The sequence below is a fragment of the Arachis ipaensis genome, chromosome B4, assembly GCF_059453495.1.
Source record: "Arachis ipaensis isolate K30076 ecotype BB chromosome B4, ASM5945349v1, whole genome shotgun sequence".
NCBI classification, from domain to species: domain Eukaryota; kingdom Viridiplantae; phylum Streptophyta; class Magnoliopsida; order Fabales; family Fabaceae; genus Arachis; species Arachis ipaensis.
This window is the reverse complement of record NC_142439.1, coordinates 43,774,237-43,846,325: the sequence shown is the minus strand read 5'-3', so window position 1 is coordinate 43,846,325 and position 72,089 is coordinate 43,774,237. Positions and strand designations below refer to the sequence as shown.

The 72,089-nt window shown below is 34.0% G+C and overlaps 1 protein-coding gene, 1 long non-coding RNA gene and 1 other non-coding gene across 3 annotated transcripts; 2 read left to right on the top strand and 1 right to left on the bottom strand.

Moving 5' to 3' along the window:
- Nucleotides 1-3,342: 3,342 nt before the first annotated feature.
- On the bottom strand, nucleotides 3,343-3,446 carry LOC148567357 (small nucleolar RNA R71). The gene has a single exon (XR_015881995.1). It is a non-coding gene; the product is annotated as a small nucleolar RNA R71 (small nucleolar RNA).
- A 32,539-nt stretch (nucleotides 3,447-35,985) lies between these two features.
- Nucleotides 35,986-36,489, top strand: LOC148567356 (uncharacterized). The gene is made up of 3 exons (XR_015880705.1): nucleotides 35,986-36,023; nucleotides 36,235-36,381; nucleotides 36,474-36,489. It is a non-coding gene; the product is annotated as an uncharacterized LOC148567356 (long non-coding RNA).
- A 15,757-nt stretch (nucleotides 36,490-52,246) lies between these two features.
- On the top strand, nucleotides 52,247-56,193 carry LOC107639289 (U-box domain-containing protein 11). The gene is made up of 4 exons (XM_016342771.3): nucleotides 52,247-52,837; nucleotides 53,953-54,069; nucleotides 54,323-54,757; nucleotides 54,865-56,193. The coding sequence occupies exons 1-4, from the start codon at nucleotides 52,427-52,429 to the stop codon at nucleotides 55,933-55,935; spliced, it is 2,034 nt and encodes a 677-aa protein (XP_016198257.1). The 5' UTR covers nucleotides 52,247-52,426; the 3' UTR covers nucleotides 55,936-56,193.
- Nucleotides 56,194-72,089: the final 15,896 nt, after the last annotated feature.

Sequence of the window (72,089 nt, the reverse complement as noted above, 5' to 3'; positions counted from 1 at the left end):
TACTACTGTTTTTCTATTCAATTCAACTTATTCCGCTTCTAAGATATTCATTCGCACTTCAACCTGAATGTGATGAACATGACAATCATCATCATTCACCCACGAACGCGTGCCTGACAACCACTTCCGTTCCACCTTAGATTGAATGAGTATCTCTTGGATCTCTTAATCAGAATCTTCGTGGTATAAGCTAGATTGATGGCGGCATTCATGAGAGTCCGGAAAGTCTAAACCTTGTCTGTGGTATTCCGAGTAGGACTCTGGGATTGAATGATTGTGACGAACTTCAAACTCGCGAGTGCTGGGCGTAGTGACAGACGCAAAAGGAGGGTGAATCCTATTCCAGTATGATTGAGAACCTCAGATGATTAGCCATGCTATGACAGAGCATTTGGACCATTTTCACAAGAGGATGGGATGCAGCCATTGACAAGGGTGATGCCTCCAGACGATTAGCCATGCAGTGACAGCGCATCGGACTATTTTCCAGAGAGGATAAAAAGTAGCCATTGACAACGGTGATGTCCTTACATAAAGCCAGCCATGGAAAGGAGTAAGACTGATTGGATGAAGACAGCAGAAAAGCAGAGATTCAGAGGAACGAAAGCATCTCTATACACTTATCTGAAATTCTCACCAATGATATACATAAGTGTTTCTATCCTTATTTTCTATCTATTTATTATTTATGTTTGAAAACTCCATAACTATTTTATATCCGCCTGACTGAGATTTACAAGGTGACCATAGCTTGCTTCATACCAACAATCTCCGTGGGATCGACCCTTACTCACGTAAGGTTTATTACTTGGACGACCCAGTGCACTTGCTGGTTAGTTGTATCGAAGTTGTGAATGAAAAACGATTTATTAAGACGTGCGTACAGAGTTTCTGGCGTCGTTGCCTGAGATCACAATTTCGTGCACCAAGTTTTTGGCACCGTTGCCGGGGATTGTTCGAGTTTGAACAACTGATGGTTCATCTTGTTGCTCAGATTAGGTAATTTTCTTTTTGCTTTATTTTCAAAAATTTTTCAAAAACCTTTCAAAAATTTCTCATCTGTTTTCGAAAAAAAAATAAATCTTTTCAAAAATATATTTTTCTTCAGAATTTTTAAGAATGAATTCTAGAGTTTCATGAAGCATGTTGAAGCCTGGCTGGCTATAAAGCCATGTCTAATTCTTTTGGATAGGGGCTTCCAACCATTAGCATAGAGGCAAGTTAATTTGAATGTCAGCCGTGGCATGTCTGAGTTACATACTAAAGCTTGGCTGGCTATTAGGCCATGCCTAACCCTCGAATTGGAGCTTTAGACTAAGAATACAAGATTCCTGGAATTCATATTAAAAAATTTTGAAATCCTTATTTTATTTTTCCTATATGATTTTTCGAAAAAAAAATATACAAAAATCCAAAAAAAATAAAAAAATCATAAAAATAAAAAATATTTCATGTTTCTTGTTTGAGTCTTGAGTCAAGTTGAAAGTTTGGTGTCAATTGCATATTCATCTTGCATTTTTCAAAAAATTCATGCATTCATAGTGTTCTTCATGATCTTCAAGTTGTTCTTGGTAAGTCTTCTTGTTTGATCTTGATGTTTTCATGTTTTGTGTCTTTTCTTGTTTTTCATATGCATTCTTGCATTCATATTGTCTATACATGAAAAATTTTTAAGTTTGGTGTCTTGCATGTTTTCTTTGCATTAAAAATTTTTCAAAAATAAGTTCTTGATGTTCATCTTGACATTCAAAGTGTTCTTGGTGTTCATCTTGACATTCATAGCATTCTTGCATGCATTCATTGTTTTGATCCAAAATTTTCATGCATTGAGTCTTTTTCATGTTTTTCCCTCTCATCATTAAAAAATTCAAAAATAAAAAAAATATCTTTCCCTTTTTCACTCATAAATTTCGAAAATTTGAGTTGACTTTTTCAAAACTTTTTAAAATCTAGTTGTTTTTATGAGTCAAATCAAATTTTCAATTTAAAAATCTTATCTTTTTCAAAATCTTTTTCAAAAATCAAATCTTTTTCATTTTTCTTATATATTTTTGAAAATTTTAAAAATATTTTTCAAAAATCTTTTTCTTATCTTTATCTCCTAATTTTCGAAAATAACATCATCAATTAATGTTTTGATTCAAAAATTTCAAGTTTGTTACTTGCTTGTTAAGAAAGATTCAAACTTTGAGTTCTAGAATCATATCTTGTGATTTCTTGTGAATCAAGTCATTAATTGTGATTTTAAAAATCAAATCTTTTTCAAAACTAATTTCAATCATATCTTTTCAAAAATATCTCTTTATCTTATCTTTTTCAAAATTTAATTTTAAAATATCCTTTCTAACTTCTTATCTTCTTATCTTTTCGAAATTGATTTTCAAATTTGTTTCAACTAACTAACTAACTTTTTGTTTGTTTCTTATCTTTTTCAAAACTACCTAACTAACTCTCTCTCTCTCTCTCTCTCTAATTTTCGAAAATATCCTCCCTCTTTTTCAAAATTTCTTTTTAATTAACTAATTATTTTAATTTTTGATTTTAATTTTCGAAAATTACTAACCTTTTTCAAAAACTATTTTCGAAAATCACTAACTCTTTTTCAAAAATTATTTTTGAAAATCCTCTTTCTCTCTCATCTCCTTCTATTTATTTATTCATCTACTAACACTTCATCTCACCAAAAATCTGAACCCTCTCTCTCTGAGTTCAGATTTCCTATTCTTTTTTTTTCTACTCACACAGGGACCTCTATACTATGGTAAAAAAGATCCCTATTATTATTGTTTTTCTGTCCCTCTTTTTCATATGAGCAGGAGCAAGGACAAGAATATTCTTGTTGAAGCAGATCCAGAACCTGAAAGGACTCTGAAGAGGAAACTAAGAGAAGCTAAATTACAACAATCCAGTAAGCACCTTTCAGAAATTTTCGAACAGGAAGAGGAGATGGCAGCCGAAAATAATAATAATGCAAGGAGGATGCTTGGTGACTTTACTGCACCTAATTCTAATTTACATGAAAGAAGCATCTCCATCCCTACCATTGGAGCAAACAATTTTGAGCTGAAACCTCAATTAGTTTCTCTGATGCAGCAAAACTGCAAGTTTCATGGACTTCCATCTGAAGATCCTTTTCAGTTCTTAACTGAATTCTTGCAGATCTGTGATACTGTTAAGACTACTGGAATAGATTCTGAAGTCTACAGGCTCATGCTTTTCCCTTTTGCTGTAAGAGACAGAGCCAGAGTGTGGTTGGACTCTCAACCCAAAGATAGCCTGAACTCTTGGGATAAGCTGGTCACGGCTTTCTTAGCCAAGTTCTTTCCTCCTCAAAAGCTTAGTAAGCTTAGAGTGGATGTTCAAACCTTCAGACAGAAAGAAGGTGAATCCCTCTATGAAGCTTGGGAGAAATACAAGCAACTGACCAAAAAGTGTCCTTCTGGCATGCTTTCAGAATGGACCATCCTGGATATATTCTATGATGGTTTATCTGAGCTATCAAAGATGTCATTGGATACTTCTGCAGGTGGATCCATTCACCTAAAGAAAATGCCTGCAGAAGCTCAAGAACTCATTGCCATGGTTGCTAATAACCAGTTCATGTACACTTCTGAGAGGAATCCTGTGAGTAATGGGACGCCTCAGAAGAAGGGAGTTCTTAAAATTGATACTCTGAATGCTATATTGGCTCAAAACAAAATATTGACTCAGCAAGTCAATATGATTTCTCAGAGTCTGAATGGAATGCAAGCTACATCCAACAGTACTCAAGAAGCATCTTCTGAAGAAGAGGCCTATGATCCTGAGAACCCTGCAATAGCAGAGGTAAATTACTTAGGTGAACCTTATGGAAACACCTATAACTCATCATGGAGAAATCATCCAAATTTCTCATGGAAGGATCAACAAAAGCCTCAACAAGGCTTTAATAATGGTGGAAGAAACAGGTTTAGCAATAGCAAGCCTTTTCCATCATCCACTCAGCAACAGACAGAGAACTCTGAACAAAATACCTCTAATTTAGCAAACTTAGTCTCTGATCTATCTAAGGCCACTGTGAATTTTATGAATGAAACAAGATCCTCCATTAGAAATTTGGAAGCACAAGTGGGCCAGCTGAGTAAAAGAGTCACTGAAATCCCTCCTAGTACTCTCCCAAGTAATACAGAAGAAAATCCAAAAGGAGAGTGCAAGGCCATTGATATAACCATCATGGCCGAATCCAAAGAGGAAGGGGAGGACGTGAATCCCAGTGAGGAAGACCTCCTGGGACGTCCAGTGATCAATAAGGAGTTTCCCTTTGAGGAACCAAAGGAATCTGAGGCTCATCTAGAGACCATAGAGATTCCATTAAACCTCCTTATGCCATTCATGAGCTCTGATGAGTATTCCTCTTCTGAAGAGAATCAGGATGTTACTAATGAGCAAGTTACCAAGTACCTTGGTGCAATCATGAAGCTGAATGCCAAATTATTTGGTATTGAGACTTGGGAAGATGAACCTCCCTTGTTCACCAATGAACTAAGTGATCTGGATCAACTGAGATTGCCTCAGAAGAAACAGGATCTTGGAAAGTTCCTAATACCCTGTACCATAGGCACCATGACCTTTGAGAAGGCTCTATGTGACCTTGGGTCAGGAATAAACCTCATGCCACTTTCTGTAATGGAGAAACTGGGAATCTTTGAGGTACAAGCTGCTAAAATCTCATTAGAGATGGCAGACAATTCTAGAAAACAGGCTTATGGACAAGTAGAGGACATGTTAGTAAAGGTTGAAGGCCTTTACATCCCTGCTGATTTCATAATCCTAGATACTGGGAAGGATGAGGATGAATCCATCATCCTTGGAAGACCTTTCCTAGCCACAGCAAGAGCTGTGATTGATGTTGACAGAGGTGAATTAGTCCTTCAATTGAATGAGGACTCCCTTGTGTTTAAAACTCGAGGTCATCCTTCTGTAAACATGGAGAGGAAGCATAAAAAGCTTCTCTCAAAACAGAGTCAACCAGAGCCCCCACAGTCAAACTCTAAGTTTGGTGTTGGGAGGCCACAACCAAACTCTAAGTTTGGTGTTGAACTCCCATATCCAAACTCTAAGTTTGGTGTTGGGAAGTCTCAACAATGCTCTGAACATCTGTGAGGATCCATGAGAGTCCACTGTCAAGCTATTGATATTAAAGAAGCGCTTATTGGGAGGCAACCCAATTTTTATTTATCTAATTTTATTATTCTTTCATGTTTTATTAGGTTCATGATCATGTGGAGTCACAAAATAAATATAAAAATTGAAAACGGAATCAAAAATAGCAGAAGAAAAATCACACCCTGGAGGAGGATCTCACTGGCGTTTAAACGCCAGTAAGAAGCATCTGGCTGGCGTTCAACGCCAGAACAGAGCATGGTTCTGGCGCTGAACGCCCAAAATGGGCAGCATCTGGGCGTTTGAACGCCAGAATTGCACCCTGGAGAAGAGCTGGCGCTGAACGCCCAGAACAAGCATGGTTCTGGCGTTCAACGCCAGAAATGGGCAACAATTGGGCGTTCAACGCCCAGAACAAGCACCAATCTGGCGCTGAACGCCCAGATTTGTGTGCAAGGGCATTTTGCATGCCCAATTTGGTGCAAGGTTGTAAATCCTTGAACACCTCAGGATCTGTGGACCCCACAGAATCACCTCAGGATCTGTGGACCCCACAAGATCCCCACCTACCTCCACTCACTTCTTCTCACCCCTCTTTCACACAATCCCATAAACACTCTTCTCCAAAACTCTTCACCAATCACCTCAATCTTTCCTCCCTATCACCACTTCACCACTCACATCCATCCACTCTTCCCCATAAACCTACCTCATAAACTCCACCTACCTTCAAAATTCAAAATCAATTTCCCACCCAAACCCACCCTATATGGCCGAACCTTACCCCCCCTCCCTTCCCTATATATAGCCCTCCATTCTTTCTCATTTTCACACAACACAACCCTCTCTTCCCCTCCTTGGCCGAAACACATCTCTCTCTCCCTCTTCTCTATTTTCTTCTTCTTCTTCATCTATTCTTTCTTCTCTTGCTCGAGGGCGAGAAAAATTCTAAGTTTGGTGTGGTAAAAGCATAAGCTTTTTGTTTTTCCATTACCATTGATGGCACCCAAGACCGGAGAATCCTCTAGAAAAGGGAAAGGGAAGACAAAAGCTTCCACCTCCGAGTCATGGGAGATGGAAAGATTCATCTCCAAAGCTCATCAAGACCATTTCTATGATGTTGTGGTCAAGAAGAAGGTGATCCCCGAGGTCCCTTTCAAGCTCAAGAAGAATGAGTATCCGGAGATCCGACATGAAATCCAAAGAAGAGGTTGGGAAGTTCTAACAAACCCCATCCAACAAGTTGGTATCCTAATGGTTCAAGAGTTCTATGCCAACGCATGGATCACTAGGAACCATGATCAAAGTAAGAACCCAAACCCAAAGAATTATATTACAATGGTTCGGGGGAAATACTTAGATTTTAGTCCAGAAAATGTGAGGTTGGCGTTTAACTTGCCTATGATGCAAGGAGATGCACGCCCCTACACTAGAAGGGTCAACTTTAATCAAAGGTTGGACCAAGTCCTCATGGACATATGTGTGGAAGGAGCTCAATGGAAGATTGACTCCAAAGGCAAGCCGGTTCAATTAAGAAGACTGGACTTCAAGCCTGTGGCTAGAGGATGGTTGGAGTTCATCCAACGCTCCATCATCCCCACTAGCAACTGATCTGAACTTACTGTGGATCGGGCCATCATGATCCATAGCATCATGATTGGAGAAGAAGTAGAAGTTCATGAAGTCATCTCCCTTGAACTCTACAAAATAGCCAAAAAGCCCTCTCCTGGGGCAAGGCTAGCTTTTCCTCATCTTATTTGCCATCTATGTTACTCAGCTAGAGCTTTCATAGAAGGAGACATTCCCATTGAGGAAGAGAAGCCCATCACTAAGAAAAGGATGGAGCAAGCAAGAGAGCCCATTCATGGATCTCAAGAGACGCATGAAGCTCATCACCATGAGATCTCGGAGATGCCTCAAATGCATTTTCCTCCACAAAACTATTGGGAGTAAATCAACACCTCCCTAGGAGAATTAAGTTCCAACATGGGACAATTAAGGGTGGAACATCAAGAGCACTCCATCATCCTTCATGAAATAAGAGAAGATCAAAAAGCAATGAGGGAGGAGCAACAAAGACAAGGAAGAGACATAGAAGAGCTCAAGGACATCATTGGTTCCTCAAGAAGGAAACGCCACCATCACTAAGGTGGACTCATTCCTTGTTCTTACATTCTCTATTTTTCGTTTTCTCTATGTTAAGTGCTTATCCATGTTTGTGTCTTCATTACATGATCATTAGTAGTTAGTAACTATGTCTTAAAGTTATGAATGTCCTATGAACCCATCACCTCTCTTAAATGAAAACTGTTTTAATTCAAAAGAACAAGAAGTACATGAGTTTTGAATTTATCCTTGAACTTAGTTTAATTATATTGATGTGGTGACAATGCTTCTTGTTTTCTGAATGAATACTTGAACAGTGCATATGTCTTTTGAAGTTGTTGTTTAAGAATGTTAAATATGTTGGCTCTTGAAAGAATGATGATAGGGGGACATGTTATTTGATAATCTAAAAAATCATAAAAATGACTCTTGAAACAAGAAAAAATAGCAAAGAACAAAGCTTGCAGAAAAAAATAAAAATAAAAAGAAGAAGCAAGCAGAAAAAAGCTAAAAGCTCTTAAAACCAAGAGGCAAGAGCAAAAAGCCAATAACCCTTAAAACCAAAAGGCAAGGGTAAATAAAAAGGATCCCAAGGCTTTGAGCATCAGTGGATAGGAGGGCCTAAAGGAATAAAATCCTGGCCTAAGCGGCTAAACCAAGCTGTCCCTAACCATGTGCTTGTGGCGTGAAGGTGTCAAGTGAAAACTTGAGACTGAGCGGTTAAAGTCAAGGTCCAAAGCAAAAATAGAGTGTGCTTAAGAACCCTGGACACCTCTAATTGGGGACTTTAGCAAAGCTGAGTCACAATCTGAAAAGGTTCACCCAATTATGTGTCTGTGGCATTTATGTATCCGGTGGTAATACTGGAAAACAAAGTGCTTAGAGCCACGGCCAAGACTCATAAAATAGCTGTGTTCAAGAATCATCATACTGAACTAGGAGAATCAATAACACTATCTGAACTCTGAGTTCCTATAGATGCCAATCATTCTGAACTTCAATGGATAAAGTGAGATGCCAAAACTATTCAAGAGGCAAAAAGCTACAAGTCCCGCTCATTTAATTGGAGCTATGTTTCATTGATAGCTTAGAATTTATAGTATATTCTCTTCTTTTTATCCTATTTGATTTTCAGTTGCTTGGGGACAAGCAACAATTTAAGTTTGGTGTTGTGATGAGCGGATAATTTATATGCTTTTTGGCACTGTTTTTAGTATGTTTTTAGTAGAATCTAGTTACTTTTAGGGATGTTTTCATTAGTTTTTATGTTAAATTCACATTTCTGGACTTTACTCAAAATGGCGCGCTTCCAATTGCGTTAGAAAGTAGACATCCAGGGCTTTCCCGCAATATATAATAGTCTATACTTTGGCCGAGTTTAGACGACGTAAAAGGGTGTTGAACGCCAGTTCTACGCTGCTGTCTAGAGTTAAACGCCAGAAACACATCACAAGCCAGAGTTGAACGCCAGAAATACGTTACAAACTGGCGTTCAACTCTAAGATTTACCTCTACACGTGTAACATTCAAGCTCAGCCCAAGCACACACCAAGTGGGCTCCGGAAGTGGATTTATGCATCAATTACTTACTTCTGTAAACCCTATTAACTAGTTTAGTATAAATAGGACTTTTTACTATTGTATTAGACATCTTTGATCAGTTTTATGATATCTTAGACTTTCATGGGGGCTGGCCATTCGGCCATGCCTGAACCATTATCCCTTATGTATTTTCATACGGTAGAGTTTCTGCACTCTATAGATTAAGGTGTGGAGCTCTGCTGTTCCTCAAAGATTAATGTAAAGTACTACTGTTTTTCTATTCAATTCAACTTATTCCGCTTCTAAGATATTCATTCGCACTTCAACCTGAATGTGATGAACGTGACAATCATCATCATTCCCCCACGAATGCATGCCTGACAACCACTTCCGTTCCACCTTAGATTGAATGAGTATCTCTTGGATCTCTTAATCAGAATCTTCGTGGTATAAGCTAGATTGATGGCGGCATTCATGAGAGTCCGGAAAGTCTAAACCTTGTCTGTGGTATTCCGAGTAGGACTCTGGGATTGAATGACTGTGACGAACTTCAAACTCGCGAGTGCTGGGCGTAGTGACAGACGCAAAAGGAGGGTGAATCCTATTCCAGTATGATCGAGAACCTCAGATGATTAGCCGTGCTGTGACAGAGCATTTGGACCATTTTCACAAGAGGATGGGATGCAGCCATTGACAAGGGTGATGCCTCCAGACGATTAGCCATGCAGGGACAGCGCATCGGACCATTTTCCAGAGAGGATAAAAAGTAGTCATTGACAACGGTGATGTCCTTACATAAAGCCAGCCATGGAAAGGAGTAAGACTGATTGGATGAAGACAGCAGAAAAGCAGAGATTCAGAGGAACGAAAGCATCTCTATACACTTATCTGAAATTCTCACCAATGATATACATAAGTGTTTCTATCCTTATTTTCTATCTATTTATTATTTATGTTCGAAAACTCCATAACTATTTTATATCCGCCTGACTGAGATTTACAAGGTGACCATAGCTTGCTTCATACCAACAATCTCCGTGGGATCGACCCTTACTCACGTAAGGTTTATTACTTGGACGACCCAGTGCACTTGCTGGTTAGTTGTATCGAAGTTGTGAATGAAAAACGATTTATTAAGACGTGCGTACAGAGTTTCTGGCGCCGTTGCCTGAGATCACAATTTCGTGCACCAGCCTTCATCTCTTCTTCTGCAGAAACTCCATCAAATCTAGCTGAATGCTACCTAAAATAAACATAATTGCACAAGATTCAAAGTAGAATCCATAATGGCTAAAAGATAATTAATTCTTTATTAAACTCACGCATCACAATACCAAACTTGAACTGTTGCTTGTCCTCAAGCAACCAGAACTAATATAAGCTTAGGATGTGAATTTGCATGAGAATGAGAGTTCGATTAAGCTCATGTCTCTTCTTATAGTGGGGTTTACAACTACTTTCCTGAATAGTTTTGGCATCTCACTTTATCATTTGAAGTTCAGAATGATTGGCATCCATAGGAACTCAGAATTCAGATAGTGTTATTGATTCTCCTAGTTCAGTATGTTGATTCTTGAACACAGCTACTTTATGAGTCTTGGCCGTGACCCTAAGCATTTTATTTTCCAGTATTACCACCAGATACATAAATGCTACAGACACATAACTGGGTGAACCTTTTCAGATTGTGACTCAGCTTTGCTAGAGTCCCCAGTTAGAGGTGCCCAGAGTTCTTAAGCACATGGTTAAGGACAGCTTGATTTAGCCGCTTAGGCCAGAATTTTATTCCTTTGGGCCCTCTTATCCATTAATGCTCAAAGTCTTGGATCCTTTTTACCCTTTGCCTTTTAGTTTAAAGGGTTATTGACTTTTTCTGCTTGCTTTTTTTTTCTTTTTTATTTCTTTTTCTTTATTTTATATATATATTGTTTTCGCAAGCTTCGTGTTTTTCACTGCTTTTTCTTGCTTCAAGAATCAATTTTATGATTTTTCAGATTATCAATAACATTTTTCTTTTTTCATCATTCTTTCAAGAGCTAACAATTTTAACATTCATAAACTTCACTATAAAAAATATGCACTATTCAAGCATTCATTCAGAAAATAAAAAGTATTGCCACAACATCTAAGTAAATAAGACTACTCTTAAAATTAACTCAATTTCTCATACAATACATCACTTCTGTATTTTTTTATTTGAATTCAAGCTCAGTGAGTAATACGTGAGACATCTTTTAAAGAAATTAAGAGAAAACTAAACTAGACCTAGGATTCTAACTAATAAAGGATCATGCAGCAAACAAAGCAAAAATAGCAGAAAACCGAAACATAATATAGAAAAAGAGGGGAGGAAAAAATGAAAAGAACTCAACCACCTTAGTTATCCTAGCGGTTGTTTTATTCTTCAGGTTGTGTTCCTCCGTGAAGATGATTCGCCTCCCTTTGGTGCCATTAAAAATAAACAGAAAACTCATAAGCAAAGCGTCAACACCAAACTTAATGGTTTGCTTGTCCTCAAGTAAAGAAAATCTGAAAATAGGGAGGGACATAAAAATTGCACGGAGGAAAAACAAAATTTAATATAAAAAAGAAAAATGATAAAAGAAAAAAATTTAAAATAAAGAGAATATATATTTTTTTGTATTTTTTTTTTGAATTTTTATATTGTATTTTTTTTTATTTTTTTTCTATATATATATTAATTATCCGGTTCCTGTTCTAAAATAGCTGCATGATCAAAAAATTAGTAAGAACTCAATCAAAATCAAATAAGGAAGAAAACTACTACTACGAAAAAAAAATAGCTAAGGATACGAAATTATCGGGTTGCCTCCCGACAAGCGCTTCTTTAACATCACTAGCTTGACGGTCAGCTCCTCTAAGGAGGAGGATCATAGGGGCTCAACTGTTCACCCCTTACTTTGAACTTCTTTTCTGTGTCTCCATAAATTAGCTCAATATGCTCCAGAGAGAGGATTCTGTTTACTGTATAGATCCACACTGGATTCTTAGTCAACACCACCTTCATTCCTGGGGAGAAACCTTCAGTGGGGATCTTCTTGTTTCTCCATTCCTTGGGTACTTTCTTCTTTTTAGGAACCTCCTCCTTGGTGGATGATGCATTCCCAACACCAAACTTAGGTTTGATGTCAGGAGGAATTTTATTGATTGTCACCAAAGGAGGTTTGAGCTGCAATTTCTACTGTGCATCATCAGGGAGTTCTTGAAGGTTTGGATCAATAAGCTCAGTCTGCATGCACCTCTCTTCTTCACCTGTTGAATGTACATTTTTGAAGACATGAAAGACTAGTTGCTCATCATGCACTCTAAGCACTAATTCACCCACTTCTACATCAATCAGAGCTCTTCCAGTGGCTAGGAATGGTCTTCCTAGAATTATAGAGGCATTCTCATCCTTCTCTGTGTTAAGAATCACAAAATCTGCTGGGAGGAAGGACTTACCCACTTTGACCAAAATATTCTCCACCAATCCGTATGCAGGCTTCATGGATTTGTCTACCATCTGTAATGCTATCTTTGTGGGTTGTGCCTCTTGGATTTGCAGCTTCTTCATCACAGATAAGGGCATTAGATTTATGCTTGCCCCCAGATCACATAAGGCTTTCTCAAAGGTTGTGCTCCCAATGGTGCATGGAATTTGAAAGCTCCCTGGATCTGGCATCTTCCTTGTCAAGTTATTCTGAATGATGGCACTACATTCTTTAGTCAGGACCACTGTCTCATCTCCCTTTAAAGGCTTCTTCTTTGACAACAGCTCCTTCATGAACTTGACATAGAGAGGCATTTACTCCAAAACCTCAGCAAAAGGAATATTGATTTGCAACTTTCTGAAGACTTCCAAGAACTTTAAAAACTGCTTGTCCTTGATCTCCTTTTGAAGTCTCTGAGGATATGGCATTTTAGTCTTGTACTCAAGAGCCTTTGGCAATGTAGGATAAGTGTCAAGAGAGTCTGGGAATGGGTTGTCTGCACGCTTTGGAGGGACATGCTCTACTTATTCCTTTTTCTTCTCTGGAGCTTCTTTTTCGGGCTCCTCACTAACTTGTGCTTCCATACTTGCCACTTGTCCATTTATCAAGGTGATAGCCTTGCATTCCTCTCTTGGATTTGGAATTGTGTTACTAGGAAGGCTATTAGTGGTCCTCTGATCAATTTCATTAACTCTTATGGCTATTTGACCCATCTGAATCTCCAAATTCTTGATTGATGCTCTGGTTTCCTGCACAAAACTCTTCATCATCTCCCAATTAGCATCTTCTTGGGATTTAGAGTTTGCCTGCTGAGACTGAAATTGGCAGTTATTGTAATTATTCTGTTGGAAGCCATCTTGAGAATTATTGTTGAAGTTCTGAGGTCTCTGAGGTTGGTCTCTCCACCCAAAATTTGGGTGATTTCTCCACCTTTGATTGTAGGTTTGAGAATAGGGATCATTATTGGGATTTCTAGGAGCACTCCCCATGTAATTGACCTGTTCAGAAGGGGATTGAGTATAATCATAATTATTATTTTGCACAAAATTACCTGCCACGTCATAGGAGGCCTCTTGAGGTGGATTTTGGGTGTTGATAGCTGAGACTTGCATGCCACCCATCTGTTGAGTAAGTAGATTTATTTGCTGAGACATAAGCTTGTTCTGAGAAAGAAGAGCATTAACAGCTTCCACTTCCAACACGCCTCTCTTCTGAGAGGTCTCAGAGTTCACAGGATTCCTGTTAGATAAGTATAAATATTGGTTGCTAGCAACCAATTCAATAAGCTCAATAGTCTTCTCTGGTGTCTTCTTCTTGTGCAATGAACTGCCTGCAGAAGTATCTAAGCTCATCTTTGACATCTCACCCAAGCCTTCATAAAAGATATCTAGTTGAGTCCATTTGGAGAACATGTCCGGAGGACATTGCCTAGTCAGTAGCTTGTATCTCTCCCAAGCTTCATAAAGAGTTTCACCCTCCTTCTTCCTGAAGGTATGAACCTCCAACCTAAGCTTAGTCAGCTTCTTTGGTGGGAAAAATTTTGTCAAAAACTCAGTAATAACCTTTTCCCAAGTATTCAGACTCTCCTTTGGTTGGGAATCTAGCCATAGCTTTGCTTTATCCCTCAGAGCAAACGGGAAAAGCATGAGTCTGTACACCTCTGGGTTCACTCTATTTGTCTTCACAGTATCACATATCTGAAGCAAATCAGAAATAAAATGATTTGGATCTTCATGAGGAAGTCCATGATACTGGCAGTTTTGTTGCACCAGGGTGACCAATTGTGGCTTCAACTCAAAGTTGTTCGCAGCTATAGGAGGCACGACAATGCTTTTTCCATAAAGATCCGTAGTAGGGGCAGAATAAGAGCCAAGCACTCTCCTTTGTTGATCATCCCCATTCGGATTTGCCATATTGGCATTAATAGCATTATTATTATCCATAGTGGACTCTACAGCCTTGTAAAGTCTTACTTGTTGTAAACGCCGCCTGAAAGTTCTTTCAGGTTCAGGATCAAAGTCTAAGAGATGTTCTTTGTCTCTGTTCCTGCGCATACACAAACAAAAGACAAAAAAAGATGGGACTCTCTACGTCAGAGTGCAGAGAAGTCCCGATGAGGTAACCTGTGTAAAATAATAAAATAAAAATACCTATTTGTGACTAGACCCTAATTCCTTAGACCTTCCTAGTCTCCTCTAAAATTCATCAACTGCCAATTCCTTGGTCAACTAATTCCAATTAGAGGGTGATAATCAAATTCTAGTTTATATGCCACAAGAATCCTAATTATCCAAAAATAAAGGGATTATATGTCACGTATCCTGTTAAATACAAACAATTAGAAATTCAGGATAATATGTTTTCAAGCTATTGTTCAAGTAAAGAGCTTTTCCAAGTTATACAAGAAATCAATTAGAACATGGGTCATACTTCCGTTCCACCCAAATTCATAGAATAAAGAACGAAAATAATTATTGAAATATAAAGCAAAACATGAATTAAAATAGAAAAATAATAATATCAATCCATACAATAGACAGAGCTCCTAACCTTAACAATGAAGGATTAGTTGCTCATGGTTCAGAGTAGAAAACAAGGATTGTAAATTGGAATGGAATAATATTGTGGTCTGGGATGGAATAATGTTGAGGTGGTATCTCCCTATTTATATCTAATCCTAATTAATTTAAAATCTATCTTTAAAACTAAAATAATATCTTTTTCGATTTTTAAAATTTTAATTTAAATTAGAATTAATTATAGCAATCAGCAACTCTTCAATTGATGGATGGGGACCACTTGGCTTTACTAGGATCCACACCTAACTTGGGCTTGGCAGCATGAATTGGAGTTTAGTTGAGTGAAGCTGCACCTAACTTGGGCTTTAGTGCGTCTAACTTGAAGTGGGTAGGACCAATCTCGCGTATTGTTGTTGTGTCTTGCGCCTAACTTGAGAAATCACAATTTAGGTGCAGCCTTGGCAGCGAGTTCGGAGAAGAAGTATAGACTATTATATATTGTTGGAAAGCTCTGGAAGTTAGCTTTCCAACTCCATTGGAATCACATCCATTGGACCTCTGTAACTCGAGTTATTCAGGTTTGAGTGCAGAGAGGTCAGGGTTGACAGTATCATTCGCCTTCATCTCTTCTTCTGTAGAAACTCCATCAAATCTAGCTGAATGCTACCTAAAATAAATAGAATTGCACAAGATTCAAAGTAGAATCCATATTGGCTAAAAGATAATTAATTCTTTATTAAACTCAACAATTTATATGCAAATTCACTAGGAAAAGATAAGAAAGATTCTCACGCATCAATGTACAGATTGCAAACCTCCTTCACCTGCTTCGTGTAGCCCCTTCGGAGCATCGCCAGCTTCGCCTCAGCCTCCTTCGGGTCCTACGGAGGTTGCCAGCTTTCGAAGAAGGTATTGGAATCCAGAAACTTGTGGTTCTAGCAGTGGTTGTTGTGGTGCGAGGTAGTGGCGAACGACCGAACAATGGCAGCAGAGGCGGCGGCGGAGGAGGAGAAGGAACGAAGAGAGTGTGACGGAGAAGATATATTAGAAAAAGAGGAATTAATTGCATGAAATTGAAAATCTAACCTCCAAACTTTGGCTAAATTAGCGGATTGCAGGTTAGGGTTTGAAAGGAGAGACGCGAGCAACACAGGGAGAAGATCCGGGAAGGGATGTGACAGAGCTTCGGTGCGACAGAAGTTCAGTACAATGGAGGTTCGGTGCGACGCCAGTGCAAGGCTAAGAGGCGCCGCTGACGGAACATTTGAAGGAGATGAGTGTGGAGAAGTAGAAGGATCGTGATCGAATGGAGGAGCTATCGGTGACAACCCTAATTTCAATATATTTTCTGACGAAAAATTTTAAATTACAGACGAATTTTTCGTTTGTAATAATTTAATAAAACGTAATTTTTGTTCATTTAATTACAGACAGATTTTTCGTCTGTAACCATTTCCTATGAAAAAAATTAATTTTTTTGCCAGAATTAACGACGGATTTTCTTTCCCATCTGTAATTTATGCTAATTCATTTTTTTTGTTTTCCGATAAAAAATTCTTCTGAAATTCTGTCTGTATTTCCGTAAGATAAAATCTGTCGAAAATATCCGTCTGTAATTACTAGTTTTCTAGTAGTGACTAATTTGTGAGCAATATTACAGTATAATTTATTATTTTTATCAAAAATTAATTAATAATATTTAAAAATATTAAATACAAATATAATACTAAGCTAATAATATTGGACTACTGACTCAAAGTGTAGGACAATATAAATCAAAGTTGTTGGTGCTTGAAACTTTTTCATGCAAATAAAATTACTTATCTTATGCAATTCAAACAAAAAATAAATCAAAATTAAATTGATTTGAGTTTGATTGGATTCTATATTTAACAAATTGTACGAATTGAATTAGATCAAATTTTAAATTTACTTATCAAAGATGATCTAATACAATTCAAATCGCACAACGTAATATATTATTATTATTATTATTATTATTATTATTATTATTATTATTATCAAACTCAAAATTTTACTTATACTATATTTAATTTAACAACTCTACTAGATAACCAACAAGGGATGTAGTCAATTACAGTCAATTAGCAACTTTTTTTTGAATTTTTTTTAGAAAAAATTTGAATTCAAATTATCATGAGAAATATCTCAAACCAAATGAAGAGAAACATTCAAAATCTAAAAAAAAAAATTTAAAACCAAATGAAAACAAACATTCCAAAATTATTGTAAAAAGAAACATCCAAAACGAAAAGAAAAGAAACATCCAAAACGTAAGAAAAAGAAACATCCAAAACCTAACAAAAAAAGAAATCCAAAATCATTTTAAAAAATAAAAAACCTACGAGAAGAAGAAGATCGTTGTTTTCAAAAGAATATCCAAAACCTAAAAAAAGAATCATTTGGAATATAACAAAAAAATCCAAAACCTAAGAAAAATGAGATATTTAAAAATTATTTTAAAAAATTCAATACCTAATAAAATGAGACATCCAAAATTATTAAAAAAAATCAAATATCAAGAAAAGAAACATCTAAAAAATTATTAAAAAATCATCTAAAAACCAAAAAGAAGAAACATAAAAATCATAAAGAAAAAGAAACATCCGAAATTTAGGAGAATGAAACATCCAAAACTAGTAAAAAGAATCATCAAAAACCAAGAAGAAAAAGAAAAAGAAGAAGAAGAAGATCTTGCACAAGGAGATGAAAGGAGAGGACGCGACTAAAAAATTATTGCAAGGATATGGCGGAGCATGATGTCCTTTTCGTCGTCCACCGGGCAGAGCACGACGTGGTTGGTGGCAGACGAGTGGTATGTCCCATTTGCTGGGTTTATGGTGTGTCGCTGTGATGTAATCCGCTGCCTTCTTCTGTACCCAAATTCGTGTGGCGCTACAACGTTCGCGATGGAAGAGGCTGGGCAACTGGTGGTGAGAGGAGGTTGTGCGACTATAGTATGTGGCAGCAGGTCTCACTCTCTAATTTAATTTGTGGCACGATACGGTGGCGTAATCCGCGACTTTTCTCTGCGTCCAAATGCATGAAGCAGGGACGGATCTACATGATGACTTGTGGGGACAAGTGCCCCATTGAGTTTTATAAGATTCTTAAGTAGTATATAGTATTAAAATTTAGTTGTCCCCATTATATAAATAATTTTGACCCACTCTTTACAATTCAATGTTATTGAAAGATATTTAATTAAATTTAATTTTATAAATATATAAAATTTGATTTTTACTATTTAATAAAAAAGTAATTAAATAAATAATAATAAAAGAATGAAAAGTCAAAATAAATAACTCTAATCTTAATTATTTCCAAAATCAACTTTTTTGGTGCTATCTTTCTTTACTTTCTTTCAATTTTCTTTTTCTATTTTATTTTTTAATTTCTTTTGATTTAATTAAAAGTTTATTTTTATTTTTTTGTAATTTTTCTTTTATTAAATTATATTTCATTTATTTTGTAATTATACTATTATGTAATTTTTTTTTATCAATGGTTATTGTACAATAAAATTTTATTAGTATTTTTTTCTATGATTGGTTTGCTGATTCTTTTATATTCATATTATATTTTTTATTTTTTTGTGAAATTATAAAAATTATGGTAAATTTTTTTGTCCTAATATTTGCGCTTTTTTTTTAAATATTTCTAACGTTTAATTTTATTTAATTTTTTTTCTAACATTTTTCATTTATTCAATTTTGTTCTTAACATTTCCAATTTGTATCAAAACTATCCCTATAAACTTTTGATGGTTTCAGTGGCTAAGAGAAGGGGGGTTGAATCTTAGCCCCCTTTTTGCTTGCTTACACTTGCTGAACTTAGATGAGACTTTTCTGTTTTTATCTCGTCCTAGCCACGAGACTTTTTCGTTTTGTCTCGTCACTTGGCATGAGACATTTTTTATTTTAGCTCCTGTGCAGCAGAAACAGAAATGGAGTAGAGAAGGGAGAAAAATACACCAAGATATATCCTGGTTCAGCTGCTAAGTGCAGTGCAGCCTACATCCAGTCTCCATCACAAATATGGTGGAATTTCACTATAATCTTCCATATTACAAACTGTAAAGTGCTAACCCAACTTACAAGGGGATTCCCACAGAATCATGAAACACAACATAGATGAACAAATGAACTCTAAGACATCTATGGCTTTTTCTTTTAATTTTGCACTCTCTGCCTTTTTCTGCTCTATGGCTTTTTCATACAAACCTCACTGTTTGCCTTTTTCCATGAGACTCAAGACATGACAAAATTAAACAGACAAATACTAAACAGAATACATTGAAGGAGAAAAAAATCTGTAAGCTTAGGTAGCTCTGAGAATCCTGTGCCTTGCACTCTCACTACTTACTTCTAACTCCTTGCTCCAAACAGTGGTTGTTCTCCCTTTTTATAGAAGAGAGAAGCCTCCACACTTTGAAGCCAAAAACCCAAGCCAACTTCTTCTTCCTTCAAGAAACCGGTTCGGCCACACAGAGAGAGAAGAGATAACCATGCAATAACCAACATGCAATTACCTTTAGTCCTTCCTTGGTCATCACTCTTCATCAATCCGAGCTCTCCATCCTTGGCTTGCTCTCCAAGATGGATTTCTGGCCCTTGATGCTTCATGATGATGATGGCTTCATCTGCTCCAATCTCTGCCTCTTCTATCACTTCGCCACTCTAGCTACTTCCTGTGGTGGTTGAGCAGAATCAAAGACAAGCCATGCCTCCAAGAATCTCACCTTGCTGGCCGAGATCTTCTTCTACCTTTTTTAGCATGAAGAGCTCAAGATTACCTCACCAAATCTAACCACATTTGGTGAATATCTTAGCCACAGCATGCTTTTATTTTGATATGTTTTCTTGCCATTATGGTGATGGTCTTTAGGCTTGCTTTCCCTTCCTTTCGGTAGCTCATTTTTGCTTTCATGGCATCTATTGTTTTCTGGTTAAAGACCGAAAGAGAGAAAGAGATGAGAGAGAAGAAACAATCTTGGAAGAAAAGCAATTTAATGAGATAAACAAAATTAATTGAGAAAAATGTTGCTTTTACTTCCCTTTAGGTGGAGTAGCGTGAATCATAATGATTCCCATCAAATCAAAGTCAAGTTCTCTCTCATGTTCCCAATGCTAGTAAATTAAATTTGAAATCCTTCCAAGTAGTGAAATGGAATCCGTTGGAAGCATTGAGGCTTTGTTTTCTTTGCTTCATGGTTTCGGACAAAGCATGAGGAACTCTCATCTCAAGTAAAATTGGGCTTAGTTGTAATAATCATTTAATCTGGCCCAATTAGTAACATTTGCTTTCCTAATGTATATTTTTCGGATCATGCATTGAGCAAATAGGAAAGCATTCATTTGGGCTTGTAGCAATAATAATTCAATCTGGCCCAAGTAACAACACATTGTTTCAGCCACAATAATTCAACATCAAAATTGAAATTTTTATTGGGCATGCACCAGATTTTCATTTTTTTTCGGCCCAGACAGATCCTGCATTGCAAAATTAATTTAATCATTCAATATCCATAATTTTTGCAACTAATTTTATTAATAATGTTTTATCATCACTTTATTAGAAATAGAGTTTTCCAAACTCATCAATCTCCCCCTTGATGACAAACATTATTAAAATTGAAATGGAAAGAAATTTAAAGATTGAGTAAAGAATACTCCCTTTGAATTTGAATTTCTCCCCCTTTCAAATTGTCACATGGCTCCCCCTCAATATATGCCATTTTTATCAAGGGAAGCACTAACCTGTAACAATTTAATCAAGCTTCAAGTAACAATGTTATTCAACATGTTTATTTTAAAATGTTGAATGCTTGATTTATGAGCAGAGTGTGATGATAATCAAAACTCATTTGTTATCATAAATTGATTTTCTGCTCAAACATATCATAATCAATCAAAAGCTGTTTTTTGCATAAAGACTTGCTGTTCAAGAATAATTTTCAATGAATCAGAGCAATCTTGTTGGAAAAAGGTGCTTTAATTTTTCAAAAACATAGCAATTTTCCACATTAAGAACTAAAGGAACTGCCAAAAATAAATTCAACATAAATCAATTTATCAGGGTAAATGTATTATAAGCACAGTAAGCATATTTTACCAAGATAATTTAGAATCTTCAAAAATAAACTGCATATCAACAGCCAAAACATTCATACAATCAAATGCATTGCCAAACATACATCATAACCAAATGTCAAAGACATTTCCAGCAGCAGTAAATTCAGTGAAACAGAAGCAATATTAACATGCATCAACATGCATCTTTTAACAAGGGTGATCATGAATTTTCAACTGAAAATTTCATCCCCTGTTTCAAATCCTCCCCTGTTTCAGTTTCAATTTTTTTTATTCCTCCCCCTTTTGTCATCAAGGGACACCTGCACAAAATATTTTCAACACAACAAAATATCCATAATAAAGTAACAAGAGTGTATCAAAGTATCATAGAGCAGTGAGTATCAAGTCATGCCTCTACAAAAAACAGATTGAGTCTAATGGAGCCAATATCAAATAAAAGTAAAGAAACAGTCATTAATCATCAGAAAGATTAAACTCTGAACCGGAATCATCCTCATTATCCCCTGTCCCCATCTCCTCATCAAAGCTTTTTAATCATGAAGCCAACCCTTTCGTGACATTTCTTCCAAGCCCTTTTCCTGTTCATATTCCAATTTCTGGACAGCCTTGTGAGATTTAAACATCAACTTGGACATGTTGTGAAACTCATTGAGAACCTCCCTGATTGAGGCAATCACATTGGAGGGTTCAGGGCGACTCTCAAGATCGCTGAGTGATGGTTCGGAGGGAATGGAGCGCTTGCCTTTCTTACCCGAAACTCCTCCTCCTTTAATCATTGAAACCTTGTTCTCAACAGATTCGTTAGACAAATCAACCTTAAAATACTCAAAAATACATGTGAGGAACATTCTATAAGGAAGATTAGTCTTTTTTGTGCTTTTAACTGCTTCCCACATATGACGTATCATAATATAAGCAAATGAAATTAGAGAAGAAGTAATAAGAGAAAAGAGAATAATAGAATCAGAAACTGTTACTCTATGGTGAGAACCACTTTGTGGAGTGAGAATGTGAGTGATGATACGGTGCAATAGAAAGTTCTCAGAACCGAGTGCTCGATGAGTTGGGATTAATCCATCTAAACCAGAGAGATTTGCGCAGATGTGTTGCAAGACGGTTTGCTGTGCAACTCCAACTTGATCATCCCACTTATCAATCATGTAAACTTTTGGTCCTTCATCTTCATACCCAAGAGCAGCGCCTATGGTTTGAGGGGTGGGGGTCATGTAAACACGCTTGACGTAAGAGTGGATCGAGCCATCAATCAAACGCATGTTTGCATAGAACTCCCGGACCAGCCTCGGGTAAACAAGTTTCTGAATCTGAACCAATGGGGTCCATTTCAGAGCATCAAACAGGGAAGAAAAGTTGATTCCTTTGGTGGCCAGATTTTCAAGATTTACCAAGTATAAGGGGCAGAGATGACGTTTCATCAAAACATCTTTGTGAAACTCATAGAAAGCACATGAGTAGAACCGAGAAGGATCAAAATGTGAGTGAGTTTTGTGATACTTGTTCTTGAACTCTAGAGACTCCAAATTGGCAGGTTCTCTAGTATCATGTAACACAAAGCTTTTCTGCTTCTTCTGAGAGCTTTTTGCATGTGGGGTGGATCTTTTCGGTGGAGATGGAGGGGGTGAAGTATGTGATTCTTCTTCATCCTCTTCAACACTAGGTTGCTTGTTCTTTCCAGTCTTGCCTCTCCCTGAAGTTTTCTAAGAAACTACCTTTCGGCGCATGGTTTCGGTCTTTTTGGAAGGAAGTGAATGGGTGGAAGAAGAGGTAGAATGGAGATGGATATGCGTATGGGTTGGAGGTGATGAAAAGGGTGGACTCTTTGGAATGGTGGTTTGGCCACTTCTCCTAAGGGCCGTTTTCTTTTTCATGGTAGGATAAATGGAGAAGTTGAATATGAAGGGGTGAGAGTGCCGAAAGAGAGTGAGGGAGGAGGGAGGTTAGTGGTACAATAAATGTGGATTGGAGAGAGATGATGGGGAAGTTAATGACCATTATGGCACGGTTATTAACCAAAAGGAGTTTCAAAAATTGAAAAGGGAGTTTCCTTGAATGAAGGGATTAGTTGGAAGAAAAGATATGATTTGACAACATACTTATTACAACAAGATATGAAAGGACAACCAAGGGATTTTGTGATTTTATTTTTTCAAGGAAAGAATAACTAACTAAACTGTCATGGTGGGGTCAGAAACTATTAAGTGGGGCCCATAAAAATTTAATTTTGCGTATCCTCCCCCTTGATCATAGCTCCACCATCATGCCTGCATTTTTATCTCGTCCAAACCTACGAGACAAAACTGAACAGAGTTAAATATTCACAAGTTATCAATGAAACTTAAATCAAACATTCCCAAACTTTTTCTCAAGGTAAAGAATCTGTCTTCACAGAGAGGTTTTGTAAAAATATCAGCAATTTGGTCTTCAGATTTTACAAATTGAATATCAATAGTTCCTTTTTGCACATGTTCTCTAATGAAATGATATTTTATCTCAATGTGCTTGGTTCTTGAGTGCAGAACAGGATTTTTTGAAATGTTTATAGCACTCATATTATCACAAAATAAGGGTATACTATTGATTTTTAATTTGTAATCTTCCAATTGTGTTTTTAACTAAATTAATTGTGAGCAACATGCAGATGCGGAAATGTATTCTACTTCAGCTGTGGATAAAGCCACTGTGGCTTGCTTTTTGCTTGACCACATATTGAGTGAGCTCCCAAGGAAGCAACACATGCCGGATGTGCTTCGTCTATCCACTCTATCTCCCGCAAAATCTGCATCACAAAATCCTACTGCACAAAAGTCATCAGATTTAGGATACCATAATCCAAAATTACAAGTACCCTTAATGTATCTAATGATGCGTTTAACAGCCGTGAGATAGGATTCTTTTGGGTGAGATTGAAACCTTGAACATACACCCACACTTTGGACAATATCCGGTCTAGAAGAGGTAAGGTACATAAGTGAACCTATCATTCCTCTATACCTTGTTTCATCCACATCTTGACCATCATCATCCTTTTCAAGTTTTGTATTAGGATGCATTGGAGTACCCATTGATTTGGAGTTTTCTAGGCCAAACTTTTTGATAAGCTCTTTTGCATACTTTCCTTGGTAAATAAAAGTACCACTAGGAGTTTGTTTAATTTAGAGGCCAAGAAAGAAAGTAAGCTCTCCCATTAAACTCATCTCAAACTCACTAGTCATGAGTTTTCCAAACTCTTCACACAAGAAAATGTTGGCCGATCCAAATACAATGTCATCAACATAAACTTGAACAAGGAGCATATCATCATTAGATGCTTTAATAAATAAAGTAGTGTCGGTGGTACCCCTTTGAAATTGATTTTCTAACAAGAAGGCACTAAGCCTTTCATACCAAGCTCTTGGAGCTTGTCTAAGACCATAAAGAGCCTTAGTTAGTTTGAAAACATGATTTGGAAACTCTTTATGTTCAAAACCGGGGGGTTGTGCCACATACACTTCTCTATCAATAAAGCCATTAAGGAAAGCACATTTAACATCCATTTGAAACATTTTGAAACCCTTATGGGTAGCATAGGCAAGAAGCAACCGAATTGCTTCCATTCTAGCCACCGGAGCAAAAGACTCATCAAAATCTATACCCTCTTCTTGATCGTAACCTTGGGCTACTAATCTAGCCTTGTTACGAACAACTTGTCCATCCTCACCAAGTTTATTTTTAAAAACCCATTTAGTACCCATTACCTTCTTACCATCCAGATGAGGTACTAGTGTCCAAACCTCATTCTTGTCAAATTGAGCAAGCTCCTCTTGCATGGTCTTGACCCACGATGGATCTTCAAGAGCTTGTTTGACATTGTTGGGCTCCATTTGTGACAAGAAAGCAAAGTTGCTAGGTTCGGTTTGCCTTTTGGTGGAGGATCTTGTTGTTACACCTTGAGAGGGGTCACCAATGATGAAGTCATGAGGATAACCCCTCATAGACTTCCATTCTCTAGGCTTTCGGACAGGTGTTGAGCTTTGATGAACTTCTGGTTGTCTCACTGTTTCAGTTTCTCATGCCTGCTCAGGAGACAAAACGGAAATGTCTCCTCCAATCTGACGAAACAAAACTGGGCTGACAGATTCCTCAAGTTGAACATATTTGGGATTTTCTTTACTTGTTCCAGCTTCTTCACCATCTGAATCATTATCTATCACAGTACTGGGAATTAAGTTAGAATCACAAAAAGTAACATGTATGGATTCCTCTATAGTTCTATGCTCTTTGAGATAAACTCTATAGGCCTTGCTTGTGGTGGAATATCCAACAAACATTCCTTCATAGGATTTTGGATCAAACTTTCCAAGGTTTTCCTTATTGTTAAGCACAAAGCATTTGCATCCAAAAACATGAAAGTACTTAAGATTTGGAGGGGTTCCTTTCCATAGCTCATAAGGTGTTTTCTTCAATCCTTTTCTAATGATTGTTCTATTCAAAATATAACATGCAGTGTTCACAGCCTCAGCCCATAAAAATTTAGGAATCTCACTCTCACATAGCATAGCCCTAGTCATTTCTTGAAGGCTTCTATTCCTTCTTTCAACCACCCCATTTTGTTGGGGGGTTCTAGGGCATGAAAAATTATGAGAGATCCCTAAGTCATCACAGAATTTTTCAAAGTCTTGATTTTCAAATTCTCTTCCGTGATCACTTCTTAAATGGGCAATTTTCAAATCCTTTTCATTTTGAATTTTCTTGCAAAGGGTGGCGAAGGCATGAAAGGCATCATTCTTATGAGCAAGGAAAAGTACCCAACCAAATCTAGAGTAATCATTTACCACCACAAGACCATAGTTTTTTCCTCCTAAACTTTGAGTTCTAGTAGGACCAAAAAGATCAATATGTAACATCTCCAATGGCCTTTTGGTTGAGATTCCATCTTTTGATTTAAAAGAGGATTTTACTTGTTTGCCCAATTGGCAAGCATCACAAGTAAGATCCTTATCAAACTTGATGTTTGGAATTCCTCTAACCAAATTCCTTTTGACTAGCTTAGAAATTTGGTACGTGCTAGCATGACCCAACTTTCTATGCCAAAGCCATTTTTCAGATTCAAGAGATGTAAAGCATGTTACATTTTGTTCCTTTAAATCCTCAAGAGTTAATCCATACACATTGTTACACCTTTTGGCTTCAAATAAAATATCCCCAGTTTTATCACAAACAACCAAACAAACAAACTTCTTAAAAACAACTTTAAAACCCAAATCACACAATTGACTAACACTAAGCAAATTATGTTTCAAACCATGTACAAGAAGAACATCATTTATACAAGAAGAAAAATTTTTTACCAACTTTCCCAACAGCCACTATTTTTCCTTTTGCATCATCACCAAAAGTGACAAGACCTCCATCATATTCATCAAGCTTTATGAAGAAGGTTGTCTTTCCGGTCATATGCCTAGAGCATCCGCTGTCCATATACCACATATTTTCTTTTCGTTTGGATGCTAGGCACACCTACAAAACAAGCTTAAGTGACCTTAGGTATCCAAATTTTCTTAGATCCTTTCACGTTAAACCATCTCCTATGTCCTAAGCCATTGTAATCAAAAACAACTTTACAAACTTTATCACCAATCATTTTTTCACCAAAGAAACATTCAATAGGAAAGTGTCCATTTCGATTGCATAGCCTACAAAATCTTGGAGTTGCTGTTTTGTTAAAGTAGGTTGGGTCTTGATACCTTGTATCATTTGAAGATGAAGCAATGTTTTCAAAATGAGATTTTTTAGATTTATAGAACCCCAACCCAGCCTTATCATAAAGGGGTTTTTGACTAGCCAAGATTTGATTTAGATTTTCAGAACTTTGGGTGAACTTGGCTAAGTCTTCCTTAAGCCTTTTAACCTCTTTAAGCAACTCTTCATTTTGTTTAAAACAATCTACATATGCAAGAACGGAATGATTACTTTCACAGCTCTTAATTTGGGCTCTTAACTGCTTATTTTCTTCAACAAGATCACAAGCAGTTTCGGCCTCTCTCACTTTCTCTTTAAGAAAACTGTTTTCAACTTTAAGAATGGTGATTTATTGTTCAAGTTCTTGATTTTCCAGCAGAAAACATCTTATTTTTTCAGAAAGGTGGTCTATCATAAGATGAAGATCCTCAGTGTTAGGGTTGTGAAAGACTACCTGATCTATGTGGTCTGCCATGAGGCATGGCTGTGACTTGGTCTCGGTTTCTTCATCATCATCATCTGAGTCATTCTCCAAGTCTTCCCATGAGACCATCAGTCCCTTCTTCTTTCCTCTTTTCGGTTTTTCCTACTTCTTTAACTTGGGACAATCAGATTTGAAATGCCCCATTTCCTTGCAGTTGTAATAGGTTACTTTGCTAAGGTCTTTCTTCACTTTCCTTGAGCTGCTGCCTTTGCCTTTGAACTTCATCATTTTTCTGAATTTTTTGGCAAATAACACAAATTCATGTTCAGAGGAGTTATCACTGGATTCATCATCTAGAGGGTTAGTCACAGAAGAAAAATCAATTCCTTTCTTTTTTGAATCTTTTTTCAAATAGGTGTTTTCAAAAGCAAGAAGATTTCCTCTTAAATCATCAACTGTCATGGAATCTAAGCTACTGCTCTCAGAAATAATTAAAGCTTTTGTTTCCCACTCTTTTGTGAGACATCTCAACACTCTTTTCACTAGCACAGATTCAGAATGTGTAATTCCCAGAGCATCTAAGCCAACAATGATGGTATTGAACCGTTCGAACAGTTCATCAATGGACTCTCCTTCCTTCATTGCAAACATTTCATATTCTCTGTTTAACATGTCTGTCCGAGTCTTTTTTACAATGGTGGTTCCTTCATGAGTGATTTGTAGCTTGTCCCAGATTTCCTTTGCTGTTGTGCATCGTGATACCCGTCGGTACTCCTCAAAGCTGATAGCATAGTTAAGCAGATTAACTGCCTTGGCATTTAATTCTACCTTCTTCCTATCTTCCTCAGTCCATCTTGCTTCTGGTTTGAGAGAGACTACTCCTTCAGCACTTGTGGTAGTTGGAAATTGAGGGCCTTCCAAGATGATCTTCCAAATTCTGTAGTCAACTGCTTGCACAAAGATCTTCGTTCTCTCTTTCCAATAGGTATAGTTTTTTCCATTGAAAAGAGGCGGTCTGTTGCTTGACTGTCCTTCTGTAAGATTGTAGGACACCACATTTGAGCCACTGTTTTCTACCATGAGGATCTTTACTCCAAGCTGCAAACCTTGATCTCTTTGAGACCAAGCTCTGATACCAATTGATGGTTTCAGTGGCTAAGAGAAGGGGGGTTGAATCTTAGCCCCCTTTTTGCTTGCTTACACTTGCTGAACTTAGATGAGACTTTTCTGTTTTTATCTCGTCCCTAGCCACGAGACTTTTTTGTTTTGTCTCGTCACTTGGCACGAGATATTTTTTATTTTAGCTCCTGTGTAGCAGAAACAGAAATGGAGTAGAGAAGGCAGAAAAATACACCAAGATATATCCTGGTTCAGCTGCTAAGTGCAGTGCAGTCTACATCCAGTCTCCATCACAAACATGATGGAATTTCACTATAATCTTCCAGATTACAAACTATAAAGTGCTAACCCAACTTACAAGGGGATTCCCACAGAATCATGAAACACAACATAGATGAACAAAGGAACTCTAAGACATCTATGGCTTTTTCTTTTAATTTTGCACTCTCTGCCTTTTTCCGCTCTATGGCTTTTTCATACAAACCTCACTGTTTGTCTTTTTCTATGAGACTCAAGACATGACAAAATTAAACAGAAAAATACTAAACAGAATACATTGAAGGAGAAGAAAATCTGTAAGCTTAGGTAGCTCTGAGAATCCTGTGCCTTGCACTCTCACTGCTTACTTCTAACTCCTTGCTCCAAACAGTGGCTGTTCTCCCTTTTTATAGAAGAGAGAAGCCTCCACACTTTGAAGCCAAAAACCCAAGCCAACTTCTTCTTCCTTCAAGAAACCAGTTCGGCCACACAGAGAGAGAAGAGATAATCATGCAATAACCAACATGCAATTACCTCTAGTCCTTCCTTGGTCATCACTCTTCATCAATCCGAGCTCTCTATCCTTGGCTTGCTCTCCAAGATGGATTTCTGGCCCTTGATGCTTCATGATGATGATGGCTTCATCTGCTCCAATCTTTGCCTCTTCCATCACTTCGCCACTCTAGCTACTTCCTGTGGTGGTTGAGCAGAATCAAAGACAAGCCATGCCTCCAAGAATCTCACCTTGCTGGCCGAGATCTTCTTCTTCCTTTTTGAGCATGAAGAGCTCAAGATTACCTCACCAAATCTAACCACATTTGGTGAATATCTTAGCCACAGCATGCTTTTATTTTGACATGTTTTCTTGCCATCATTGTGATGGTCTTTAGGCTTGCTTTTCCTTCCTTTCGGTAGGTCATTTTTGCTTTCATGGCATCCATTGTTTTCTAGTTAAAGACCGAAAGAGAGAAAGAGATCAGAGAGAAGAAACAATCTTGGAAGAAAAGCAATTTAATGAGATAAACAAAATTAATTGAGAAAAAGGTTGCTTTTACTTCTCTTTAGGTGGAGTAGCGTGAATCATAATGATTCCCATCAAATCAAAGTCAAGTTCTCTCTTTTGTTCCCAATGCTAGTAAATTAAATTTGAAATCCTTCCAAGTAGTGAAATGGAATCCGTTGGAAGCATTGAGGCTTTGTTTTCTTTGCTTCATGGATTCGGACAAAGCATGAGGAACTCTCATCTCAAGTAAAATTAGACTTAGTTGCAATAATCATTTAATCTGGCCCAATTAGTAACATTTGCTTTCCTGATGTATATTTTTCGGATCATGCATTGAGCAAATAGAAAAGCATTCATTTGGGCTTGTAGCAATAATAACTCAATCTGGCCCAAGTAACAACACATTGTTTCAGCCACAATAATTCAACATCAAAATTGAAATTTTTATTGGGCATGCACCAGATTTTCATTTTTTTCGGCCCAGACAGATCCTGCATTGCAAAATTAATTTAATCATTCAATATCCATAATTTTTGCAACTAATTTTATTAATAATGTTTGATCATCACTTTCTTAGAAATAGAGTTTTCCAAACTCATCAACTTTCAATTTATTCCTAACATTTTATATAAGTTGACGTTTAGGGATAATTTTGATACAAATCAAAAATATTAGGGACAAAATTGAATTCAACTAAACATTAGATGTATTTTTGAAAAAAAATACAAATATTAAAAATAAAAAGTACACTTTATCCTAAAAATTATCGTCTTTATTATGTATGATTTACCCCCACTGATAAAATTTTCTGGATCCGTCATTGGCATGAGGCGTTGCAGCATTCACAATGGAAGCGTTGCGGTGGCCGGTGGTGGAAGGAGGTTGTGCAGTAGCATAAGCAGCAGTGCGAATATGGAACGATTGGGCGTGCGACTACAGAGAGTAATGTGGATTTGTATGATTATTTTTTTTCTGTGAAAGAGAATAAAAATAAAATTAAGGTGACTCTAAGAGCGTTATTTTTAATTTTTTTTTTTAATAACTAGTATAAAAGCAATAACTCGATGAGCGTTATCAGAGGTTTGATTTTTTTTTTTTTTTTTTAATTCATTGTTTAACTGAGAATAATTGAAAATGCACTTGCAAAAAATTAGATGCTATGAGGAAGTGCAGTAAAACATTCTTTCGACAAAGTATTATAATTAACAAAAACATAACATATGACACTTTTTTTTATGTCAAATTTGATTTTTTGTTGAATTGAAAATGGTTAAAATTAGAAATGGCTAAACCAATTGAACCAATTTATTTTTAAAAATAAAATTAAAAAATAGTTCATATTAATAAAGAGTGTTTTTGTTATGAACTCTTTTATTTTATTTTTAAAAAGTCAGTTAATTCAGTTGATTTATTAGTTATTTTTTATTCAACAAAAAATAAAATTTAATCAATAATAAAACCATGTAAAGAAAATTAGAGATTAGAACTAACTTATAAAATTTAGAAGAATTTAAGTGGTCTGACTCATTGTGGCAACTTTGATAGGATAAAAAAAATGTTTAATTTTGGTCGAACAATTACTTTATTTGTTTTTTTAAATATATATTGAAAATTTGAATTTTATTTTGTATATATAATAATTTATTAACTAATAATAAACTTTTAAATAAAATTTAAATTTATAATGAATTTATTATTACCTTATCGAATTAAAAATACATATAAAAAAAATTATCGTGGCTCCTCAATCTACATATCTACCATGGTATTTATTTATTTATTTTTTTTTGGTTGACTATATCTACCCTGGTATATATCTACCTCAACGAGACATATCTCTCGGATCATTAACGGTTGGAACTTGGAAGAACATAATATATAATGGCATAAATAAATAATCAAAATAATGAACCTTAGTACCAATTGCAATTAGAATTGCTATTGTTTAAAATAATTAAAAGCATAAAGAATAAAACTAACCAAAGCATATATATTTAATCGAAGTCACCAAAAAATATATATATATAATCGAAGAATGGTATCCTAAGTTCTGAATATTGGCTTCCAACCAACCCAAAGCGCAACACTAAATTCTCTCCTTTACGCCATCGCTTAGCCTGCAAAGCTTTGCAAGATCTTCACTAATAAATACTAAATAAGTAAACTATTATTGTATTAAGAAGTTATTAATTTAATTTCTTCTTCCTTTTATTCTATTATATGGTTCATGGTTGTCTTGGTAAGATGGCTTTACAGGTTGGCAAAACGACCTATTGCATCCTTACCCCTTTTTTCTCCATTGCTTTTTTGTGTATCTTAATATACTCTCTATTCCAGCTTGCTACCAAAATCACAATAAGAAAAGAGGAAAAGCAAAAGATATCAGAGGAAAAAACAAGAGAGAAAATTAAAGTTGCTTTTTTACATAGTTTATCTCCATTCGTTGCAAGTTGCAACACACGGCATGGATGTTTGTATTATTAAGTATTAGTTAATATAGTACGTAAAAATAACCTTAAGGTCACATTACACATATGTCACAATTTTAGTAAATAGAAGCTTCTCTTATTATTTTAAAAATGGGTATTTTAAAAAGAAATAATAATGAAGAATCAATTGACATAAAATACTTTTAAATTTATATAAAATACCCATTACTTTTTATATAGGCCATCATAATTCTTAGATACTTTTTTAAGATAAAATTTTTCAATAATTGCAATTTTTATTAAAATATATTAAATAATATTTTTTTAAGTTTACTTTTATGAGTTCCATAATTATGTAATTTACATGATATGTTTTATTTTTTTTAGTGACAATCAAATTTAACTTTATTTATACTGTATTACATACTACTCAAAGTCAAATCTCTTGCACAACAAATCTCTTGCACATACTTTTACACCATCGCTTGAGTTATAATTAAGTTCAGGATCCTTAATTAACTGTAATTAATTAGCCTCATTTTATTATTTTCAGGCTCATCATGATTCCGCCACCCGGCCACATGACAGTGGGAAGTGGGAAGTGGGACTGAACTGATTCTGCTAGGTTTTTGCTTTAAATTTTGATGATGATTAATTTGTCAATTATTAATTTTTTTTATATTGATTTATTATTTAAAATTTGATTCTTGAGGCGTAGTGTATGAAGCAAAAAGAGAACAACACCACAGAAATTTATAATAACATAAAAATGTTGTTTTATAAAAGGGAAAAAAAATTATATATATATATATATATATATAGTGGTTGGTTGCATTACAATTCATAATATTCCAAAACCAACTGTATCCTCTTTGTAATTCCTCTCCCTGATTCTTTTCTTTCCTTTTCTTTTCTCCCCTCTCCCAAGTCTTAATTCATTTCATTAATTATGCTTTTCACTCTCTAACAACAATTTTCCTCCGAGATTCTCGCTTTCCCAATTAACACTCCCTAGCCTATAGACCAATTAATTAATTAATCAGTCATCAACATAAATTCAACCACTTCCATTTTCTTAATTAAATAGTATAGGACTTATCTATTTTTTATTTTAAAGACACATATTAAATTTATAAATTAAAAAACTATTAAAAATATAAAAATTTTAAATTTTTAATGTATTTATTTTATATTTATTAAATAAAAATATTTAAAATTATCTATTAATAATAAATTTATTATGTATTTTTAGAATACATATTAACTAAATCTCACTACTAGAAAACAGCAAATTACAGCAAATTACAGACAGATTTTTCCGACAGAATTTTTCTGTCAAAAATACCGACGGATTTTTGAAAAATTTTCCGTCGGTAAAAAATAAAAAAAAATTCACAAAATTTACCGACAGATACTAATATCCCTCGGTAATTTTGTCGATAAAATTAAAATTAAAATTTGAAACCATCGATAACAAAAAATTCCTCTGTAATCTTTTAATAAATCTCTCGAAAAATTTAATTAGGTTCAGTCCTAATGAAACACACCATATTTGATGATGAAACTTCATTCAACGCAAAATCATCATTCATCTTCTCCGATCTTTCGTTTAAGCTTGCTCTCCTCTCTCTCTCTCTCTCTCTCTCTCTCTCTCTCTCTCTCTCTCTCTCTCTCTCTCTCTCTCTCTCTCTCTCTCTCTGATTCGAGTGAAAATAGGGCAAAATTGTGACTTCTCGGTGGCTTCTGCTTTGTTGCCACTCGTGTCGCACGAGCTCCCTCTGTCACTACTCGCTTGCACGAGCTCCTTCCGCCGCCGTTCACTCGCATGAGCTCCCTCCTCTGCTGCTCGCGTTGCACGAGCTCTCTCTGCCGCCTATCAGCTTATGTCTCTCTTTGTCGCGCGCCATCGATCCTCGCTGTTCACAGCCTCATCGAGTCATCGTGTCACCAGATCTGAAACCTACATGTACGTCTTTATCTATTTTAGATTCTGAAATTGCTATTGATCTATATTTTTTTGTTGAATTCAAATGTTCATACGTTATTGTTGCATCTAAAACTCGATCTGTTCCACTTTCATTTTGTTCATACGTTGTTTGTATTTTGAATTTGAAGGAACTATAAATACCAGTTCATGAAATACAATGTGCTAATTACATAGATTGAAATTACTCTATGACTGATTAGAATGAGATTATTAACAATAATTTTGTGCCCTATCAATATCGTAAACCATCTCATAAATCTAAGTACTTTGACAAATATCAGTTGATGTTAATAAACTGTGTTCTTTGTTTCAGCTTGCTCTAGGTGCTGTAAATTCAGAGGTTCTTCTTGAAAGGTACGAGCTTTAAATTATTTACATGATTTTCATATGCAATATTGAAGGAATAAGCAAAATTTTCTGCATCTATTTGTTTGTTATCTATAGGTTTATTAAGGAACGAAAAGAAAAGGATCCAGATGTTGAGATTGCAGTTGCTTATTGAGTTCTACTATAATGGAGGATCTTTGATAAGTTCTGTGATTCTTGGTGCTTTACTTCTGAGTGCTGTTTTGTAAAATTAAATTAAGCACAGTTCATATTCATCAGCATGGGAATCAGATTTTCAGAGATACACACTCTTCCAACTACCTTTTTCATAAAGGTTGCAGCTAGCTTCCAAATTCTTTTAATTTCTGTTGAGTTCAATTAATTTTGTTTAGTTAGTTTGATTTTAGTAATTAGTTTAGTTAGATTTGTTTTCTGATTAGTGGATTTTTAGGTTGTTAAAATAGGATTAGATTAGATTTTGATTCTGAATAGCTAAGAAATGTTTAAATTGTTAATCTGGATTGCTGAACATTATTAATATGAGCTTGATGAATGCTATAGTTGTCTAGGAGCTCACTATTGTCCTTTAACTTTTGTAACTAGGTATTCAAGGGCCTTTATGACAATGTATCCAACAACACTCATGTTGGTGCTCATCTTGCAATCCTGACTGCCATTCGTGATGTTTGCAAGCTTGCCGTTAAGGAGCTTACCAGCTGGGTATGTTTTTCACTCTTGAATGAAGTTATGTCATTATTACAATTTATTTTGACATTAGTTCCTTTTTTCCTTATGTAATATACTCTATCTACCCATAGCATTGCTGAATGTTGCATATTCTGATGTTGAATTCCCTTTATTATTATTATTAATGATTTGGGTGTCTTCCATCTACTAAGATAATTCTGATGATGTTAGAGTTTTTCCAAGTGCAAAAGCCACTAATATTATGTACCTGTTTGAGACACTGATATGCTATTTTGTAATGTAAATTATCAATAAAATTGATCAAAGAGCTTGCCATTAGCCAAATTTACATCTAAAATAGATGTGGTTAACTACTAACTAATCCTCCATGAGTGACATTTAAATACAAGTTATGTTGGTGTTCTGTTTATAACTAATGTGTTATTGAATACTTGTTACAGGTAATTTACTCAGAAGAAGAAAGAAAATTCAACAAAGATATTACTGTAGGCCTGATCCGCAGTGAACTGCTAAATCTTACCGAGTACAATGTTCATATGGCAAAGCTCATTGATGGGGGGAGAAACAGTATGTCAAAAGAATGTACCTTCTAATCGTTTTCCCTTTTTATATTGTTATACTCATGCAACTCCACTGGATTAATGTGCAGAGGCTGCTACGGAGTTTTCTATTTCTCTTCTTCAAATGCTGGTTATTGAGGAACTGAAAGTTATTTCAGAACTTCACAATCTTGTTGATGCTTTGGCAAAGGTTTGTATTTGTCCACGAGTGTCTGCATTTTTTACTCTGCCCCATCTTTACCAAATATCTTTTATTTCAGCTTGCTTCAAAGCCTGGATCCCCTGAATCATTGCAACAGCTGATTGAGATGATCAAGAACCCTTCTGTTATTGTTCCTGCAAAGGAGGATAAGGCAAGACAATCAAGGGACAATAAGGTCATACATAGGATACTAGGTTCAGCTATTATTGTTGTTTTACACTCAGTTTTTGTTCTGCTCCAACTGTGACTCAATCTATTTGTTAAAAACAGGGTCCTGAGATGCTAGCACCAAACCGGGAAGAAGTAAACATTGTAAAGTCTGTTGAACCAGATCCTGCTGGATTCCGTGAGCAGGTATTTTGCTGTGAAATTGCTAGATAAATTCATACTTTGTTGTGTGGCTATTTACATACATTGTGAGATACTGACTGTAATTCTGTATTTATTGCCTGTGGTATATTTTAATTATGTCTAGAGTGTTTCAACTTCTCGTTAAGTGGGAATTGGGAATACAATACATCATTGGAAACTTCCAATCATTACTTATTATCCACATGTGTTGTAGGTTTCCATGTTGTTTACAGAATGGTATCGGATATGTGAACTCCCTCCTCCGAATGATACAGCTTCTACTCACTTCATCTTACAATTACATCAAAATGGTCTCCTTAAGGGGGATGATGTAACAGATCGCTTCTTCCGGCTATTGATGGTAGTGTATCTTCTCTCAGATACAGGTCATACTTTCCTATTAATGGCCAGAGTTATCAATAAAACTTTTCTTTCCTCCCTTATTTCCTCCAGGAACTAGTTGTTACACTTTCTTCCTTAAGGAACTTTTATTTTCTTTTGGTTTGGGTATTTCTTTAGCTTTTCTCTAATTTGTTATTTATTTGAACAGGGATCAAACAAGTCCTTTCTTCTTTCTAAGGTCTGTAGGAAAACTTCATTTCTCTCCTGTTGGCTTTATGAATTCTGTAATGATATTCTAATATGTTTTACTCTCTGACAGATTCTTGCGGTGACTATTCGGTTGATTCTAAAAGATGCAGAAGAGAAGAAGGCCTCTTTTAATCCTAACATATATTCGGTGACTATTCGGTTGATTCTAACATATATTGCTAGGTAAGATAGATCAGTCAATATGTTTTAAAGTAATAAGATTCCATTGAATGAGGTCGTTTTATTTATAATTAAATTACTTTCTGTATACGCACTTTGGTTTATAAGCCTGTTTTAGGATTTGTTCTAAGTTATTTTGTTCTAAGTTATTTTGTTCTATCCCTTCTTAACTCATTTCCTCACTTTTCCAAGTGTCCTATCCCCTCTGTTCTATGGTTTAATGTAAAAAATATCTCTTCCTTTTGACTAATGAAACACTGTTGGAATCTGCTGGGATTTGCAGGTGCAGCAACAACATTTGGTTATTCCTTCAATGCAAAGCCATGAATAGATGCTTCAACGAATCTCAAATTTTCACTTGATGGAGTCACTTTTGTCCTTGCAGTGGCGTGGCTTTTCTCTATTGATTGGTACAGAAACCGAATCAATGGGAAGCAAGAAGTTATGATAGGATATTCGGACTCGGGAAAAGATGCCGGTCGTCTTTCTGCGGCTTGGGCGCTGTACAAGGCTCAAGAGGAGCTCATAAAGGTTGCGAAGGATGTCAGTGGATATGTAAACATTGTATATATAACCTATTCTATGATGTCTGCTGGATATTTAGATCAGCATCATATGATTGTGTCTCTAATACTATTGTTATTTATATAATAAGACTTTGATCCCTTATGATGGCATATTTGGTTATATAAAAAATGTTTCATATTTTTATTTTATTTTATTTTATGTTTTTAATACTAAAAAACAAGTTTATTTTGCAACAAAAACATTTTAAAAAATTCTATTTTATTTTACAAACGGATTTACAGACGGATTTTCTGTCTGTAATCAGAGTGTGAGATAGTTTTCTAAGGTTCAAATTACAGACAGAAAATCTGTTGAAAAATTCGTCTGTAATTATAGACGGAAAATCCGTCGGAAAGTTCGTCGTCTTAGGGAAATGGATAGAGAATTTACAGAGGGAAAATCCGTCGGTAACTGGTAAAAATCTGTCGGTAATTTTCCGACGAAAAAAAATCCGTCGGTAAATAATTTCCGACGAGGCTTTTACAAAGGGACAAAATCCGTCGGTAATTTCGTCGGTAACCAAAAATTCGTCTGTAATAAAGACTAAATCTGTCTATAAATTTATCTGTATTAATCTATTTTCTAGTTGTGTCTAGTGATATATGCTGTCATATATGAACACTTTGTATGAATAAAAAAATACATATTTTTATTATCAAATAACAAAGACACCCTTATTACTTGAAGTAAGAAGTACTAGTAGACAACCTCACTTGAAGTAAGAAGTAGTACAAATGAATTAGAACTCTCAAAAAGCTAAAAAATAATTACAATTTTGGTTTAATAATCAACGGAATATTTTAAAAATATATATTAAGACTTGAAATCAACACTTCAAGTTAATTTAACATGGTTTTTCTTCTAGCTGAACTACATGCTTATTAGTTACAAAATACTAAAACTATTTATTTTGTTAATATTTAAAAAAGGTGTAAATTATATTGATTAATTATTAATGAATAAAAAATTATATTGAAAAGTAAAAAAAGTAAAAATATAATACATTAAATAAAATAAAATTTGAAAAACATTGCTTTTATTATTACTACTACTACTATTATTACTATTATTTATTTATTTTTTTTAGTTTTCTACGGTATCTTCTAATTATATGCCAAAAATTAATCTGTTGTAGATCGGAGTTTTATCTAAAAATTTGTTGTATGTACAAGACGAAATTCAAACTTTTGACACTTACTTAAACGGACTAATGAGTTAATCACTAGACCAATTCAACTTGGTTCTACTACTACTATTATAATTATTATTATTATTATCATTATTATTATTCGTACAAATATTTGATAATAAAAAATTAGTTAAAAACAGCTTAAATTTATATTTTTTAATATTTATTTATTGTTGTTAGAATTAATAAATATTAAATAAAATAAAATTAGATTGTTTGCACTCATTTTTTATTATTTCTATAGTATTATTGTTATTATTATCAGCGTGGTTATTATTATTATTATTATTATTATTATTATTATTATTATTGATACGCAACTGCAATGCCACTCTCCGTTGGTGCTCCTCTTCGATTCGTCCACCGCCGAAATCGACAGGCACCTCTCCAATCCTGTCAAGAACGCAATCGTTCGCCCCAAATGATGATCTCCGCTTTTCCTTTCCGACACAGTTGCCACCGACAATTGCTCGCTGAAAATCACCCCTAATGTGCCTATCGCCACTTAGCCACCAACAACACATGGAACCTAAGTTCATTCTCGATGGATCAAACTACCCCTCTCTCCAATATTATATATCTTCTTCATCCAAATTCCTCTTCCAACTTGCCCAATCATGCTGAATATGGAAGTTTTGAATTCGCAATTTTGTCTAAATGATTTGTCACATTGTTAAATTAGTTATATGTATTATGAAAGACTCCAATGTAAAATTAGCTAAAATTTTAGTTTTTTTTTTTTAATTTATAAATGGTAAGTATTGTTATGATATGTGATTAATGATTGATATATAAATGAATTATGCTTTACAAATTATGAATTATAAATTTTGAAATGCATTTAATGATAATTTAGAATTCTTAAGTTTATTGGTTTGATCTATAATTTACAAAACACGTTTTTTAAATAGGCTTGTGAGTTTGTCAGAACAATTTCATTCAATTCATCATTTATTCGTATGCAATTTTAAGATTATTTTAATTTAACAATACTTTTTTAGTATATCATAGTCACCAAAACATAATTATATTAGAATAACCTTTCATTAAATAAGATTACTCATTAAAAATGAATTATTATAATATAATATAACATAAAATTTAATTTAATGCATAAAATGGATTTTCTACAAATATTTAATTTTATATTATTATATTAGTAAAAATAATAATTTTTCAAAACTATTATTTAAAAATTATCTAAAAATATAAATATAATTAGATAATTATATAAAAACGTTTAAATAATCAATACATCAAAATTAAATTCTATAAAATATATTATGTATATACTAAAAATCAATCCTTATAAATTATGTATAAATAAATGATATGTGGTCAGGAGGACATTTTCGTCATCTTAGAGCTAAGGGACGGAATGATAATCTTGTCATATTCAAGGATTTGAATTCTAAAAGAATTGTCCCATGCCAGTCTTGGAGATCTAGAAGACCAAGAGTCCGTCTCAAAAATAGTGGTGCTGAAAGGGCAACAATTCATAAGGCCCATTGGGCTAAGTCAGGACAGCAAGAAGCCCAATAATGCTTTTCAAATTTAATGGGAGGCATAATTTATTATTAATTTTCGAATTTTTAGGCATTTATTTTGGTTTGTTTCGTTGTTAGAGTTTGTTGGAAGATTTGATTTACTTTTGATTTGCTTAGTAGTATTTTTAGGGATTTTAAATTTAAATCAAATCTGATCTAATCTAATAAGATCAAATCTGATTTAAATTATTTATCATATTTTTAGGATTTTAAAATTCAAATCAAATTTGATCTAATCCAATAAGATCAAATCTGATTTAAATTAGTTATCTTATCTTATCTTTTAGCTAGTTTGTTTGGGTCTATTTAAACACCTTCTGGTGAGACAATTTACATAACTTTGATGAATAAAATTTCCTTAGTGCTTTATGCACGTTTTTTAAGTGTGATTGAGTGAGGTGAGTGATTTGCTTCGCTGATTGCATGGAGAAGATTGAGTGATTCAATTTTCATCCATCTGATCTAGGTTGTCAAGGACAAGTTCTTTGAAGGTCTAGTAGGGAATCCTTTCCGGTGACCTAGGTTGCTAAAAACAGGTTTCTTAGAGGTCTAGTAGGAAAAAAACCCTTTATCTATCTTTTTTTATAAATTCTTATCATCTGGTATCAAGTCGTAGGTAAATTCTTATTTATCTACACGTTCCATGGGTCTTGTTTAGTCTTTTTTTCTCTTTAAATTTTCTGTAAATTCATGTTAGAGTCAAACGAAAAAAAAAAGGAAAAATTTTTTTTTCTTTTTTTAATTTTATTTTTGCAATTATTCTATCTTTAAGTCAGTGTCTGAAAAAAAAAACAAAAAAATATGATTGAGTACGAAAGTGACGATGACGGAATCTCATATGTGAAAAAGGGTTTTCGGTTGAAAATTCCTGCATTTAAAGGGAGGAACAACCCTGAAGCTTATTTCGAATGGGAAAGAAAGGTAGAGTCGTTTTTTGCAACTTGCATCCTTTCAGAGGAAAAGAAGGTTCGACTAGTACAAGCCAATTTTTCTGATGATGCCCGTATATGGTGGACTGAATTAGAAAGATCCAGAAGACGGTATGGAAAGAGTCCAATTTGCAGCTGGGAGAAGATGAAGAAAATCATGAGGAGACAGTTTGTGACATCATCATACCACATGAGGAATCGAGTTGTACTATCATCTTACCACAATGAATTTTTTGGAAGATTTTGTAAGTTACAACAAGGTTCACAATCAGTGATGGAGTACCACAAGGAGTTTTTATATTTGATGGACAAGGCTAATATCAAAAGGAGTCCTAAGGTTCTTATGGACCGATTTTTATTTGGATTACGCGAAGAACTTGCAGATAAAGTTTAAGGTTACCGTTACAAGACCCTAGACGATTTGGTCAAATTGGCCATTGACAAGGAGCAGGTGCAACAAATAATAGATCGCCATAACAAGAGGAATTCTTCTATGCCTATCTTTCATTCTTCTTCAAAGTCAGAGATGGAAGAATTTGTTGAGTATGCTGTGGAGGGTGATGTGTCCTTGGAAGATTCAACAGTACAGAATTTCTCAACTGGGTCCTTGGGATGTGAACAATTTGAAAAATATGAGAGAAAAGAAATTGAGAAAGAGATTGAGTGTTTGAGTGAAAGGAATCCATGTTTGATTGAAAGCGAGAGTTTTGAGAGAAAATATGAGAATAGTGAGCGAAAGGAGTCAATGCGTGACAAAGAAACTGATAGCAATAAACACACTTGTGAGAGAGATCTAGAAAGTTCTAGCTTAGACAAGAGTGCATTAGTATCAATGAATTCCATGGAATCCTTAGTTTTTCATACATCTAACCATGAAATTCCTAGTGTTTTTATATCAACTTTCCCCGGCTTTGTAGATTCACTGATCAATTATGGAGGCATTAATATGGATAAAAAGAAAGGAAGACAAATTGCACACTTTGGACAAGATGGTGAACGTATGGTTGGAAAAATTGAACTGGCACATATGAAGGACATAGCCACAATTCAATGGGTAGAGAAGAGTCATCAAACTATGGTATTTAAACCTGGAGATTGGGTTTGGATTCCTTGGAGGGACGAAGAGCATCTCATGCAAGATTCGAGGACGAATCTTTTTGAAGAGGGAGAGAATGATATGTGGTCAGGAGGACATTTTCGTCATCTTAGAGCTAAGGGACGGAATGATAATCTTGTCATATTCAAGGATTTGAATTCTAGAAGAATTGTGCCATGCCAGTCTTGGACATCTAGAAGACCAAGAGTCCGTCTCAAAAATAGTGGTGCTGAAAGGGCAACAATTCATAAGGCCTATTGGGCTAAGTCAGGACAGCAAGAAGCCCAATAATGCTTTTCAAATTTAATGGGAGGCATAATTTATTATTAATTTTCAAATTTTTAGGCATTTATTTTGGTTTGTTTCATTGTTAGAGTTTGTTGGAAGATTTGATTTACTTTTGATTTGTTTAGTAGTATTTTTAGGGATTTTAAATTTAAATCAAATCTGATCTAATCTAATAAGATCAAATCTGATTTAAATTAGTTATCATATTTTTAGGATTTTAAAATTCAAATCAAATTTGATCTAATCCAATAAGATCAAATCTAATTTAAATTAGTTATCTTATCTTATCTTTTAGCTAGTTTGTTTGGGGTCTATTTAAACACCTTTTGGTGAGACAATTTACATAACTTTGATGAATAAAATTTCCTTAGTGCTTTATGCACGTTTTTTAAGTGTGATTGAGTGAGGTGAGTGATTTGCTTCGCTGATTGCATAAAGAAGATTGAGTGACTCAATTTTCATCCCTCTGATCTAGGTTGTCAAGGACAAGTTCTTTGAAGGTCTAGTAGGGAATCCTTTCCGGTGACCTAGGTTGCTAAGAACAGGTTTCTTAGAGGTCTAGTAGGAAAAAACCGCTTTATCTATCCTTGTGTTTTTATTTCTTATCAATAAATGTATTATATTACAATTTTTTTAAATAATATATTTTATATTTTGATATTCATTTTATTAAAATAATTAATTTAATGACTAATTTTTTGTATTTATCTTACTAGGATTGATATTAGAATATAACTGGTTTAGATTAACAAATTAATCAAAATTAAAAATAAACACTTATTTAGATTGTTGAGGGATAAACTATTAATTAATAGTAGTAGTAGGTAGCAGTGTTCAAAACCAATCCAAACCGAAAAAATCATGTTTTACTTTTTTTTTTTTTTTGCGGTTCAATTTGGTTTTCAGTTCTGACACTAAAAATTCTAACCAAAATGAACCGAACCGGTAAACTAAAAACCTTAAAAAATTATTAGACCATTACCCCACCCCATCAGATAACCTAATGTCCTAACTCCTAACCTAGCACAGCCAAAGTCTCAAAGAAATCCCATTACCCCAACCCCTCCCAGCCCCGTCGAACCAGCGCTTCCCAACCCTTCCCAGCAGCCCCTCTCAGCCCCTCCCAGTAGCGCCAGACCAGCCCCTCCCAACGCTGAATACCAGATATGGAGCCTTCAAGTCAGGTATTAATTTGAATAATTTATGTTCTATGTTCAGTGTATTTTTGTTTAAATTTTTGGTAATTGTTAATAATTTTATTTTGTTTGAATTTTTGCTTTTGTTTGAATAATTTCTGTTCTATGTTCGGTGTATTTTTGTTTCAATTTCTGGTAATTATTAATAATTTTATTTTATTTGAATTTCTGCTTCTATTTGAATAATTTCTGTTCTATGTTCTGTGTATTTTTGAAATTGCTAATTGTTGTATTTGTTTATGCAATTTGTTGTTCAAAGTATTGTCTTTGCTAGTAATTTTATTTTGTTATGTTTTTACTTCTGATTTTTTAATTTTGTGGTTCAATGTACTTGTTCAAAGTATTTGTTATTAATTTTTTGTAATTGCTAGTAATTTTGTTTTGTTGTTCAATGTATTTGTTTATGCAGTTTGATATTAGTTCAAGTGAGAATATGGGCGACACTGGATTGCCTGTTGCGCTAGTTCCTCTTTTGAATGAACCTACAGGCATCAGATCTTTGACTGCATTGCCTGCTGCACCAACTCCTTGTAGAAACACAAAAAATCTTGCCAATAGAAGCCAAGGGAAGAGGCGGATTGTTGAAGAAGCTGCTATTGATGACACCACTGAAATTGAGACCGATGAAGGTAAGAGAAAGCCTTGTAGACCTAAATTTTGGACATGAGATCACTTTACTAAAGATGAAACTAGTAATCCGTAGTACCTTAAAGCTAAATGCAATTGGTGTGGGCAAGTTATGCTTGTAAATACACATAAAAATGGCACCAGTAACATGAAAAATCACTTGCTGTCGCAATGCAAAAAATTTTTGAAGGAGGTATTAAATCCTACTCAAAAGATTCTTTGTTTTCAAGATGTGATAAAAGATGATAGGAAAGGGATAGGTAGTTCACTTTCTGCCGTGTCATTTGATGTTGATCTTTGTAGACAAGCCCTGGAAGGCTCACAGTTGCTAGGGATTGTTGGAAGCTTTATTTGAATGAAAAAATTAAGTTGAAGTCTGTTTTTAATCAACCAAATCAAAATATTTGTTTGACAACTGATTTCTGGTTATCTGTGAAAAACTTAAACTATTTTTGCCTTACTGCTCATTGCATTGATGCTAATTGAAAAGTGCAAAAAAGAATCTTGAATTTTTGTGCTATCAAGAATCACAAGGGAAAAATAATTGGTAGGAAGATTGAGAGATGTTTATTGGGATGGGGGATATCGCAGGTTTTTTCTATAACTGTTGATAATGCTAGTTCAAATGATATTGCACTTTCTTACTTGAAAAGTAGAATGGAGGATTGGAACTCACATCCATTAAAGGGAGAGTTTTTGCATGTTAGATGTTATGCTTATATTTTAACTCTTGTTGTGTGTAAAACCCGGTCAAATTGTAGGTTAATTAAAAAATAAATTAAATATGGAAGAAAATGGTTAGAAAATATAACAATCATAAATTGGCAATTTCAATATGATATTTGGATTCAGTGGATTTTCCTAAGTCGGAAAACATAGTTTTTTGAGTAAAAACGCGAACAAAAAATTTGACCGACAGTACTGGCTAAGATCTGTCCTGTACTGCAGTTGAAAAAAACTAATTTTAGTAAGAGAGGTTAAAAAGTTAAAAATTGTAATTGAAATGGTAAAAATAATTAAAACGCATATTAAAATGCTAATCTTAAGGGTCTCGGCCCAAAAATGGGCCAAACGGCCATATATGCAAACTAGGACCAAATGGGTCTAAGACCCAACATATATAAGCATTAGTTATGAGCATTTCAGCTCATTAAACCAAGAAAAAAGAGAGTGAGCTGCTGAAATGGAGAAGAGAAAATGAAATAGAAATGCTAAGCTTCCAAAAACTTCAAATCACCATAACTTTCTCTATGGAGCTCCAATCGACGAGCCATTTATGGCCAAGCGTCGCTCTCGACGAGATCTTCACGTTTAGCTAGGTACTATGGTAAGAAATTTTGAAATTCAAGCCCATTTTTCGTTTCTCTCACAAAATTTGAGTTTTGACTTTGGATTTTAAGAAATCTTGTGATTTTGATGGTTTAAAGGTACTCTAGAACGTGTTCTAGTTGGGTTTCATCATAAATATTAGTGGGCAAGAGGTAAGTGATAAACCACTATTTTGCGGTTTATTTTGTATTGAATTGAGTGGATTTTATCCATTATTCTCACATTTATTCATATAATTCACATGTTTTACATTTTCCTTCCTAATTTTGTGCTATGATTGAAAACATGCTTCTTTGGCCTTAAATTCTCTAATTTTAATCTTTTCTTATTACCATTCGATGCCGTGATATGTTTGTTAAGTGTTTTCAGGGTTTATAGGGCAGGAATAGCTTAGAGGATGAAAAAGAAGCATGCAAAAGTGGAAGGAACACAAGGAATTGAGAATTTCAGAATCTGGTAGCGACGTGCACGTGTGGACAACTCATACACGTGACTGGTGCATTCGACAGATGATGCGCACGCGTGGATGACGCCTACATGTGGACAGTGAAAAGTCCAGCGAGAGAGGAGACCTCACCTCCCTCTAGGTTTATGGTTTCTTCTTTCAATTTTCCCTTAGGTTCAGATTTCAATCTTCCTTTAATTTAGTTTTCTCTTACTTTTATTTGTTTTAGTACTTTAGTTATCTACTTCCCTTATTGATTTCTTTATTTTGCTAATTTAGTTTATGAGTTCATGTGTTACTCTCAATTTTCATTAATGCAATTTATGTTTTATGTTTTTTATTGTTCAATTGCTTTGTTATGGTTATTTCTTTGCTTTTTTTAGTCTTAGATTTTGCTATGTCTTGTTAGTTTTCTATGTTTTTATTTTGTGCCTTTCAAGTATTTGATAAAATGCTTGGGTGGATTTTAAATTAGATTTCTATGTTCCTAACTTGGATTGATTAATTAGAGACTCTTGAATTGTCAAATTCTCTTGTTGAATGGTAATTGAAGATTGCCGGTTAGCTTGAACTTCACCAAAGCTAGTCTATCACTATGAGTTGACTAGGACTTGTGAACTCAAGTTGATTGTATGCACTTGACCTTCCTCCATTGGTTAGAGGTTAACTAAGTGAAGACAATTCACATTTACCATCACGATTGACGATAATAATGAGGATAGGACTTCTAATTCTCTTTCTTTACTAAGAGCTTTCTTAGTTATTAATTTATTTTCTCGCCATTTTACTTTCTTGTTTCTTATTACAAAATCCAAAAATATGCTTTCTCATAACCAATGATAAATACACTTCCCTACAATTCCTTGAGAGACGACCCGAGGTTTAATTACTTCGGTTAATTTTATTGGGTTTGTATTTGTGACAAACAATTTAAACATTGATTGAAGTTTAATTGTCGGTTTAGAACTATACTTACAATGCGATATTTTTGTGAAAATTTTTACCGACATTTTTTTTCCGTCAGTAAAAACCACTTCCTCTGTGTTTATGATGATTTTTGGAAACCTAGTATATTGAGTGATGTGTATATTGTATGAAAATAGTGTAGAGTGGCGTTTGGGGCATTAAATTGCTCATTGATGAAGTTTGGAGCTGAGTTTTGGGTGGAGATTCTCAAGTGGAAGCTTGAATTTGACTTTCAAGAGGTATGATTTTAGTTTTATTTAAATACTGTATAATGTGGAATGAATCATGGGCTAGATACCGCTAGAATTAGGTTTGAATTGAGTATTTGGATGGAATATGGTATGTGTAGAAGCTATGTTATGATAATTGATGTTTTGGATGATGCATTGTTGTTGGGTTGATTGAAATTGGCGTTGTTTTGGGAATTATATGATTATGAGTTTATGTATATTGATTTGATGAATATTAGGCTGGAGGTCAGAAAAAGGTAAGGACGGTAAGTGATGATTGAATTGTGTGATAATGTGTGAGATTGAATGAAGAATTGATATGGAATGTATGGGAAATTGATTGATTGATAAAATAGTGAAAAATGAGGTTTTTGAAATGTGGAATTGATGTATTTGAGTTGAAATGTGTAGATGGAGTAGGTTTGGATTTGGTTGTGTGAATATGTGACTTGAGTTGGTTGGGTTTATTTTGTTGGTTGAAAATGATTGAGACTTGTGAATCATTGGAAAATTAGTAAATGTGTGTTTTTGGTAAAAACAGATTTTTGGCCAACTTTGACGGGCCGTAACTCGTTCCTCGGTATTGGAAAACTTTCAAAATTATATTTTTATAAAAATTCATTTATTGATCTTTCCAACGGTTCAAGAATGGTTGGAAATAGAATTTTGTGGAAAAAGTTATAAGATTTTAAAAATTGGACTGAAAAACTGATTTCTGCAACATATCAAATTTTCTGGTTTCTGTTATGGATGCGTACGTGACTCGTGACGCGCGTACGCGGACATTGGCTTCTACGAAGTGCTTCCGCATATGGGGACATTACCTGCGTACGCGGGATGATCCAAAATTAGGGTTATGCGTACGCAGGCCTTTGCATGCGTACGCATACACCAAGTTTTCAGCCTATGCGTACGCACACCACATGTATGCGTACACACACCTCCCAAAATTTGAAAAAAATATGTTTTTATGGATTTCAACCATTCTTTTGGTCTTCTAAAACTTTATAAACTTCGATGCGAGTTTAGAGTTAGGGATAAGGCCAAGTGATTTGAGTTAGTAAAATTGAGAGAAATGAACAAGATGTTAGGTGAGAATGATGATGATTATGAGATTGATCGATAATGAGAATGATGATGATTATGAGATCAATAATGAGAATGATGATGATAATGATATTGATAAGGAGAATGATAATGACTATGAGATTGACGATGAGAATGATAATGATTATGAAATTGATATTTGAGTTTGATTCTGAATTCATTACACCTTCCTGGGTAGATTCAGTGGTATTGATCCACTTGCTCCAGGTTTGGTTTGAGTCTCTTGAGATAGATGCAGTGGTTAGCCCCTACTTGCTCCCAGTCGAGAATTATTTGAGGTTTGAGAAATTATCTGAGTTTCATCTTTCCTTGGGTAGATGCAGTGGGTTGGCTCCACTTGCTCAAAGTTGAGATCCGAGGTTCTGTTGACCCTGCGACGTAAGTGTGGTCGGACACTTATACCTTTCTGGATGAGCTCTCCCCCATGGATATATGTGTATTGAATTATTGTGGTTTTGAGCTTGGGAATGCACGCTCGCAGGGACTGTCCAATGGTTAGCTACCAGGACATGTCGGGTTGGCTATATAACCGATAGATGGTATCATCGGCCATAGGACAGGTGATGGATGAGATTTTGCACCGGTTCAGATTTTTCTACTTAAAATAACTTCCATTGCATGTATACACCAAACCAGCAACCAACTCCCACCATAAACGTTTAATTTCTAATACAAATAACCGAGAGTAATTAAACCTTGGGTCGTTCTCCCTAGGAACTAGTGACAACAAGTACATAAAATTGGTTGTGAAAAGCAAGGGGTTTTCAATGGTTGAAGCAAATAATTAAAGGAATTAAAGAACGATCAAAATTGCAATTAATAAACTAATAAAGGAATAAAAGAACTATCTATGTAATATGGACAAATAAAGCTTTAAAGTGATGAAATGCGGTTCAAAACATAAATGGAACCTTGACTTGGGATGAGTTATGGAATCCCTTCCTTGCTATAACCACAACTATGATAATTATGATGGATTAATCTCACCTAGTCAACCCTTAACGTCGAAGAGTAAGTCAAGTGAGCATAATTGTTATTAATCCACAAATCCTAGCTAACTTACTAATTGCCTTAGTAAAAGCTAGCGTTAGTGGAAACAATAACAACTAATAACCCAAGAATTATCACTAAATGTCGGACATTATGACTCTAGTATCTCATAAACTCATTCCCCAAGTCAAGGAATGAAAATCTACCTCATAATCAAAATTGGCATTTCATCAAACACTTGATAGGCATATTCACAAAACATGGCAAAATTATAAAATTACTTGAAACTATGAACAACCAATGATCAAAATCAACAAAGGTAACTCAAACAAAGATATAATGACCATCAAACCTCAATTTCATTAATTCAAACTCAAAATTGCAAAACTATGTATATATTGACAAATGAAATTAAAGTGTAAGAAAATGTAGAAGAAGTAGTGCAATAAAAGAAAAAATTAGAAATACTTACAATGGAAATAAGCTAGAGACCAAGATCAAAATTAGAAATTGAAAGCTTGAAATATAAACCCTAATTACATCCTAAGAAATTTGAAAGAAAACCTAAACTAAATTATCCTAAAACTATCCTAAGTGTGTTGTATAGTGTATTGTATGAAGTATGGTATCATGTGTGGTTGCTTGCCCCCTCCTTATAAGCTTCAAAGCCATCAGAAATGGGCCAAAGAGCCCTCAAAATTGCGAGCCACATGACTTTTTAATGAAGTCACCGCTGGTACTTGTGTGTACGGACAGGTGTGTGCGTACGCACACATGCTGAATTTTTCTCTTGTACGTACACACACATGGCTGTGTGCTTCTCCTTTATTTTCTTCATGTTCTCTCCCAATTGCATCCTTCTCTTCCACTCTTATCAAGCCATTCCAACCTATTACACCTGAAATCACTCACCAAAAGTATCAAGGCATCGAATGGAATGAAAGTTGAATAAAATTGATTAAATTAAGCACAAAATAGCATGTTTTCACAATTGGACATAATTTAGAGAGAAAACACAAAAGTATGCTATTTAAGGGAATAAATATGGATTTATATGATGAAATCCACTCAATTTGAACCAAAATCTATCATCAAATATGGATTCATCAACATGCATTCATCATTTACATATATTTGACTTGTTTGGGTTTGTTTACTTGTTTTGGATTGCCTAATTGTATATGCTATGTTACATGACTATATGCTACTTGCTTTACTTGTGACTACGTGTGTATTACTTGTCTAGTTTGTTTGTGCTTGTACAATTGAGAGGTCCCTCATACTGGTGTCGGTTGACGCTGAGGGTTGGTGCTATTTCGGATTATGGCTATGTTAGTTGGAGAATTGAGAAGGTTGAAAATTGTTGACTTAGACTTAGAATTTCCCTTATGTTAGTTGCCAAGGTTATGAATCAGATGGATAATGTGATATGTGGAGAATTAAGATTTCTTAGTGAGTTCATATTGCCTTATGCAGTATTTATTTGGCACTTTTACTGTACTGAAAACCCATGGGTCGAGGGTTCTCATTCCGTATATATCTCTTGTTTTTCAGATGCAAGTCCAGGTGCTCAGTAGTGAGCTGTGCTTCATCTGAGAGATGGCGAAGATTATTATATTTCTGCTTTATTTTGTTTAAAATCTCTCCACTTTTGTTTTGAAAAACTTCTGTTATTTATTTAATCCTTTTGAAAACTTGCCTATAGAGGCCTTTATGTATCTTTTGGGAGAGATAGAAGATATTGTTGTCAAACTGTTTTTATTCTGTACCCTAGCCGGCCTAAATTTCGCTGGTCATGACTAGTGGCTAATTACTTATGTTATATATCTATATTCTGACTTTATCTTAATCTTCTTTATGGTTTTAACCTTATATCGCTTTTGATTCACACTTTAGCTTCTGTTTGATCGATGCATAAGTGCTATGACTTCGCGATTTTATTTTGTTCCTCTTCAGGCTTCTAGTTTAATATTTTCTTTCAATTATATATATGTATGTATGTATTATAATCCACCTGAGAGTCGTACCATCGCAATATCATTGACTTATGACTCGAGTATAAGGATTTGAATATTAGGGTGTTACATTGTGAATGATGGGTTGAGAGAAATGCATGATTCAATTTTAAAGATTAGGAATGCAATTAGGCATGTGCATGCATCACTAGGTCATACTGAGATGTTTAAAGCTATGATTAAGGAAGCTAGAATTCTGGAAGAAGATTCTGGTGTTGAGTCTGATTGAGTACATCTTATTACGGTATAAATTGTTATCTTTATTATTAGAATGTATAACTAGATTAGAATGTTTTTCTACTGGTGCTATATTGTTGTTATTATTATTGTTCTTATTATGTAATTACTTTTTTATTTCAGGTCGATTTGCGTAAAGAAATTTAGCCGTTTTATAGGAGAAGACACTATAATGTGACTATTTTTTGCTAAAAATTTATATTTATTTTTTGTTGTGTTGAGTATTGAACTTTTAATCTTCTTTAATTGTCGTATTTTAATTTTTTTGTCGTTAAATTTTATTGTATTTGTGTTTGTTGATTTTGATGTTATGAATTTATGAAATAATATAGTAATATGTTTTTTGAATTGATTAAAAAAATCAAACAAATCAAACTGAACTAAATTAATTTTAATTAGTTTGATTGGATTTGGATCCTTTATAGTTTAAATTTCACTTTAAAGAATAAAGTGTGATCTCTAACCATTGATTTTATAGGTGAGACCAATAATAAATATGAAAGAAAAATTATTTAAGAGTAAAAAATCACACTTTATTTTCTAAAATAAAATTTAAACTTTAGAAGATCTAAATCCAGTTTGATTTGATTAAGATAAATAATTTAATTAAACGATTAAATCTGATATTTTTCTCTAAAAAAAAAAAAAAAAAAAAAATCGGATCAAATCGCACGGCCGAACATCCCTAGTAGTATGAGTAGTAGGAAGAGCCCGTGATAATAATTGGCGAGTCCATTAAGTCTCATGACATTACACTCTCTCTTGACCTTCCTTGAATCCAACACACACAAAACAAAGACGTTAGTTGCGTTACCAACATTACCCCCTTATTACTACAAAACACCGCAAAAACCGAAGGAAGCAAAACACGCGCGCCATGGCCGGCGAAGTTGCCGGAGACCGGACGCCGGAGCTTCTTGCCATCGTCCACGACATCGCCGGTATGTGTGTCGGAGCCGTTGGGACCGGGTCCTCTGCCGCCGCAGCAGCACCCACACCACCACTTCCCGCCGCCATTGCTGGCGACGGCACCTTCAGGAAGGACTGCACCGATCTGGTGCGACGGATCTCTCTCCTCACGCACCTGTTCGAGGAGATTAAGGAGCTGAACAAGGTTGCCGACTCTGCTTCGAGTTCTTCGTCTGAAAGTGGTGGTGGTGGTGCTGCTGCTTCTGATGGCGATGGTGGTGGTGGTGCTGCTTCTTGGTCGTTTGATGTGGTGGTGGCGCTTCAATCGGCGAAGCGTTTGCTTTCGGTGGCGAGGAACTTCCGTTCCAATTGCTCTTCTGTGAGTTTCTGTCTCTCGATCTATCTCGTTCTTCTTTTCTTTGGAGTTTCGATTTCGAGGATTTGTTTGGTGAATGCAATGAATTGGTTACGGAAAAGTGAGTTAGGACTTAGGAGTGAAGTGATCTGAGCTGAAAGTGTTTTACTTGTTTCAACGGTTTAGAAGAGACCAACATTCGTTTTTGGATAATCTTTGAATTCTAGATCTGTAGTTCACCCAATTGGAAATTGAAATTACTCGCTCAAATTGCTAAGCTTTTCTATCTACGTTGCAATTATGATTGGGTTTGTTCTTTTGGTTTGAAATGGAAGAATACTAGATTCAATTTTATGAACATAAACAGCATACCAGAAAGTTTGTTTGAGAGGGGTGAAAAATGGAATCTTGTGATTAGTGTTTATCTAGCTCAGCATAAAGTTCAAAACTTGTAATCTGATGTTCTATGAATTGTTACTTGTGGGTAGATATTCTGGGAAATGAATAGAACCTTTATCAGATTCGATTCCATTACTTGGAAGTCACATATATGAGACTAATTTTAAAGAGCTTTCACATCAATAGAGCACTTCTATCCACCAAAAAATTAAAATTACAGACTACAGAGCATTATACTGGTTTATTACGAAGGATCCGGTTCCTTTCATCAGTTGAACTAATGAGGTTTCAAATTCATCTAGGCTTGGAGAATGAGCACGGAAAAATTTATTTTCATTAGTTTTAGTAATGTTGAACTATTGTTAGTTTTTGTTATGTGGAAATGTGTGTGACCTAAGTTGTTATCGGAAACATGCTTACTCTTTTGAGTTAAATTTTTACTGATCTGTCTTTTGCTGCGAAGACCAGATCACTGTATGTAGTCATCTTTCAACAGGGGATGATAAGGTGTACAACATATAATTTAATGAGTTCTTATTCTTGCCATTTTCTATATTTTGCTTCGCAGATTTCTTGGGAAATATTTACTTCATTCGTTTAATGTTCTTCTAATAGAGATGGTTTTACAGCTCATGAATTATTTAACATGGAACCATACAAATGCTGAATTTCTGTCAGCATGTATATCTGTCAAAAGGTGTCTTTGAACATCTCTGAAATTTGATATATCTTGATTTAAGGATGGAGCTGCCAAGACCATTATCTTCCAATTTCAGAGTGTGACATGGAAATTGGAAAAACTACTAAGCAACTTACCATATGATCATTTAGAAATTTCAGAAGAAGTCAGAGAACAGGTAAAACACAGATGCATTTTTTTTTCAAATTATTATTATTGTTGTTGAAGGGGAGCCTTGGAGCAACCATTAAGTTGTCTCTACGTGATCTCATGGTCACAGGTTTAAGCCTACATGATGTCCTTTGGGTTCAACTCTTTCCCGGACCTTGCGTAACGGGAGATGCATGTGTTCTGGGCTGCCCATTGTTATTATTATTATTACCACAATAATGTCTTTAATTGAGCTTGTTGTGTATTTTATGCTTTTATAGGTGGACTTAGTCAGAACACAATTAAGACGGGCCACGGATAAATATGGGTTTATGATTTCACAAATGCCATCTTATAAATTATCTGAGCCACTTGCTCAAGAAATCAGTCAGGTTCCTGGTAGAACCACGAGTGGATTGCATAAACAACACAGCTGTCCTGAAAACTTATCAGAATTAGACAAAATCCGTACAAATGATGGAGGGGAAGTTTGCAGCAGACATCAGGGAGTTTCTCGCTTAGAAAGAGCCAGGAGCATCCCTACCATGTCTGAGATCTCCTTAACAAATGTTACTGATACCGAAAGTGAAGAAAACTCCGAGAGTAAGAGCCCACCTGAGGTTAAAAAGTCTGAAGGAGTTCTAATTCCTGAAGACTTTCTTTGCCCTATATCCTTGGAACTAATGAGGGATCCGGTTATTGTTTCCACCGGTCAGGTATGTTCATATCATATGTCGCTTAAGCACCAGACATTTTGCATTGAATTTTCAACATATATCCTTTTCTATTTTTCTTACATCTTTTATTGTTTCTTATTCTCTAGACGTATGAGAGATCTTACATACAGAGATGGATAGATTGTGGAAATACAACATGTCCTAAAACCCAGCAGAAGCTCCAGCATTTGACGCTTACGCCAAACTATGTTTTAAGGAGCCTTATTTCTCAGTGGTGTATAGAGCACAACATTGAACAGCCAACAGGACTAACTAATGGAAAAATAAAGAAGAGCGACGGATCGTTCAGAGATGTCACAGGTGACATAGCGGCAATCGAAGTCCTGGTACGGAAGCTCTCCAGCCGGTCTGTCGAGGATCGTAGAGCAGCCGTAACTGAAATTCGATCACTCTCCAAACGTAGCACGGACAACAGGATACTGATTGCTGAAGCCGGAGCAATTCCACTTCTGGTCAACCTTTTAACATCTGAAGATGTATTGACACAGGATAATGCAGTCACTTCGATTCTCAACCTTTCTATATATGAAAACAACAAGGGACTCATAATGCTTGCGGGTGCCATTCCATCCATCGTCCAGGTTCTCCGAGCTGGAACCATGGAAGCAAGAGAAAATGCTGCAGCAACCCTCTTCAGCTTGTCACTTGCCGACGAGAATAAAATAATAATCGGTGCCTCAGGCGCTATACCTGCATTGGTAGAATTGCTCCAAAATGGGAGCCCAAGAGGGAAGAAAGATGCAGCAACAGCATTGTTCAATTTATGTATTTATCAAGGAAACAAAGGCAGGGCCATTAGGGCAGGGATTATCACAGCACTGTTGAAAATGCTTACAGATTCAAGCAAATCGATGGTGGACGAAGCCCTCACAATAATGTCTGTTCTTGCCAGCCATCAAGAGGCAAAGGTAGCTATAGTTAAAGCCAGCACCATACCAGTTTTAATAGATCTTTTGAGGACCGGATTGCCTCGCAACAAAGAGAATGCGGCCGCTATTTTACTCGCATTGTGCAAGAGGGATACCGAAAATCTTGCTTCTTTAAGTAGACTTGGTGCTGTCATACCTCTTACCGAACTCTCAAGGAGCGGTACAGAGAGGGCAAAGAGGAAAGCTACTTCATTATTGGAGCATCTTCGCAAGTTGCAGCAGGTTTGAATGTTGGGTATGTAAGCAAAGGACTTCAAATTCAATGTCTTTCTTCCCTCTGATTATTTGACATAATTTTCCACACTTTGGTTTGAGAGCTGATCATACGAGGGTGAAGCAAGTCACAACCTCATTTGATTCAGTGTATTCTTTCCTTCTTTTTCTTGCTTTGTTCTTTTTGTAACCCATGTATGAGCGTGTAAAGAAATCAACTGATATATTGTCTCCTTATTAAGTTCTTACAGAAAGTTTCTGTTTTCCTCTTCATTTTTTTTTTCTCCTCTTAAAAAGTATAAGCTTTATTATGATGAGTCTTTATGCCTCCCTACCAAAGAAATCATCCTTCAATAAAAAAATTGGACAATAAGATCAAATTCACTCTTATTTATTCATGTTACTTAATGTATTAAGTATCAATAGTATGGACGATGAAAGTGTTAGATGGAAGAAAGATAAGTAACTTATTAAAAAGAAAATTTACTCATTGCAAGTCCATCTAAAACTAAATTATTTTATTCTGAGCAAATTGAATGCCTAGGTGAGATAAAATGTTTGTGCATACGCCTTGTGCATACAACAATTCATTGACCAGTGACAAACTCTTAAACAGAATTTAGATCCACGACGGATTAGTCTTTGACCTGTCAGGTTGAAATATACCATAAAAAACAAAAAAAAAATGTTTGTGCAAAGGGAGGTGTTTAGTTTGAATCCTTTCTCACTCATCACATATACATATTATTTTGGAGAATGATAGGACCAATATTTTTATTTAAAAAAACAAAATTTGCTAATGTTGAATCAAATATGAAATAAATATAGACACAAAAAAAATGAAGTAAATATAAAAAAAAATGTTGGTTATCTAATATTTCTCTTAAATATATATTAAGAAGATAAGGAAAAAATATTAAAATTTTTAAAAGTTAAAAAAATATTTTATAAAATTATTCTTAAATAGTTAAATTATTAAAAGATTAAAAAATATATCAATTATAAAAATTTAGCTAACATTTGTTTTTAGTTACCAATTTAAAATATTTTTTTGATAAATATAAAACATTTTATAAATCTATTATGCGATTATTAAAGTAAAATAATTAAATTTTTTTATTAATAATAGTTTTTAACTTTTTATAACTAAATCCTAATTATAATTAGTATTACAAAATTATTATGATCTTCAATTTTTAAAACACATGACGTGGGTTTCCGTGGCGTGGGATCTTCCAATCTTTAAGCACCACCATTGGCAGTATATCTATATGATGAGGTCTCCGGTGACAGAGATAATGGTGATTAACTGTGGCTATATTTTGACCGACAAATGAGGGAGTATCACGTGTTTTGGCAGAATTTTTATGGAAGAGCTGGAAGAAAAATACAATTAAAGGGAAGCATGGTGGAGAACGATTTATGAAGAAAAATACAATTAAAGAGCTGGAAGAAAAATACATTAATGTGTTTACTGCAGAGTTATTTATGTAATTTCGCATGTGGAGAACGATTTTTTTTACGGTGGGCTTTGGACTGAATGGAGAAAAACAACCATCAATAAGAAAAAAAAAATTCTAGGATGCGCTAATACAAATAAAAAATATATATAAATTATGATTTATCAAATAACTTGATAATTTCCGTAAAGAAAACCCTTCATAATTATATTTGGTAGTAATATAAGTAATCTATGCCTTTTGTTTAATTATTCTAATTTATATCTTATCTGTTGTGTTATTATTATTAAATAACTTGATGATAAATTAGTAGTCGTTTACTTTATTATTTTATATATAATTGTAGGACTTTATTATTTTAAGTAGATATATAATTTATCACACAGGTTATTCCAATTTATTATTTAATTGCTTTTCTTTAATTGACAGTTTTTTGGTAATACTACATGACCAAGTCATTTTAGTAATTAAGTTTAACTAAGTCTAATATTTTATTAGCACATATAAAAAGAAGGTAGAGATACATAAGAAAAATAAACAAAAAAAATTAGTTAAACTTGATTATAAAAATAATTTGTGCACTTAATATTTTTCTTTTATCTTAAAATTTATGGGTGAGATCCAAAAGATTAAAATGTTAAAACAATTACTATATTTATTTAGGAGAAAAGTTTAAAGGCCAATAGAATTTATTATTTTTTGCTAGTATTTTTAGTCATTAGTCTAATTTCTTTAGTCTAATAATGTAATAACATATTTTTAGTCCACATTTTTTAATATTGATGGCTAATTGCTGGTCAAAAATAATAAATTTTGTAGATCTTCTAGCATTCTTCTTTATTTAGTGAAATCCAAAAAATTAAATATTTTAGTATATAGTTAATAATAGTTTGATAAAATCGTTAAAGTAAAAAATTTTAGTATAATAAAAATTAAAATTTAAAAATATAAATGAAAAAATAATTTTGTAATAATTTGATTATTTTTATTATTTTATTTAAAAAAATTATTTATTAAGGTGTAAAAAATGAGATTACAATTAGTAGGATTAAGGAATATTAAAAATTTAATATTATGAAGAAAAAATAAGAGAGATTTATATATAGACAAATTTGATCAATTTTTAAAATTTTAATGATGAAAATGTCCTACGCCTGTATATTTATGAACTAATTTGACTCTAAATAAATTTATGACACATCAAATGACACATTGATGAGCGAGGGTTTTATACCGGTTCGGAATTTCACAAAATAACTCCGTTGTTAGTATAGTCCAAACCAATAGTCAATCCCCAAATCAAACTAAATTTGGTTTTGTAACAAGTACAAACTCCAATGAAAATTAACCAAAGTATTTTAGACTCTGGGTCGTCTCATAAGAAATTGCAATGAAGTGGTCAATTATTGGTTATGAAGGTGCAAGGGGGTTTGGTTTATAAAAGGACAATGAATTAAATGACAAGAAAAGTAAATCAAGCAAGTAAAGAGGGCAAGTAATAAAGAGAGACATTCATGGCAAGGGTTAAGAATATAGGCTTTCTATCCTAGTCACTAATAGCAATAATTAACAAGAATTTATCCTATTTCGTTATCTCTAATGTGGGAAGGTGTAAGTTATTTTCCATGAGAGAAAGTCAAACAAGACTAGTTAGTCTCAAGTCAAAAATCCTAAATAACTCACCGATTGAATTAGCAAGAGATTAGAGTTAATGGAAATGATATTAACTAACAACTCTAGATCATCAATCTAAATTGGGTATCAATGACTCAAGATTGTCCAATTAAGAATGCTCAAAATCTACTCTAACATCCAACCATACATTTTGTCAAACACTTGGAAGGCATAAATGGAAAGCATAATAAATGTGCAAGAAATAGTAAAATCTACAAACTACCAATTGCAATGAAAGTAAAATTCACAACTCAATTCAACAATAAAAGAACATAAACATCAAATTTCATTAAAAGAGATCCAAATCCAACATGAGTGCATGAATATAAAGGAGGCATAAGAGTAAAATTAACATCACAACTAAGAGAATGAAGGTGTAGAAGCAAGAAATTGTAGAGGAAACAAGATGAAAACATGAAATTGGACCTAGATCTAAGAGAAATTAACCTAATCCTAACCTAATTCTAGAGAGAAGAGGGAGCTTCTCTCTTTAGAAAACTAACTAAAGGCTCATCATTCCTAACTAAGTGCCCCCTGCTCTAGCTTGAATTCTGCATGAAATACCCTCAGAAACGAGTTGGATTTGGGGCTTGGCAGCTCAGAAATCGCCCCCAGCGATTTCACTTTAAGTGGGTCACGTGCCGAGCGTCACGCGTGCTCGTCAATGGCAAAAACCTCCACTCACGCGTACGCGTGCTTGACACGTGCGCATGGCTTGCAAATCTTCAATGCACGCGTACGCGTGCATGACGCGTGCGCGTGGCCCTTAATTCTTCATTTTGCTCATTTCTTTATGAATTTTCCACTTGCATGCTTTCCTCTTCATTTCTTCCATCCAATACTTGCCTTATGAACCTGAAATCACTCAACAAACACATCAAGGCATCGAATAGAATTAAAGTGAATGAAAATTATTTAAGGGTCTAAAAAGCATGTTTTTACACTTAAGTACAAATTAAGGGAGAATTACAAAACCATGCTATTCATTGAATAAATGTGGGAAAATGTGATAAAATTCCCTAAAATAAGCACAAGATAAACCACAGAATTGGGGTTTATCACACATCAACCAATTATCTTGTGACACGTGACATTAACCTATTATGTCATCATATCATGTGACACTTAACGTGACACACCATCATCTAACTGATGGTAAGGACCGATTGAACTTATGTTCTATATATCTTGTAGAGATTAATATGACTAATTTAATTTTTTAAAAATCAATTTAAAAAATTGGATCTTTCAAGAATGAATTTGAATAATAATTCCTCAATAGAATAACATTAATTTTAATGAATGAAAATATGTTGCAAACAAGAAAATGATAGAGAGTCATCAGAATTTATTATTTTTGGATATCAGTTAGCCATTAATATTTAAAAATATGGGATAAAGTATATTATTAGATTATTAGACTAAAGAAATTAAAAAAAAAAATTGAGTTAATAACTAAATAATTACTAAAAAATAATAAATTCTCATGCCCTTAGTATTTTTCTATTGTAAAATATGTTGCAAATATATATGAAGAATCAAACGAATTATCTATATGCTGAGTTAAAAATATTTTTTTTTTAAGAATAAAATAATTTTATGGAATTCGAAAATTATTTGGATACACATTTTGTAAGAAGTACTTTTACTAAAAATTTAAATTAGTTGTCCTAATTAAAAGAAAATAATACCTTTTTCTTAAAAGAAAATTAAAAGTAAAAGCAATTTCTAACATTTTAAAATTATTTTTAAAAATCGTGTCCAATTGTTTAATAGGTTTTCGTCTATTTAAAATTTTTTTAAATAGGTAATTTTTGCAAAATGTATAAAGGGTTTAGGGGTAGCAGTAATTTGGTGTCGTATTTTGATATTTTCAATATGTACAATAATATAGGTGGTTCATAATCAGTCTGTGACAAGTTATTATAAGTGGATATTAATTATAATCGGCCTAAATTATGCTAAGTATGGGGTTAAACTCGTGAGTGCAGATAGTTTGAAAATAAGATATAAATTAGAATAATTAAACAGAAGATATAAATTACTACTTACATTACTACCAAATATATATGTAACTTTTATTCGGCTTAGGGCAGCCTGAGATTGTTTCTGTTCATGGCCTTTTTGTCTGTTCAGTCCAAAGTCCACTTTAAAAATGTCATTTTCCATATGCAAAATTACATAAATGGCTCTGTAGTAACAGATTGATGTTAATATGTTACTGTGCTTTTCTTTAAGGGGTTGCACTATGGTACAGATGCTGTTTGGTATAGATTTACAGATATTCCATCTGCTTCAATAACATATCAACACATGGCATTGATAGATATAAGTCTTGGCAGGGCTTGGATAATGGTTGTGGCTAAGCCAAGCCTGATGAATGGAAATGGTAGCTACTAACTTGTAAAATGGACTTTAACACCAATGAATCATCGAATTGGGTATTCAAAAAACAAAAATGAACTTGAAGTGATTTTGATTTTGATAATATAAACAAAAAAAAAGTGAAATCCATCTTTATAGAAGGGCATTCCAGTTCAATTAAATAATTTATTTTTTAAATTAGTTCAATTAATTTTAAGCTTTTGCTAAAACATAGAAGATTTTAGTTTATATTGTTATAGAAGAAATGCACACAATGATTTATTAAATTAAACGTATTAAAAATTATTTTTATTAATCAATACTTTAAGGTTCACTAATGGTACTAATTTATTAATAATTTATAAATATTTTTTTAATTAATTTAATAATATTAAAAATTAAATATTTAACTACCTTGCGAGTAAATTCAAAAACTAAATTCTTGTTAATATCTATTAATCTAATCAAATAATTTATTAATTTATAAATAAAGTTTAAAAAATTATAATAATGAAACCTAAGTAAATAATTTCCAAACTCAATATATGAGCGTTATGTCAGCATTTTAAATTAATTCAATAATATTAAAAATAAAAATTAAATTTTTAACAAGTTTGCTAATAAATTCAAAAACTAAATCTTTGTTAATATCTAACAACCTAACCAAATAATTTATTGTTTACTAATTTGTAAATAAAGTTTCAAAAATTTCTAACGACAACACCTAAGAAAATAATCCACAAACTCAACATATGAGCGCTATGTCACCAAAAAAACTTTTTATTTGTATTGCTACTAGTGTTAAACCCGTGCGATGCACATACTTATATTTTAATTTGTCGTCTTCGTCTAGAATTAGAACCTTGAGACCACTACGACTCTTAACTCTTGACAAAACAAGGTAAGGATGAACACTGATTTTAGCAAATAAAGCCCTACATGTGATAATGATTGAAATAATAATCACTAAGCAAAACAACTTAAAATTTAAAAAATAACAATCTAAGCAAATAACTTAAATTTAAAAAGTAACAATCTAAGCAAATAATAATTTATAATTTATAAATAAAATTTTAAAAATTCAAAAGAGTAATATGCAAATAAATTAAAATTAAAAAGTAACAACCTAAGAAAATAACTTCAAAATTTTGAAAATAGCAACTTAAGCAAATAAAATTTATAATTTTTAAAAATTTCTAGTGACGACACCTAAACAAATAATTAGTTCAACAATATTAAAAACTAAATACCTAACAACCTAAAAAAACATAATTTAAAATTAAAAAAAAACCACCTAAGCAAATAATAATTTATAATTTATAAATAAAATCCTAAAAATTTATAATGACAACACCTAAGCAAATAAAGTCCCAAACTCAATGTATGAGCACCACGTCAGTATAAGAGCTCCCCATTTATATTATTATAAAGATAAATATAAAACAAAAAATACTCATAGTAGAAGAAATTAAATTTACTCTTTCATTACATTTATAGGAGCGTAGATGATTCACATAAGAGTTATGATATTTTTAATTTATTTTTAAAGTAGTATTTATTTTTTAGTGTAATAATTATAAACTAATACATGGTGGTAATTAGTTGGGATCGAAAAAGAGAAGGTGGAAAAAGAATAAGAAAAGGAAAAAGGAAGAAAGAAGAAGTCAATATAACAATGGTCGTGAGACAATGATAAATATGTATATAGAGAATAGTAAGAAAAAAGAATAATAAAAATAAAAATTAAAAAATCTAAAAAAATAATAATAGTATGGTGATAATTAATTGCAGTTAAGGTGAATAGATAAAAAAAAAAAGGAAAAGGGAATAAAACAAGGCAACATAATAATGACGGACTGATTGTGAGATAATAATAGTTATACATGTATAAAGAATGATAAGAAAAAAAGGGTAGTGTATGATATGATTGTTGAGTAGGTGTGGTCGCTTGTGGTGTGATGTACTGTAATCTGGTGTGTCATCGTTGATGCTGTGATCTGAATTTTGGAATCGTGCCTGCAGTTGGGTTCATTTAGTGGTTGGACTTTAGTTTTGATTAGTGGTAGAAAGGAGGAGTCTGTTTCAAAGAATTTAGAAAAGATCTGTAGTTACACTTCCTCCGATACAGAGGAAGACAACGATGATAATTTATACCTCAAACTATAATTAGAGAAAGTATAATAATAATAAATTTGAGCCAAAAAACTCATTCATATAAACTTCAACTAAATAAGTTTATTATTTTATAATAATGTTTCAAAATTTTTTTTATTAAATTTGGTTTAATATGTATTTTATCTTATATTTTAAGATACAAATTATAGTTTAATTTCAATGAACTAACAATATAAAATATTTTCATACAGTTATTCGATTACATTTGTTCCTTTAAATGAGACGACATAAGAGTTTAATTGTATTATTTTTTCTAAAATAATTTATTACTCTTTCATTTATGCTCTTCCAAAAATATAATTTTACTATCTTATTATTTTTTGTTTCTTAACACTATTACTATCTGTTTTTTATTGTTATTATTATTGATATTATTATTATCATTATTAAATCAAAATAAAATATACATGAATAACTAGTCAATTGGTCAATATTTTAAGATATTTTACTTCAATAAAAATTATTTATTCAACATAAAATTAATTGTCATTGGTTTATTTTTTATAAAAATACTTATTTTGTATTGAATATCTAATATGAAATATATATATATATAAATTCGTTAAAGCCTCTTTAATTTCTTAAGCTTAGCATTCTTAATTTAAAATGAAATAATTTATTATCATTTCATTTTAAATATTTATATGCATTCTTAGAATTTCATAAAAAATAACAAAAAATTAAATACATATTTAATATAATATTTTTTTTAAAAATAAAGTTCAATCTAACCAAATAAAAAAAATCAAGAAAAAAGTCTATCTAATTAAGCACCCTGACAAAAAAAAAATAAAAAATAAATAAAACAAAAAGAAGAAATTCTATAACCACAAAAAACAGTTTATGACCAAATATTAAAATAATGGGTCACCTCCTTTGCAAGCAGCTGGTTATTTTTCTTTAAGCCGTGGCTCTCCTTGCAAGTGCTGCCAAGCCTATTTCTTTTCAAACATTATAGTGTCACTTGACACTTGTCACATAATCCATTAATCTGTATAAACAAATCTGTACGCTATAATTTCTCTTTCTTTAATTGTATTTTTTTCTGTGCTCTTCGAGGAAGATTCTACCAAAGCACGTGTTATACTCTCATTTGTCGGTTTAAAAATAGTCACAGTTAGCCACCAATATCTCAGCCACAAAAAAACTCATCTATATATCAATGCGAGACTTTGTTTTCAATTTCACTTTGCAATTTGGCTGTGGTTTCTCTATACGTGATTCTTGCTCTTCTTAATTTTAGTTATCTGTGGTGTCCTCCTTTTTTATTCTTCCTAATTGCTGCGTTCTTTCTTGGGGATGAAACGTTTTGAAAAGGTTGTTTTTTTATTTTTTTATTTTTTTATTTCCAAGATTATTTCTCTGTAATTGAATTGTGAACCATTGTGATTGAGTTTCGCCATCTTGACAAGTTTGGAGAAGCACTGGTTTCTCTTTTATGTTTATAGTTTGGATGTGACTCGAGAGTTTAAATTATTTCAATTCTACTTGATGGCTTGATGCAATGTTTGTTTGAGGCTCCGAAAAGAAAAAAAGAAAGAACAAGAAATTGTTGCAGAATAATAAATAGTTGACTTTTGGGAGTGGATCCTCTCCAGTGGAAAAAAAACTGGATGGTATCCAGTAGAAGATCTCACCCTTCATTGCATTCTTTCTCACATTTATTTTTGGTCCCATTTGTAGAATTAAAGGTGGGAGATTACACTTTATTTTCTCCAGTGAAAAAAAAATGGAGAGAATCCATTTCCTTGACTTTTACACCATGATAAACTTAGGATTTTAAGCATGTATGAATCAAGACTAGAAAAAAGCATGTATGAATTAACGAAAGAAACTTCAATCTTTGCATTTTTTTCTGCAAGTTTTAGTAATATGGATAGATTCATAAAGATGAATTTTTTTCACATATCTTTTTTGTTATGGAATATACAAGTCCAAGAAAAAGGATTTCTTTTGATTGGTGGTTTTACTTGTTGGTAACCCTTGGAATAAAATGGTTTTGAAAAGTGTAACGACCCAATTTTCAGTATAACAATTTACACTGACACTGTTATTAATAATATCAAGCCTGTAATCAGATTAACAGAATTTGATTTTTATGAAAAATCTTCCTTAAAGAAAACAAAATCGCAACCAAAACGATAAACAGATACATATACAAACAGGATAGTAAACTATTATATATATATATATGGTAAAGTATCGTTTTTGTCCCTAACATTTGGAGTAAGTCCTATTTGTATCCCTAACATTTAAATCGTCCTATTTGTATCCTTAACGTTTATAAAAGTGATTCAATGTTATCTTACTATCAATTATACTAACAAATCAGATTATATTTTTCAATTATTCTCACTTGGATATATTCATTCTCAATTAGGTCTCACTTGGATGAGGTCGATTTTAATATTATACCCACTATTTGTGTTTAGATTCAATTATGTCCCTAGAAAAGTGAATTATGTAAATATTGTAGGAATTAGTTTCAACATTTGATAAGCTATTTTTCGGAATAGATTATCGATTCTATCCCAGACATTTGTATTCTAACTTCAAGAAGAGATTTTTAAAACTCAAACTAAAGTGCTCATGATGTGTAATTGACGGTAGGATAACATTGAATCACTTTTACAAACGTTAGGGATACAAATAGGACGATTTAAACGTTAGGGACACAAATAGGATTTACCCCAAATGTTGGGGACAAAAACGATACTTTACTCATATATATATAGCACCCAAAAGAAAAAAAAGTTAGTTACTCCCTCACAGTTATATACATATATACAATTTAAAACATCTCCAGAGTTCTGGCTCATATAGGAAGTCCATAATCTGACGCCCATACTAGCCTAGTATTCTAACCTTATCTCTCGAAAAACAAAAGTGAGAGTCTAAAAAAAATACTAAACCGGAGAGATGCCAAAAGAAGATGCTGATGTCGCTATCTAATCGCTGTCAGAAGTCAAGTCTACGATCTCTATATCCATCTTAGGATCCTCATCGTCCTCAGAAGTCATATCCACAATCTCTATCTACTCGATATCCTCATCGCCAAAAATAACTATGACCTCTGATGTATTATGGGGACTACCATCACTGCTGTCACTTGCGAAAGCTGTACCACTAGGAGAAACCTGCATGCTCAACTGCTGAGGGCTGACCAGAAGCTATGGCTGAAGTCCCGATAGGCCCTATAGTGAAAAATTTAGAGGAGCGAGTAGAAAGAGACTCTATCGACTTATCCAAAACCATTGGAGAAGACTCAGGGATATAGTCATGGATGATAGAGCCAAACTCAGGCACCGCCTGACCATCCTGTTGTACTAGAACAGGACCTCCATGCATGAAATCAAAGGGATGGTGGACAGAATCGGGATGTAACTAAGATAGCGGAAAAGCGTACGGTGCATTAGGATCGAAGAGGGTTGAAGCTAGCGAGTGCTGAAAAGGATGATCTCTAACTACGTACTTACAAACTCGAGGCTCCGCAACCACTACATAGAAGCTGTGAAGAACAGGATCCTCGTACACATAAGGCTGCTTGAGCTCACTCCGTCTGAATGGGGGTAGAAAGATAGGGGGTGAGAACTGGGGAGTTCTTAGTAAGGTCGGGGTGAAACAAGTTAAGTTACTTTTTATAAATCGACCACGTGTCCTAGATTAATCAGACAACAACAAAGAAACATAGGGCAAACAACAATCAAGAGCAAACAATACATAACATAAACCACAAGAACGAATTCAAAACACACAAGAAATATGCACAAACAAGTATGATGCATGTCTAGCCCTAGTGCAGGTAATGAGCTTATTCGTCGGTTTTTGACCGGCGCTCGACATTACATCCTTATGGACGTTGTCTCCCGTTGCCATCATTTCGGGGTATAGTGTCCAATACACTCTTGGATTAGTTCCCGTACGCTCTTGGGCTATAGCGTCTGTACCGCTCCCACGATTAAAGTGACGGGTCACACTCTTGGGCTATAACGCCCGTACCGCTCTTCGGCAATCTGTCGGATAAATTGATGATAAGAAGAGTCAATAGTGTTGCCTTTCTAAACCTTAATCATCTCATCACATAATCAAATATCTTTCAAAATATAATAATTCTTTATCCATAATACCACAATTTCTCCAAAATAATAAACTGAAATAGAGTAGGTCATGAGATTTAACTTTAGAATCACTTTTTCAAATATCTCAGAGTTATTCTTAAATTCTATAAATAATTTTAAGAATATGCATAAATATGCCCACGGGAATAAAATACATAAATATGCTTAAATTTTAAAAAATGGCATATTCTACAAGTTACTTTAATAAATTGATGTACTTTAAAATTACTCTAAATAACTTTAAACTTTTATAAAAGAGATCCAGTCTTTACTAGTTACTTTATAAATTATTCAAAATATTTTATAAACTTTCAAACACCCAAAACTTCATTAAAAAAATAAGTATATTGGGCACAATTCTTCCGTTTTCAAAATAAAACTTTTTTTGTTCAATTAAAATCATATTTCTCCCAAAATCGTCTTCCACTTTAAACCCTTTATTGCAACACATTATTTTTTCTTCAAAAACCAAACTCAATCAATTTCAACAAAATTCATATATTTATAAATAAATAATTTTATTCATTAAATATTTCTCAAAAGCTAAGCCTCTGCTCCTTTTTATTCGAAATTTCGGTTCAAAATACTCATTTAGTTATAACTCAGTCGTATACTATTATATAACTCAGATTTCAGCCAATTATTCAACAACAACATCACAGTGCCTTATTTTTCATTATGGATGAAACATAACAACAAATTCAGCAGTAATTCAGCTAAATTTTTAGCAGCCAACAATCATAGATTTGAACAATAGACATCAACAAACAACAGTCTAACCACATAAATCAATTAATTCATAATTTTAACTGATTAAAGAGTCAAATCCTACTCCTGTGAAGTGCAGAACACACACAAGATACCGAAGGAGGTTTCTGATCGATCAAACGGAGTAAAAACGTCGAAAATTCGATGGTTCTTCTTCTCCTTTGGTTCGCCGAACTGGTTTCTGAAGATACGATCACCATGTAGAGGATGAAGATACGATCACTTCTATCAGATCAGAATTTTTGTGGGGTCACGGATCTCAAGAAATCGAGATCGGAAAGTCAGAAAATTAACAAAACCTCCCCTTTTTTCCATGCATGGCTTCGGCTGAAGTAGGAAGGAGAGAGAGAATTTTTGGGCTTTATATGAGGTAATTAATTGGCTAAGTGTCACTTAATTAGGGTAATGGCATGCGTCGTGACACGTGGCGCATTAATCCCCGCGTGTCGCAATTTTGAGCCGCTGAGTCAGCGAGGTTAAATTTTTAAAATATCTTGAAAGGTAATTAAGATAATGGAATATGGTAAAAACTCAAATAATTATCTCAGTATTTAATTAGAATAAAGATCGAGTAAATTACTAATGTAAATGACATTAGTAAAACCGAATTTTTTGAATCTTCTGGACTCAATATCAAGTGATCGTCTTTTGTCAAATAAAATTAAATAATAACATAATATTAATATTACATTATTATTTATTTTATTTAAAGATCGCAAAAAAATTTATTATAGACGTTATACGAATAAAACATAAAACTCGCATACACAACTCTACCGCAAAAGACAGGATGTTACAAAAAGAATGGTTTTTTTATTTATCCATTATTTCACATTATTGAATGATGAACCATCGTGATCGAGTTTTGTGTTCTTTCTAAGTATGGGGAAGCACTATTTTCGGATAAAAAAAAGAAGTATTTACTTTTTTTTGCTGTTATTTGTTTTGGGGGAAAGATACATACTCCAATTAGAAGAATTTTAATATAGTATTAAAAATTGTGCTCTAATTTGGTGCAAAAAGAAATCCAAAGCTGAACTATAAGAAGGATGCATATAGCTATCAAAGACAATGATCAAATTAGATCATATGACGGGTTCTTGGTTGTGTGATGTATTATATATAAAGTTGGTGATTATGCAACAAGTAGGATTGATAATATAACATGTATTTGTTTTACTCAAATTTTGGTAATGTTTAAAAAAAAATGTGGGTATCTTAATGTCGTAATTGTATCATCAATAAAATTAAAAAAGATTGAAAGTAACAAATAAACAAAAAAATGCAAGGTGTGAAGGCAAAGTAAATTGCAGAAATTAAAACAAATGAGAAATTAAAGAGAAGATGAAGAAAGAAATATAAACGTAAAAAGAAGAACAAGTAAAAGTAGAAAAATTTTATTAATAAAAATGGGAAATAAACAAATTATAAGTATTTGAGTTCAGAGGAATTACTTAAGATTTCCAATTTTACTCTGTGATGCCAAGGGGCTAAGAGCGTTTTGGGCAATGTTCTGAAAATCGGACCGGATCAGCCGGTCCGACCGGTTTAATCGCGAACCGAATGCTTTTACGGTTTGGTTTAACCTATAAAACTGTCAGTTACAAAATCGTTTAAAAACCGCTGAATCGACCGAGAACCGGCCGGTTGGACCGAACCGGGAGCCGGCCGATTTTCCAAAAACAGTGTCGTTTCGCGTTTTGGATAAAAAGAAAAAATGGGAAGCCTTCAGACGTTCAGTGCCTCCTCTCAACTCTCACTCTCTCAAGCAACTTTCTTCCCCCCAAAACAAAAACCCTAGCAGACTAGCAGTAACCTCCACCGCCACCGCAAGGAGGGAGACATTGCCGTCGTCGTTCTTGAGCTCTCCAACTCCTGTTTACTCCAACTCCTCTCAACTTTCACTCTCTCAAACAAAGCTCTCTTCTCCCAAAAAAGAAACCCTAGCTTACACTAGCCTCCACCGCCGCGGCAAGGAGGGAGACAGTGTCGCCGTCCGTCACGCCGTCGCGCCGTCGTCGTTCTTGAGTTCTCCAACCCCTATTCACTCCAATCGTAGCTTCTTCGTCAAGCTTAGCGTTCGTCGTCTGGTCTACCTCTTCTCATCTGCGCTTCTACTGCCATCCATCGTCGTGCTTGTTGCCTAGTCGCCGTCGTCCATTGTGCTTAACCACTTTCTCTCATACCCTGGTCAGATTGTTCAAATCGAAGAAGGCAATGGCTTCTCTACTCACTGCTAGTGCTTGTTCTTCTTTTTGTTTTATTTTTGTTTAGCAATTATATGGATTATTGAATGATTAATTGATTTTTGATTAGCTCTGTTCACTACTATTGTGATGTACTGTACTGTTATGTTCTTCTTTGCTGCTGTGCTCTGTTGACTGTTGTGCTGTGTTTTTGTTTTCAATTTAAATTTTTCTTTGAGAACTTAGTTTTTCCATGCTTGATAAATTGTGCCAATTATGTATTTCTTGAAGTTGGTATGACTCTGTAGATTCTAAATAGTGTGCTTCATGTTTCTGATTTTGACAATTTGAGTTGTTTATGAAGCATAATTCACTGTTATTGCAAATGATTTGGGACCACTTTTAAGGAGTGTATGAAGCAGATTACTTGCTGTGTTTGGAGTTGTGTATTAATTAAATTGGTTAATTTGTTATTTGGGTCATGTTACAGCTTGTAGTCAAAGAGAGTTTAAAGTTCCAATATCCACTAATTAGTTGGCAATGTTAATATTATTAATAATATTATTAGTAATACTAATCATAAAGTGGAGAGGAATTGTAGAATTTGTCACATGGGTTTGGAGAGTGATAGTTCTGAGTTTGATATTCCAATTGAATTGGGTTGTGCTAAGACATGGTTTAAGATTAAGGGGAATTTGTGAGTATAAAATCCTATCTTTACTTCATTTTTTCAATTGAAAAATTTAATTTTTGATATTTTTTAAAATGTTGAATTTGATTGATTATGTGGATATTTTAGACACCCTTTTGTTTATGATTCATGGAATTGAGAATTGGATTGTTTGGTACTGTCCTATATGTATACTTGTTTTATGTCTTGGTGCTAAGTCTAACAAATATTCTCAATTACTTACCACTATGGTTTTCTTCTTAAACGGAATTTTATTTTTCCAAAAGAAATCATAGAGGATTAGGGTTGTGAATTGTTTAATTGAAGATGAGTGATGAGTGTAAAGATGAAGATGATGATGACAAAAGTGATCGGAAACATGTTGTAAGAGTGTTTTAAAAAAAATTTTGAATTTATATTTTGATAAGATTATATGGTAAAAGATATTTTAAGATTTATATTAGATGATAATTATTTTTTAGGATATATATTTATAATTTATTTATTATTTTATTTTAAAACAGTTTTTCTGGTTGGACCACGGTTGAACCGGTTAGACCAATGAACCAGTGAACCAGTGACTAGAGCGGTTCGATGACTGGTCCGGTTTCTGAACCTTGGCTTTGGGTTTCTAAGTGTTTTCCAAAAGAACTGAACTCCCTACAGTGTGTTCCTAAAGCTCTATTTATAGACTAACCTAATATCAGCTAACAGTTACCTTTTGTACACTACTTGCGGAAACTTTGAATTGCCC

Bases quoted from the DNA above. Each gene is read 5' to 3' on its own strand.
- LOC107639289 (XM_016342771.3), top strand. From the start codon at position 52,427: ATGGCCGGCGAAGTTGCCGGAGACCGGACGCCGGAGCTTCTTGCCATC. The intron at 52,838-53,952 runs GTGAGTTTCTGT...TCTTGATTTAAG, and splicing joins TCCGTTCCAATTGCTCTTCT to GATGGAGCTGCCAAGACCAT. The intron at 54,070-54,322 runs GTAAAACACAGA...ATGCTTTTATAG, and splicing joins CAGAAGAAGTCAGAGAACAG to GTGGACTTAGTCAGAACACA.